Consider the following 72089-nt stretch of genomic DNA (forward strand, 5'->3'; position numbering starts at 1 on the left):
GGCTCCCCTGGAGATGGTATAAATCTCAGGAACCTTGGGAAAGCTGCTAACAACTCTCTCAGTGGGCTGCACCAAAATAGGTGACCTTGAAGTTGACCTGGAGTGGATGGGAGAGAGAGAGAGAGAGAGAAAGGACACACCTAATGCATTCCTCACATGTCAGCGAGGACTCTGCAGAGAAAGCCATGTCTGTGCTGAGGCATATGTGCCCTGGAGCCCTCCGGTGGGGGAGGGGGGGCAGGTGAGGGATCTTTCTGGAACTAAGGAGGAGGACTCAGGTGTGGATCTGCTTATCAGCTGGCTTTCAGAAGCCGGGGCTCTGGTCTCAGCTCTCACTTGGTTCTGGGGAGCCATGTGACAATTATAGCTTTCTAAGGGAAAGCCGAAGAAGTAAGTTGGTAAACCCAGAAATGTTTCTTTCCTGTAGCCTCATCTATGAACCCAGTACTTTGTGCTTTTTTTAAAAAAAGACTATTTATTTATTTATGAGAGGCAGAGACGTAGGCAGAGAGAGACACGGGCTCCCTACAAGGAGCTTGATGCGGGACTCGATCCCAGGATCCCAGATCATGACCTGAGCTGAAGGCAGGTGTTCAACCACTGAGCCACCCAGGTGTCCCTACTTTGTGCTTTAAAAACAGCCAGGAGGTTATGTACTCCAGCACTTCTTTCTCCCTACCCTTGGAACCCACTGACACCCTTTAGAGCTGGAGTGAACACTGGATCACACTTGTTTTACCCAAATGAAGTGTTCTTTATCACACACAGCTCTCACACAAATGACACGTCAGTTGCAATTTGTGACAGGGAGCTGAGTTAATCTGGCTCCAGCCCTCACACGGCCACTCAGAGCACATCCCAGAGAATAACATAGTTGTTTAAGCGTCACTGTGGCAGGGGTAAGAACTAGGCCCTCTGGCCCTTTGAGTCCCCGTGTGCAAGAATGCTGCTGTCTATGTTGTACAAACTATGCCGGGAAGCAGGGCGGCTTTGTGGGGTGGTTACAGCTCTTCCCCAGGGGCAGACATGGCCTTCGGTTCCATAGTCCCAGGCTGTTCCTCAGTGGTCCGGCCAAGGTCAGTGGTCAAGACAAGGTCATCTGGTTGGGGGCTCCAGAGGAGTTGGTAACCTACTGGAAACTCTGGTCCGATGGGCAGAGCAGGACACGGTGGAAACACCCAGGAGAGCAGCTTGAGTTGGGAGAACCAACACAAAATAATCCCAATGGGCAGGTGGTGGAGTTACTTTTGGGACTGAGCTCCTTGATGTGAGAGCTGGTCCTCTTCACCAGAATTCTTAGTGCCTGGCACAGAGGGAAAGGCTTTGGGTAGATTGTATGGTTCCTGGCCCAAGAGGAGTATAGTCTGCATTCATTCCCTTGCGCTGACCATCAAACTACCAAAGGAGGAGATTTCAAACAACAGAAAATACTTTCTTGACAGTTCTGGGGGCTTGAGGTCTCAGGTCAAGATGTCCATAGTGTTGGGCTGTGAAGGAGCCTCTAATCCATGCCTCTCTCCTGGTTTCTGGTGGTTGGTGGCAAACCTTAACTTCTGTTTTTTTTAGCAAGAAAGAGAGAGGATGGGCTAGTGATGGGGGGGCGGGGCAGAGAGAGAGAGAATCCTAACCAGGTTCTACGCCCAGCCTGGAGCCTAATGCAGGGCTCGATCGCACAACCCTGAGATCGTGACCTGAGCCTAAATCCAGAGCTGGCAGCTTAACTGACTGTGCCACCCAGGCACCCCAAATCTTAACATTCTTTACCTTATGATTATGGTTGTGCTACCATAACTTCTGTCTCTGTTTCCTCCACTGCACTTCTGACCTGCAGAACTGTGCCCTAATATATGGGTATTTTGTTAAGCCCCTAGGTTTGTGGTAATTTGTTACACAACATAGAAAACTTAATTCGCTTAAATGAGCCACAAAACCCAAACATCCTCATTTTACAAAAGAGAAACCGAGGCCCAGAAAGACTGGTCATCTTGCCTGAGATTGGCCTGTCTGTGGCAGGGAAGGGACTTGAGGTGAACTCTACTAGGCTCCCAGTCTGTTGCCCTAATGTGCCACGTAGCCACGGGTCTTTATTTACTTATTATTTATATTTTTTATAATGACTTTTTTTTAGAGATTTTATTTATTTATTCATGGGAGATACACAGAGAGAGAGAAAGAGAGAGAGAGAGAGAGAGGCAGAGACACAGGCAGAAGGAGAAGCAGGCTCCCTGCAGGGAGCCGGATGCGGGACTTGATCCCGGGACCCCAGGGTCACACCCTGGGCTGAAGGCAGACACTCAACCCCTGAGCCACCCGGGCATCCCAGCCACGTGTCTTTAAACAAAAGTCCCCGCTGGTACATATTTCTTATTCAAATTACTCAACCATTTGATCCACTTAGTTATTTAAAGGTGTAGAAATTGCTCAAAATAATAGCACGAGGAGCGTGCAATACTACTGCCTTCATTGACCGTTAATGGACAGCCTGAGACCAGGCTTGCATGTACAGTTAATTATGGGACGGCGAGTCCGAGCCTCCGTGGCCCGCAGGCCTGGGGTCCTTGGTCCTTGCAATTGCAAAGGTGACAGGCTACGGCCTATTGATCCCATGCGATGGGTTTGGCCTAACTTGCATTATGGTAACAGAACCTAGTAAATTGTAAAGAAATGGCAAAAGCTAAGTGATGATCACATGTAAGCTATTAATGTAATTGTGTTCTTAACGCCACCTTCCTTAAATTACTCCAGTGGTGATTTCAGATTGAATTGGAGTCACAGACCAGGAATAATTCATCCCCTGGTCTCAACCTGCATTGGAGTCAACAGCGCACGGCACACGTTGAGCTTCCTGCTTTATTGTTGAAATTCCATAATCTATGAGGCACTCTCAGTCATGAAGTAGCTCATTATTAAAATATAATATTACGTTCGTGTGTGATTATTATTTTAATGCAGTTCTCCATTGACTTACGCAAGGAGGCCCAAACTCTTTCAGGCTCCCCTCTCCATTCTCCTACAGTAAAGTTAATTTATACCAAGATGATAAAAAATTTGATTTATTTTACAACAGATCAGTAATTGTGCTCTACAAATAAGTTCGTAATGATAATCAACAGCATTTTCAACATAATTTAATTTGTCTTCTCCCGAGAGGTAGTTAAATGCAGTAATAATAACACCAGTGTTATGGACTCAGCAGCAGTTAATCATGGTCTGAATATGCAGACAGCCCCAATATTGTATTGACAGAAATTAAATTAACCATCAGCTTGGGCAATCAGTGGCTATACAGCTATTAAAAGCAATAAAGGCAACAAACCCCAACCGTTGCCAATTACATTTTGACATATACAAGGGAAAGGACAGATGCTTTTGATTTGAGATTTTTCTTTCGATGAAAATAAGACAAGACAGTAGCACCTTAAGCCTATGGAGGATCTTTTCCCCAAGGTTTGTCGAGTGTGGGATGTGTTCTTACCTGTGGTCTCTGCCGATTGTTTTCTTTTCGTTAAAAGAGAAAAATCAAGTGATTAGGATTCATAGTTTCTTAAATGTTAAGACGTCTCTCTAACCCATCATGTCTTCTGGTGCCCCTACCACGGTTTCCTGTGGTTTTGTTTTTGCTTTTTTGTTCTTAACAGTGTCATGTCTGACACAGGCACATTACAGGGACTCAATTTTAAGGTGGTAGGGAGGGCAGGAGCAAAAGGGAAGAAAAAGAAAAAGAAATCTCATATTTTCGAGCTCAGAAAGATTCTCATTGAGTAAGCTCAAGGATGCTATAACAAGATAGTGGCTTACCATTGTCTGGAGGAGATTCTGAGCTATTTATTTATTTATTTATTTATTTATTTATTTATTTATTGACAGACACAGAGAGAGAGGCAGAGACACAGGCAGAGGGAGAAGCAGGCTCCATGCAGGGAGCCCTTTGAGTGACTCTATCCCAGGACCCCGGGATCATGCCCTGGGTCGAAGGGAGGCATTCAACCGCTGAGCCACCCAGGTGTCCCCTGAGCTGGTAATTTATTTGCCCAACCAAATATAAACATCAGGGTGGGAAGAGGCTTCCTTCCTTCCTTCCTTCCTTCCTTCCTTCCTTCCTTCCTTCCTTCCTTCCTTCCTTCCTTCCTTCCTTCCTTCCCTGACATACTATTTCATTCTTAGGGGAGATTTCAATCATCCTCAACCTTCAAGCTTGGAGATTGTCCACACAGAGTTGATTGTACGGGGACTATTTGTACCTGCCAGAGCCATGGGCTTTAGATTGGTTAACCCCATGGAATGGCTAATGGATGCCATATTAGCTGTGGTTGATGGGAAGATGTTCTTCCAACTCTTAATTGGAGACTAGACCACCTGTGGACCTGGAGGTGGCTCCCATGGAGCTCTCTGGTAATGGGAATAGATGGGGTTTCAAGTGAAGGCTGGATGGTCTGAAAGCCAGCTCAATTGGTCTACATTATTTCCCCGAATCCTCTTATTTTAGACCCCATGGATCTCTCCTATCCTTGACCTGCTGCCTTTCCCCCTTCTCTAGCCCAGGGAATACTTTAGGCTGGCAAAGTGGCTTCACACTTTGAATAGACAAAATCTTGACATCCCCCATCCCAAAGACGTCCACATCTTAATAATACACAGAACCTGTGGCTATATTATTTACATGGCCAAAAGGACCTTGCAGGTGTAATTAAATTAAAGACCTTGAGATGGGGCAAATATCTGGATTCTGTGGATACGACCAATATCAGAAGAAGCGCCTTCATAAGAGGGAGGCAGGTGGTTCAAAGAAAAGAAAGGATTCTAGTGATGGAAGCAGAGGGAGAGGAGATGTATGGATGGTCAGGGTCAGGGGGAGACTTGAGAAAGCTGGCCGGCTGACCTTGAAGATAGAGAAGGGGCCATGAGCCAAGGAATGCAGGTGATCTCTTAAAGCTGGAAAGGACCAGGCAACGGAGTCTTTCCCAGATCCCCCCGAGGGAGCACAACCCTGCTGAAACTTTGACTCTACCCCAGGGCAACGAGTGTGAGACTTCTGACTTCTCAACTATCAGGTAGGTAATACATGTGTGTCGTTTGTAGTTTGTGGCAATTTGTTACAGGAGCAGTAAGAAATGAATGCAGCTCTTCATCTTTTTATAAAAGCCTATTGTCTATGAAAAGTCTTGCACTAGCTGAGTCCTTCATGCTGTCAACTTTTTAAACTCCCAAGCCCAGGTGCTTGCAAATTCACAGTGATGGCTTTTGAAACAGACCCTCTGATTTTCTGCTGTATCATCCTTCTCTCGAGCCGAGGGAAAGCACTGATGGGATGGCAGAAAGGGCAAAGAGAACAGGGAAAGGAAAATTCAATCAACGTTTCAAAATGTCATTCGAGTACGCTGTCACACCGTAGTGGTAGGGAAAGGAGTGGGGTTATGTCTGCCTGCTCTGGAGGCACTGAATCCCAGCCTGCTCTGCTAGCCACGTAGCCCGGGCTTTCCCCGTCCTGCATGCATGGTTTGGTTTGCCTGCAGGCAGGGTGTCCAACTCAGCTCAGTTGGTGTGCAACTTTCCTCGTTTTAGCACTGAAACCCCCATGTCTGAGAGCTTCAGTCCCAGGCATGCTGCAATAGTTGGTCACCCCAGCTACAGATCATAAAAATCACATCTGAGGGGCTGCTACAGCCAGTAGAACCTTCCACCGCTGGCTCTGTGCTCCAGAGAGCTGTAGGAGGTCTGTGGACCGTCTTGGGGGCCCTTGGAGAAAGGGGGGTGGGTGGGACAGCTTTCAGCTCCTCCCTCTTGCTTTAAGCAGAGTGACCTGCTGCAGGGGACTTCATCTCAAGCCATAAAAACAAAGGCAAAAAATAAGTGTGAAGAACACTGATATAACCTGTGACGTTATACAGATGAGAAAATTAAGGCCTGGGGAGAGGCAGTGAGTCTGGCAGTGCCGGGACTAGAACTCTAGTGTCCTCACTCTGTATCCGCGCTGTGTCCTTGTCCACGTGGATGGAGATCTCTATACACCTGCTGAAGCGCTCAGTCCCTGGGAAGCTTTGGGATATAATTCCGCTCTCAGGCCACACTCCCTGAACACATGGGAAATGAGGACCAAAGTGCGGGCTCTGGAGCTTGCAGGAAGTGGAATTGTTCCTATCAGTCCACCCTAGCAATCAGGTGACAAAAACACCAATTCTTTCCTCCCAGATAAGATCATTTAGAAATGCCATGGTAAAATGACTGGTGTTTTGGAGCATGCTGCACCCACTTCGTTCATACATTTAGCCCCAGGTAAGGTCAAGGAAGCTGGGGCAGACAGAAAGGGGGGGCAAAGAGGGTCCTTTGGGAATATTTCCTCCGACTATTTTTCCACAATGCAGTCTGCAACGCAGCGAGTGCACAACACAGTGGCGAGAAGTACAGTCCCTGTTCACAGAGATTATAATCCAAAGGCAGGACATGCCCACCAACAGCCATGGGTGACAGGATATTCACATTCTAGACGGCAGAGCTCAAAGGTGATTTCCGAGTCCATTGGAGGGGCATCCACCTGGATTGGGGGCTTGAGGGGAGGGCAGGGAAGGCTTCTCAAAGGAAGCTGAGACTAAAGACTTGGAAAATGAGCCAGGGAAAGAGTGTTAGCCTTCACTTGGATTCCCACAACAGCCTGGAAGGGCAACACAATTCAATAAAACCATGCACCCCTTTAATAGATAAACTGACTTGGGCCCAGAGAATTTCAAGGTCTTGTTTTGAATCCCAGGAATTTCTAGAGGTGGATTCTGATCAGAACAAAGATCTTTCCATTCCAAATCCAATGTTCTTTCTACTTGGAGAGAGGTGGGGCTGGGCTCGGCCTCTCCAAGAGGTCACTGGATGGGCAGAAAGGAACATGGTGGCATTGGCTTCCTTATGGACTGAGTAGACAACTCTTGAATGGCTAAGACTTCATGCCTCAAACCATCTTTCCCTGCTCTGAAGATGTGCCCAGGGCTCTGCTCAGGGAATACGTGCATGTACTTTGTGGCCCAATTCGGGATGATTTGGAGGATCCTATCACCAAGAGAATAGCCATCTCTGGCACTGTCAGGATTTCGCTCCAGGGATATCAGAATAAGCCCATTGCTCAATCTCTTTAAATGAATCCTACTTTTATTTTTTCTTATTATACACATTTATGTGACTATAAAAGTTGGGCACACATTTTGATTTGGTTCAAGTTTCTTTAGAGTTCTTCACTTCAGTTCTAGCCATGGCTCATCTACAGAGGTTGAAGCCTGTTTGGAAACGTGACCTTAGTGCAGAAATTTTATTTAGGAAAGGGGATTCGAGTGATTTACAACCTCTGGACTTATGAGCATTAAAAAGGCACACCCAGAAGAAAGAGTTTGGAGTTGGTATTGGACTGGGAATTCAGCCTGTGAATCAGCTTGGAGTTCCGAGTCGAAGAGTATGATCTTCTATCTTCCTTTTGCAAAGCTATGTAGGCTTGACATGAAATCATTTCAGCTTCCTGTGATTAATGAAAGAACAATCAACTAAAACCTTAAAGAAAATAAAAATGTTAGTGACATTTATATAATTATTGGTCAAACTCAGTTTGATCTTCAATTCAAGGGATTACTTGGAGTCATATATTATAAAAACATGACAATAGTGCAAGTATTTGTCAGTAATAAAATGCATTTTAAGACAATATATTGGGCACTTAAGAATATCAATAGGGCATAATGTGAGGGACCAGTGCTGGGGAGGCAGTTTTACATGGTCCCTTGGCTTACACTGAGGCAGAGGTCAAAGTGTTAAGGTAATGCCATGAATTGATCTGGGAAAATATTTTATAGATTATGGAGACCTTAAGGAAAAAAAGAGCATAACTCTTTTAGCAGATAAAGCAAAGAAAACTCAAGGGAGGTCGATGACGTGTCTAGGGCTGCACATTGGTTCTGGAAAGTGATACCAAAAGGGTCTTTTTCAGATAGCTCGTTGTGGTTCCACATTTAGGAAGATCTTCTAGACCATAATCAAATTATCCCAATTTATTTTTTTTTCAGCCAATACTGAGCACCTACCATGTGCCTAAATGTGCTGGGTTATGAGGTTGTAGAGATGAATCAACAGAGCAATACCTGATGTCACAGAGGTGGCAATGCAGTTGGCTTATGTCACCTATATACCGGTTGGTGTGTGAGTCAATGGAACGAGAGGAAGTTCATACATTTGGATTTAATGGGGTGTGGTAAAAACAAAGTCAGTGTATGTAAACTGGTTTTGAGATGAGCCTAAGGGTCAGTGAGGGTTTTGAGGGGGAGACCAGGAGTGTCCCTGGTGTAAGCATTAGCACTTATGTGGTCAGACCACCCGTTACTGCCACAGAAGCTGACTCTGGCTTGCATAACAAAAGAACAGTGTGTGGGAGGCACATGGAAAAGTTCACAGGGATGAATGAAAGCCTGAATGACCATTTTTCTGGAAGGCCCAGACATGGGGTCTTGCTGGGGATCTGGGAAGCAGGACGCACAGATTATCCCTTCATATGAAAAGGCACTGAGTGATGATGGCACCCGCCGGGAGGTAAGAACCTTCATGCAGGTTTCACTTGGGCAGCACCTCAGCTAAAAGATATGCCAACTTGAGTCCTGTTGTCCTGTATCCAACATCAAGTGCCTACTGTGTGCTAGGGGCTGTGCTGGGCACTGGGATACAAATACAAGTAAAAAACAAATGCCTGTCTCAGGGCAAATTTCTCCTTGAAATCTGGAGGGGGGGCAATGGGGCAAATATTCAGGCAACTTCAGTTCAATGTGGTTGGTAAACAGAAGTGTACACCATACCAAGCCACCAGCCCAGAGCCCAGTGTCCTGTGACCTATCGTTCTCCGAGAGCTGTATTTCCATCCAAGCTTCTAATATAGGATCATATAATACTTGCATGAAAAATTATATTTCTGCATCTTCTGTAAAGCTTTTATTGAAGAAAATATTCATTGGATGGCTTATTGCATAGAAAGCCCCATGATCAATTCCCCTTGAATGTTAGTGCCAAGAACAGTTTTTCTCTGCTGTTGAATGCTATGCTGAAACGTTCATCAGACCATGAGATTTTTGTGATTTACCCTATTTCCCTTTTTGCTTTGAATGCTAGGAAACTCCTACTTAGTTAAAACGTAGTATGTCACTGCCATAACCATATCTGTCCTGGGTTTTTAGTGAAATTCTTCTGGCTTTATTTTATTTACTGGCTTCTTTTCTGGCTCTCTTATAGCTGTATCTTTTAAAACATACTAGTTGAAAAGTCTTTCCAGAAACAGTCAAGTTATATATAATAATTACAAGAACTAAGTGGAGAATGCAGTATCATTTTATGAGAGTAGGTTCTAGATCTGATTGGATTCTCAGATTTTTTTTTTTTTGAGTTTTCTTCACTGGTGAACACTTTTAACACCTGTAAGATCACATGAAGTCCACAAGGGCTCATGCCCGAATCCTTGCTGCCTTGTCCCTGTCTCTGTAATTAATATAGTTGTTCTCTACTCTGCTAGCTTTGACTAGCTTCTTCCAGATCTGTCCTCTGATCTGAATCCTTTTGGAATGTGAACTTCACCTCAGGCTCTGTTGGCCTCAGCTGTGCAGAACCTGCTTCTCTGACTGTCAGGTGTCTCCCCTAGACACTGTCCTGGTGTTGCCCTCCTGTTCTCATATGACTGCTTCCCATCCAGGTCTCACACACAATAAGTGAGCTGCCACTGCTTCCCACCTGTTTCCCCATCAAGGTTCGAGCAGGAATATTCTAAGAAACATTTTGACTCTTGTTTGATGGATGAAGCATGAACCGGCTCAACATCTGGCACCCACCCCATCTTCAGAGTCAGGAGGGAATTTATCTCACTAGATAAATGTCATTTCAGGAAGCCATGAGAAATCTCACAAAGGGCCAAGGAAGGTGGACTGGTGGTTTGCAGGGCTTCTAAGGGGCCTGGAGGGGATGTTGTCTGAAGCCATCAAAACCAACCCGGGACGTGCAGACAAGTGAGCTAGGGTTTTCCTCCTTCCTCCTCAGCCACATGCTAATATTCCTCCTTCAAGGTCACCGTCTCATCTTTTCTTTGCAAGGTATTTCCCAATGAAGGATGAAGAGCTGATGCTTGACATTGAAAATTACTTTTCTGGTAACTGGACTGGCTGTAGATTTTCTTGCCTGCCAGACCGGTGCCCACCTCCTGCCTGCTGGGTGATTTGTTGGACGTGGGTCCTTTTCTGGGTGAAGGGGAGATAGGTACAAACCATTGTCATAAAATCTCAGGTCACTGTGGCTTCTCTGGTTACCTCACTCGGCAATGAAAAACCAGATTGTTATCTCTAAATGGCAGGTCCCCCCGGGCTCTAAAATATTAAACATATATGCACATGTGTACACAGACATAAATAAAAGGCATCTGTGGCTCCCCCAAGTCAGAGACACTGCCAATATATAATCAACCAGGAGATGTTTTTCAGGTGATATTTCCTTCCTTACAAACATCCACCCATATATTATTGCATTGACAGCAGAATTCACACTATGGCCATTCTTATTTTCCTGAATAGTTATCCAAAGTCTCTACCTTGCCTAATGGTGGGTGTGCATGCCCGGACACGGGGCCATAGCTGATTGTCTGTTGTGACATCCTTCTTCCCTGATGTGGAAAGATAGGATATTTCTCTGATTTCTCTGTCACTGCTGAGTTTTCCTCCTCTCTCCCTCTATGAAGGTATATGTCATAACAGAGATGAACAGCCAGGTGATTTCTCTTTCTCTATGCAGAACATGTAAACATTGCCAGTTGCTGACAAGAAGTTAGTGGGAAGAGGGAAGAAGATTCCACTCACCACCTGCTTACTGGAAACTCAGGATGTGGAGAAGCCCCAACAGCCCTGCTTCCCTTGGGTGGTGTCCTTGTTCCCCTGGCCAGCTGCTGTCCTGAACGATCGCAGCATCCTGCATCCTCTCAAACTCCTGCCCTCCAACCACTCTTTCCACTCTGATCCATCACCCCTCCAACTGACCTCTCTATTGCTTTTGTTCTCATTCTGCAGCCCTCCATGCCTTCCCCTCTGCCTCAAAGAAAGGGGTCCATTTCCTCCTCCACATGCCAGATCTTACTCTTCGTTCTTCTGTAGCCACGTATGTCATTCACTTTGGCCCAGTCTCTCCAGTATATGTAGTGTCTCCCAGTTGGTCTTCTAAGGGTTTGGCTGGCAACCCCAGGGGATGCAGATAACTGAGGCATCAGCCCCACACGTCAATAGTCAGCCCGTGCTTACTTACCTTTCTTATTCATTTTCCGTGACCTCCCAACTCATATTTTGCCCGACATTCTCCTTCATGTTCTCTCTCCTTGGCTTCTGGGGTGTCACCTTCTTCTGTTCTTGTGGGCATGTTCTTTGCTAATTTTGCTGCCTCTTCTTTCACCATCTGCCCTTAGGTCTAGGTTGCATATCAGCTGAGATGCACTCACTTACTGTAAGGAAGAGAATATCCAATGCACGCAACATGAATCAAGAGTTAGAGGTGACCAGAAGCTGGCGTTGCTTTGCTTATTGGTGATGCCATCTCAGGTCCTTGGTGGGCTGGCTTTCAAAACTTCATGCTTGAAGGATGGCTGCCACCTAAGGCTCATCTTGTCACATCAGCATCCAAAGCAGGGAAGAAGTACAGGTGCCAAAACCATGTTGCTTCTATCTTTCCCAGCAGCCCCAGAAGACTACCCCTGGTGTCTCTTGGCCAATTGGCTCACCTCCACCCATAGGGGAAACTGGAGAGAGAATGTGCAAATAGGACCATCATTACCGTCAAGATGAACCAACCAAGACTGATGCCCTGGGGCTGGCAGAAGGGCGTGTCTTCTCAGAGATCAAGGAGGCAGCATGTGTAGTAGGTTAAATCGTGTCCTTCAGAAAGGCCTGTCCAAGTCCCAAGGTCCTGTACCTGTGAACATGACCTTATTTGGAATAGGGTCTTAGCAGATATAAATAAGTTAAGGATCTCAGGATGAGATAGTCTTGCATTGAGGCTGGATTCTAAATCCAGTCACTGGTGTTCTTGTCTTACAAGAACAGAAAGGACAGTGGGACTTGAGACCTGGAGAGACACAGGGGAGAGACGTGGGAGAGAGACATGGGGGAGAAGGCCATGTGGACAGGTGCAGAGGCTGGAGTGATGCAGCCATCAGCCATAAGCCAAAGATCACCACAAGCTCCCAGAACCTGGAAGAGGTGAGGAAGGACCCTCCTCTAGAGCCCTTGGAGAGAGTATAGCCCGTCCAACACCTTGATTTTGGACTTCCGGCCTCTAGAACTGAGAGACCAAATTCCTGTGGTTTTAATGCACAGAATTTGTGGTAATTTGTAACAGCAGCCCTAGATCAAATTGGACTTCTGTAAAGAGGCAACACAGGGTAGATGGGGAGCAGCTGGATTGCAAATGATGAGCAGGAACTCTTTCGTCCTTGACTATTTTGTTTCACGGTGAACTTTCCAAGATTGACCTAACCCAAATCCAGGACCTCAGATTTTCCCTTAAAGCCAGAGACCCTCAAATCTCTCTCTCTCCACCAACCACTTCCCACCTGCACTCCAGACACACCTTTCATTTATGACTGACTCCTAGAAATGCCACTTGACTGTCTTGATGTGTGTTGACACATTCACACATGTCTTGAATGTCAAACGCAGACTCAGTATGTTTTGAACCAAACCAACCTTCCTTCTGGAAAGCAGGGGTTTCTGTTTCATCTGCCCCATTGCCTGAGCACATACTAGTGGGTCAGCCTCCATCTTATCTGGTGGAAGCCCAAAGAACTTCCATATCATTTGGCCTTCCAAACTTGTCTTGAAACTGCATTCTATGTGTAGTGAGGAAATTTTTGGAAGGGATGTGTCACAGAACTTCAAAACATCTCCTGTTGTTGCCTTATAAGCTCCTTCATGCCTGATACCCAACCCAGCACCCAATGGCCCCCAATTCCACTTCCTGAATCTCTCCTGGATTTCCCTCTCTCCATATCCACATGGACTTGAGTGAGGTTTACTGGGTCCAATGACAGCCTTACTGAAAGAATCTGCTATGGAACACAGAGATACCATCATGACAATATCTTACGTGGTGTTTTAGCAACTTTCAAACTTTAGATGTTAAATATTGTTATAATTCAAATTAGAAACAAAATTTCTCACTTCTCCTCTTATAAGCTTCAGAACCCATTTAGTTAAAAAGTAAATTAAGTGTGCCATACCTGTTGCTGTAGCAGCTAACAGCTCCTTACCATTTGCAAGAATTTATGAGGATGGCCTGGGATTTTTCTCCACTATGTAGAGCTAGGGCAGGTGTAAGATGGATTCACAATCCCTACTTTCACCTTTGTTGTCTGTCAAAATAAACTTCATTGTCTATATTTGTTGGCTTCCTGCTATATTGCAAATAATATAAATAATAACTCAGGACAATCCCACTTTGTCACTTAGACAGTTGGGGTCAGGTCTAAGATTTCATGGGAAGAATGCCAGTTGACTGTTTAAAAAGGAAAACATCATTGACTTGTAAGGGGAAGTCTACCAAAGTTCTGAAGTCTTGTTTCTCTGTACCCAGAGCTGGGTTCATATGGACAATATTGCTTCTTTCTTTCAAATGTGTGTTTTCTGTGTTCTATGCCTTTCCCTTGCGGTTCCTTCGGCCTGGAATGCCTGTCCCTCCTCAGCCCTTCTTGGATGTCAGGGCTCAAAGCCTGTGTCCATTTCTAATGCAACTTCATTGCTCTGTTATTACTTGTGCAGGTGTTGGCTTCTACCTGTTTAGCCCACCCACTAAAGATAAAGGCCACACTGATTTTGTTTTAATTTATTTTTTATTGGTGTTCAATTTGCCAACATATAGAATAACACCCAGTGCTCATCCCATCAAGTGCCCCCCTCAGTGCCTGTCACCCAGTCACCCTCCCACCTCCCTTTCTACCACCCCTTGTTCGTTTCCCAGAGTTAGGAGTCTCTCATGTTCTGTCTCCCTTTCTGATATTTCCCACTCATTTTTTCTCCTTTCCCCTTTTTTCCCCTTCACTATTTTTTATATTCCCCAAATGAATGAGACCCTATAATGTTTGTCCTTCTCCAATTGACTTATTTCACTCAGCATCGTACCCTCTAGTTCCATCCATGTCGAAGCAAATGGTGGGTATTTGTCGTTTCTAATGGCTGAGGAATATTCCATTGTATACATAGACCACATCTTTTTTATCCATTCATCTTTTGATGGACACCGAGGCTCCTTCCACAGTTTGGTTATTGTGGACATTGCTGTTAGAAACATCGGGGGGCAGGTGTCCCGGCGTTTCACTAAGGCCGCATTGATTTACTCACATTAATCTTCGATATATCCATTCATCATTCACAAATACAGATGAAGCCCTTACTTTGATGAAGTAATGATAATAAGATGCAGGAGCTCATAGTTTTGTGTAAGATACAACATATTTAAGCAAATGTGATCCTGTGCTAAATATCATGATAGTTGTTAGCAGACAGTGAGAGTTAGGGTGTTTGGGTGGGTGGTAAAGAGAGTGGGGAGGGACAAGGGGACCTCATTTCACTCAGGAGGGAGAGGAGATTCCTGGAAGGATTGATCTAAAGGAGATTTGGAGGATGAGAATTCCCCAGGGAGAAGCCAGGTATGATTCCCCTTACATTCCCTAGCATCTATCATGTGCTTGGTGTATACTGGGGAACCAGTAAATGCTTATTCAGTAGATGGATGGGGGAACGGGTGGGTGGATGGATGGATGAAGTAAATGAATGTATAGGCAGATGGATGCGTGAATGAATGAATGGATGGGTGGGTGGATGGGTGAAGTAAATGGATATATAGCCAGATGGATGGGTGAATGAATGGATGGATGGGTGGAGGATGGGTAGATGTATAAATGATGGATAGATCAGTAGCCTTGACAATTTCCAGTGGACAATATTGCCATTTGGAAAACACTTTCTAGCTGTTAGAGTGTTCAAGTCCTCATTACTCTAGGCCCTGAATGTTGTCCATGTTAATTTGGACAATGATTCAATTAAGAAAAGAAAACAGAAAGGGTTCCATTAATCCCATAAACATATTTTGAGCTCTGAGCTCCAAACTGGGCACAAGAACCACAAGGCGCTCACCTGTTAGCCGAATTACGAGCACAGAGTGACGGACGCCGTGGTACAGGTAGTCAAAGAAGGAGAAAAGCAGGCGGTCTGCGACTCCCCTGGCCAGATCTACTCCCCCAATATAGCCTCTCTTGGCACAGTTTTTCCTCTTTAGGGGTCTTACCACAGTCAGCGTGGTGCTTTATTACCATGTGTCCCCTCAACGGATTCAGACTCCATGAGGGCACAGACCAAGTGTGGCTTTGTTCACCCTTTTATTCCCAGCACTAATCCATGTCTGATGGGTGTTTTCAACAAATAAACAATGATTGACTGATCGAACAAAACAAATGGGAAGCTTCCCAGAGAAGTTGAGCTGTGTTCTTGCAAATGGAGAGAAATTGTTCAGGTTGGCGGGGTCAGGAAGGACTTTGCTGGGCAGGAGAGGCAGGTGCAGAGGTTCAGAGGGACAGTGGGCGGTGAGCGCAGAGAAGCCCACACAGCCCCTTTGGCCAGGGACATAAGGGGAAGGGAAGGTGGACAGGGGTGGACAGGTAATCAGGGACCACCCTGGGAGGCCGGACAGCATCCCTTTGAGAACACGGTGTTATCAAAGGTCTTTAAACAGGAAAGTGAGAGCCTCGGACAGGCCTTTTCCCTGGGTCCTTCTGGGCACAGAGTGGAGGACAGACGGCCAGGTTTCCCAGTTTTTCCCAGAGGAACAAACCCTCCACCGCAATGAGAGAGGTGGTCCCTTCCCGTGGGACCTTGGGCAGCGTCTGAAACCAGCAGGGCCCTCAGCTGTCCCCTCTGCAAATCAAGAGGTTGGGCCAGACAGCCCTGAGGTCCCTGCGGCTTCGAACATGCTATGACCTCGATATGAAAGCCAGCGCTGTGTTAGGCGAGGCCACTAACATTCCCCCGCAAGCACCGCCCTTGTGGATAATGGTTCTTTTAAAGCCACTCAGTGCTGTATTGACAGAAATTAAATTAGCCATCAGCGCAGGCAATCAGTGGCTACGGGACTGTTAAAGGTAATAAAGACGATGCTCTCCAACCAGAGTCAATTACGCTGTGACACCGGCGAGCAGAAGGGACAGCTGCTTCTGATTGGAAAGGCGGCCGGGGAGGCCTGCCTCCCTCCCCGAAGGCACAGGTTCAAGCCTCACCTCCAGGCTGGTGCTCCTAATTGGGACAGGCAGTGCAAGCTGATGTGCCCCCGAGACCACTGCCCTTTGGAGGGGATTTAAAGGCCGAGTGACTTCAGAGGGGAGTGGAGTCAGGGGTGGGGGGGGGCGGCAGACAAACCACAGACTCCTCCCAAACGGGAAATCCACAGGTGTGGAGGCAGGATGCCTCCTGAACCTACTCAGCTCCAGGCTTCTGTGCACCTTAGGGCAAGGACGGTCAACTCTCTGACCCTCAGGCTCCTCTTCTCCCCAGGATGCATAATGGGAACTGGGTTACTGGGATGTTTTGGTAATTATGAGATTCCTTATGCCAGGCTCCTGGCTCAGGCGGGAGTCTGTGGCTCTGACATGGGGCCCAGAACCATTTCTATCCCTTCATGCAGGTGGTTGGCCAGAGGCCTGGGACCCCCGTCCCCACAGTTCTAGGATTATTCACCTTTTCTGTGTATCCAGGGAGGCAGCAGTGGGAAGAAGAAATGCAATAGCCAGGGATCTAGAGGTTTCGATCTCTCTCTTGAGTCTGTTCTTATGTGTGTAGCTGGACCAGCAAGAGGACTTCTCTGACCCTCTGTTTTCTCCTCTATACAAGCGATTGTGGAGAGAGTCCGAGAAAACCACACAGTCCTGCTTTAACACTTGTTTTGAAAACATCAATTAGGGACAACTGAGGCCAGCTGCGATTTCATTTTGCATTTGGGTGATTTCATCCCTGAGAAACAGGAGATAAAGTAGTGGAAGCAGAGAAAGTTCAGGACCCGGCCGGCCAGAGTTGCATAGGAACACAGCGCTCATGCACACCCTTCAAATATCGGCTTGCTCCCTCAACTCCGTGTGCACCGAGTCACACTAGTCTGTGTGTAACTTCCCCACTGATGCCAGATAACCCCTCACACCACTCCCAGAACTCCTAGCCACACCCTTTCCGATGCCTACCTTCCCAGGCAGACTGCAGGCTTTTCACTAAGTGAAGAGCCATATTAATGACAGCTTTCATGCCTTTCTCAAGGATTTAACAGAAAGCTGTGCTATGATTTTTTAAAATCTTTATCTATTTTTTAAAAATTAAGATGAAATTCACATAATGCACAGTTAACTGTTTTAAAATGTAAAATGCAGGGATCTCTGGGTGGCTCAGAGGTTTAGCATCTGCCTTCGACCCAGGGCATGATCCTGGAGTCCCGGGATCGAGTCCCACATTGGGCTCCCTGCATGGAGCCTGCTTCTCCCTCTGCCTGTGTCCCTGCTTCTCTCTCTGTGTGTGTCTCTCATGAATAAATAAATAAAATCTTTAAAAAAATGTAAAATTTTGTGGCATTCAGTCCATTCGCAATGTTGTGAGACCATCAGCTATATGAAGTCCCAAACATTTTCATCACCTCTGAGGGCTTCTCTTCTTACAACACATTGCTGATAACATTTTTTGAATGTGTGGCCCTAATTCCTCTTTTCAGGACAATATCTATGGTTTTCACTGAGGGATTTTGAAAAGTGAATGGTTTTATAGCAACACCCACTATACATGGGGCTGTATCTACATATTTGGTGATGCTGACTGTGTGTGTCTATTAATCTGAGTTTTCCAGAGTGATACAACCAGTAGGAGATATAGAAATATTGAATATGTATGTAGATTATATAGATTATATCAAATTAAATACTTATATTAACTATAAGGCATTCATTGTCTCCCATAGTGACAGGGGCTGGGAAGTCTGAGATCTGTAGTCAGCAAGCTGAAGACCCAGGAGAGCCGATGGGGTCATTCCAGCTTGAGTCCGGTCCGAGGGCAGGGAGCAGCTTGAAGGCAGTCAGTTGGAGAAAACAAATTTCTTCTTCATCAGCCTTTGTTCTACTCACACCCTCAACTGATTGGATGAGGCCCACCCCCATTGGGCAGGCAATCTGCTTTACTCAGTCTGTGAACCCATGCTTTACTCTAATCCAGAAACACCCTCACAGACACACCCAGAATCACATTTGACCAAATGTCTGAGCTCCTCGTGGCCCAGTCCAGTTGACACATAAAAGGAACCATCACACTGAATAATGACACTTCAGTGCCAAGAGAAACACAGCTGTAGACCCCGCTAGGAAGGCCCATAACCCTCAGGCATGAAAAGGGGAGGCCCCAAGCAGCCCAGGAGAGAGGGGTCTGTCTCTAGGTACACAACTTTGTGTGTTGTTCATCCCAATTATGGGATGATAATGACACAACTTTCTAGGTGTGTTGTTCATCCCAATTATCTAATTGGGGGTGCAGTGAAGGCTGGGAGGAGGGAGGAAGGAGGGAGCTCAGAGATCCAAGGTGGCAGTGGGAGATACAAGAAGCAGCCCAGAGGTCCCCACACTGAGAGAAACTCAGGGACTTCTACATGGGAGGTCAGATATTTACTTTTAGGTCTTGTGCTTTGCTATGTTGATCTCTGATATGATCATTTTCTCATATTGATTCTGTATCTCGCAACTTTACTGAGTTCATTTATTACTTGGAGTAGTTTTCCGGTGGAGTCTTTAGGGCTTTCTATATATAATATCATGTCATCTGCAAATAGTGACAGTTTTACTTTTCCCTTTCTGATTTGGATGCATTTTATGTCTTCTTCTTGCCAATTGCTCCTGCTAAGACTTCCAGTACTGTGTTGAATAGAAGTGCTGAGAGTGAGTATCCTTGTTTTTTTCCTGATTTTAGAAGAGTGACCATGTTCTATTACCCCTGACCTTATGAAATTCTGCTAAACACGGCCCCTGTGTTGGTTGGAAAGCAGCCCATGGGGATCTTTGTCTGCAGCCTGCAGACTTCTCTACATGGTGGAAGGAAAATCTATTTCCACATTTGATGGTGAACACTCAGTGTCTTAGTCCATGCTCTGGGTCATGGGTTCAGAACATCCAAAGGGGATGTATGCACCTCTGCGATGAGCAGCCTGCATGCAAGGCTGGCTTCAGGATTGGTTTGAACAAGAGGTCTGTGAGGTCCCACTGGCTGATTTCATTTCTCTGTGTCCTCTCGTGCCACCCTCCCCTGGACACTGGCATCGTGCCAGGCACTGTCTCTAGTCATACCCTCCAGTTCCCTTCAACCCACCTCAATATGGGTCTGTTCCCACCACTCTTTTGGTAACCAGGGACTCCCGTGGAGCTCCCAATAAGTGAGCACTTTTCTATCTTTCTCTTGCTTGGCAAGCTCTCTCGTTGGAGATCCCATATGTTCCTCACAGTTTACCTGTCCAACACTGAGCCCATTTTTTCTTCATCAAGCCTGTTACAGGTTTCTGATCTCAAAAATGGCTCCATAGCAATAACAGTGGTACCATGATGGAAGGAGTTACAAGGTATTTAGACGTGCTCTGGAAATTCTGAGTAATAACCATTTTCCCACTACAATAACAATAGGGTTTCTATAAACTCATAAGGTGCCCCGATGGTGCCCTATCTTCGGGTTACTTTGAATGGTCCTCATCTTTTATATTTTTAATTTTTTTTTAAATTTTTTTTTCAATTTTTATTTATTTATGATAGTCACAGAGAGAGAGAGAGAGAGAGAGAGAGGCAGAGACACAGACCGAGGGAGAAGCAGGCTCCATGCACCGGGAGCCCGATGTGGGATTCGATCCCGGGTCTCCAGGATCGCGCCCTGGGCCAAAGGCAGGCGCCAAACCGCTGCGCCACCCAGGGATCCCTATATTTTTAATTTTTTTAAAGATTTTATTTATTTATTCAAGAGAGACACAGACAGAGAGAGAGGCAGAGACACGGGCAGAGGGAGAAGCAGGCTCCATGCAGGGAGCCCGACGTGGGACTCAATCCCAGGTCTCCAGGATCTGGCCCTGGGCTGAAGGCGGCACTAAACCGCTGAGCCACCTGGGCTGCCCTCATCTTTTTTATATATTCCGATGACTGACCCTGCAGCCACCCTGTAGGAAAAAAAAAAAAAAGGAATTCCTGCTGTTACCACCTGAAATAGTTCATCCTGTCCAAAGCCAACCAAGTGATCCAGCCCCAAACTGAGTACGGCCACGGTATTTCCAAAAGAACTGAATCAGAAGGCAAGTTCTCATGATGAAGTCAATTCATTCTCTAATTTGGGCAGAATATTATTAGTGCTTCTCTTCTACCACTTGGAAGAAAGAGCCAGGCTGATAATAATGATAATACTAGGAGCATGAATAATGATTACCACGGGACAGGCACTATCCTAAGTTCTTTATATACACTAACTTATTTTATTCGTGTAACAGAGAGATAGTGTTACTGGACACACTTTACAGGAAAGGGAAGTTGTCTAAAATCGCACAAGTAGTAAGCTGTAGAGCCAGGCTTTGAGCCAGGCAGAGTCCATGTCCTGAACCACCATGCTTTCCTGTTCCCTTTCATGGCACAATCACATGCACACACATGCTCCATTCTTGCCTCTGGGATGCCTTTTCTGATGCCCGGGATGTGGCTTGTCTTGCCCGTCCTGGCTGCTTCTATCTCCTTCTGAGGCACAAGGCAAGATAGTAGCATGGCCACCGTCATGGTCTCCGGGGTCGGGTCTTGACTCCGCCATGGCTCCCACATGTGACCTTGGGCACATTACAGATCACCTCTGAGACTTAGTTTCCCCATGTGTACAATGAAGGAACTAAGAGCTGGGAGGATGACAGGAAATTAAATGCAGGAGCACTTAGCGTGGTCGGTGTCTAGCACCGAGCCAACCCTCTATAGATGACGGTAATTATGGCCAGACTACCATCCCTGTTGTCATTTCACGCAGTACATTGTCACGGCCTCCACCCAATATTTGCCCTCGGGACCCAGGATAATACCTAGCTGTTAGCAGGTACTTAATTAAAGGTCTGCTGGATGGAATTTAATATCTTTGGGTGGACTCAACACATCTTTCCATGCCTTGTTCAGGGCAGATGACCATTCTTTTCAAACAACAAGCTTAGGTTGGTAGTTTCCTTTTTAACCGAATGTTAACAACAGTTGAAAATATGTGTTCGATATATTTTTTTGTGCTGCCAGTTCTTAGTCATCTTTTAATTAAAAGTACTTTTTTATTGAATGTTAAACTGTCAAGATTGTCTTTGTGTGAAGAGTGGGGAAGGTTGCCATGGAGAGGTGCATGTTGCTATGTGACTCTTGTGTCAGAGCCGGAATCAAAATGGTAATGGTCATGTCAATTTTGATAAAAAAAAAAAAAAAAAAAAAAAATCCTCAACAGCTTCATTAAAAAGGGGAACTTTTATTTCTTCCTTTCTTGTCATTGTGCCAAGAATAACAGAAGGGGAAATATTGGATTTTGTAAAGAGGCAGACAATGGGGCCAGCTGCCTGTACTGTCAATGGTGAGAAAGTTCATATCAATTTGCTGGAGGAGTCATGGATGGCCCCTTTCTCTGGATTGGCTACTCCATGGGAGGGCTCTTTTCTTTTCTTTTCTTTTCTTTTCTTTTCTTTTCTTTTCTTTTCTTTTCTTTTCTTTTCTTTTCTTTTCTTTTCTTTTCTTTCTTTTCTTTTCTCTTTTCTTTTCTTTTTTCTTTTCTTTTCTTTTCTTCTTTTCTTTTTTTCTTTTCTTTTCTTTTTCTCTCTTAATTTCTTCCTATTGGAATCTGTGGTTGTTTTGGTTTGGACCCAACATCTCAGAGGGGTTCAGAGACAGCACCCTTCAGACCTCCCTGTTGGACTCATCCTGCCAAGCAAGGTCCCAGGTCTTGTTCAGGTCCTGCAGACCATAAAGAAGTATGGACTCACCTTGGGTGCTCCTGCCTGGCTCGGCTCTGGACAACGCGAGAACATCACGCCCAGTGCTTGAACCTTTCTCTTGCACATGCAGATGCATGGACAAAGCATCATCGTGTCCTGGGGGGTTTTGCTTTCGCCGAGAGTCTGGGCATCCTATTCTTTTCCAGCAAGTGCACCTTTGCTTAAGCTCATCCCTCCTCCAGGCATTCTTTTCCTCTCCTTCCCACATCTCCTATTCTTTTTCCTGCTTCCAGACCCAGAGTTATTCTTTAATTCTTCCTTGCACCTACCATAGTAGTCAAGTGCACAGACTCTGGAGACTGCACGCTCGCACTGCCACATTTTTGCTGAGTGACTTGGGTAAATTTCACAACCTCTCTCTGCCCAGATGTTCGACTTGCCCATCGGAGAAGGGAGGGTTGCCATCTCCTTTCCCTGCTGCTTGGCCCAGCAGGCTCTTGCTAATGCACTGTAGGTTTCTGGGCCCTGCGAGCTTTCCTTATTCGTTTGTCCAGGGACTTGGCGTTTTAGTGGCAAGGGACAAGAGACTAGGTCAATGTGTCAGATGGTGTTACCTGTGGGAAGATATTATTTATCAAAACACTGCTTTTCTTAAAAAAAAATTATTTATTTATTTGAAAGAGAGAATGTGCAAGTGGGGGAAGGGACAGAGGGAGAGGAAGCAGACTACCCACTGAGCATGGAGCTCTATGCGGGGCTCGATCCCAGGACCCTGAGACCATGACCTGAGCCAAAGGTAGACGCTTAACCTCCTGAGCCATCCAGGAGCCCCTGAATATTGGCTTTTAATGGGACTTGGTCTGAGAGGTCTTTCTCTCTAAAGATTTTGCTCTGAGTTAACTTCCCAGAATGCCAGTGTCTCCTAGTCCATCTGGCTGGATATAATAATTCCTTTTTTTAGTGGTTTGTAATGGTGTTTCAGTACTGGCTGTCTGAATGGTTAGCTAATTAAGTAAACCCTTGCTAAGCTCCTGCTACGTGTCCAGCTCAGGTCTAAATTCTATAAGCTACGCAAGGAGCATAAAAATGGAGGCTACATATTTTGAAGCATGGGCCAAGTGGGGAAGATCTTATGTGTCAAATTGGGTCCCCTCAAAAGATGTCCAAGTCCCCTAAACACCTGGCACCTGTCTATGTGACCTTATTTGGAAGTAAGACCTTTGCGGGTGATGAGTTAAGAGGAGGTCATTAGGATGGGCTCTCATCCAACAAAATAAAGATTTGGACGCAGAGACAGACACAGGGAGAATGTCCCACCAAGAGAAAGGTGGGGACGGGTGATGTGTCTGTAAGCCAAGGAACATCCAAGTTTGCCAACAAACCACCAGAAGTTAGGAGAGACACCTGGGGAGACTCTCTCTCAACGCCCTCACAAGGAAACACTCTGTTGATACCTGGGTCTCAGGCTTCTAGACCCTAGAGCTGAGACCAATTTCTGTGGTTTGTGGTTCTTGTTATAGCAAACCTAAGAAATGAATACAGGAGACTGGCCAGGCCCAGCAAATTCTGGTGTGAGGTGGTAGGTGTGAAATACCACATGGGGTTAAGCATTCCATGAGCGGAGAAGAGGACAGATGGCACCAAGGGAGGCTTCCTGGAGGAGGTGGCACTGTGCTGAGCTTCAAAAGGTACGATTGAGATCCATAGAGATGAAGTGTGAAGTTGAGCAGGCAAAGGAAGGGACTTGAGAGTGATGTTAGAGTTGAGGATGTTGTGATAGGCCCTTGAGCCCTTTTCTTTCTTCCCCTAAAGGAATTACCTTCTTCCCAATTTGTTGATAAAGGCAGTGGTGCCTCATCAAGAAAGAAACAAACCCTTGGAATTCCCTGGTATGGGCTAACTCGATCTTTCCATGGGAGGTTTTGATTTGGAAAATCATGTCGTTCAACCAAAAGGTGAGGCTATGCACACATACTCCAGGCCAGAATCCATGGAGGCGTCAGTTCCTCTGGAAATCCTCCTCTGGTGGATGTTGTTGGAGATCAGAGCTGGCCAGGACCACGTTCCTCCGCTAAGCGTCTTATTGGCACCCATCTCCAGGGATCGTGACATCCCGGACTGTGTGCGGCCTGTCACGGCTTCTGCAGAGATCTCTGAATGCCTGCATGTTGGAATTATTAAGTGTTAGATCATCACATCTGGGGGAGGCGAGTATGGGGACTGAGGGTTCTCCTCAAACCCTACACACCAGAGTCAAGAGTGCTTTCCATGGTGATGACTGGCCCAGATGGATGTGGGAAGTTGGTGGCTGGAGGAGCTGGACGTGGGGCACCCAGGGAACCCTACGCTGTCTTCCTCACTTCTCTCTAAATCTATTTTTTAAAAAAAAAAGATTTTATTTATTTACTCATGAGAGACACAGAGAGGGAAGCAGAGACACAGGCAGGGGGAGACGCAGGCTCCATGCAGGGAGCCTGATGTGGGACTCGATCCCAGGACCTTGGGATCATGCCCTGAGCCCAAGGCAGACGCTCAACCGCTGAGCCCCCTGAGCATCCCTTGGCTGCATCTCTGGGGCGCGAGGCATTCATGAGTGCAGGCGTGTTTGTGCAGGAAGATGCGGGCCCATCCTGACCTTGGACCACAGCCTTCCCAGCATCACATTCCGGTTTCCCAAACTGTCCCGACCTTGGCCCAAAACTGAAAAATGCAACTTCATCTTTCTCCCTCCTGCTTACCCTGTTGACTGCTCTGTTCCCCCTCCCCTTTTTTATTTTTATTTTATTTTTTTACTTTCCTGTCCATGACATCATATAAACCCTCAATGAGGAAAAGAGGAGATTTAAAAAAAATCCTTCCCTGGCAACCAAAATACCTTTAATGTAGCATAATTACCCCGCTCTGCCCCTTCGCCACCCCCGCTGGGACAATGCCACAAGCCCTACAACATACACTTAAATCTTCAACTTCTCAGAGACACTACACGCAGACGGGAAAGATTTGATTAAAATTACAGTGCTTTACGTTCAACTTCACCTATGAAAAAAAAAAAAAAGCAGATCGGGTGCTGGACTTTTTTTTTTCCTTTCGCAGAGAAATAACTAGGCCACAGTAATTACCCGGGACCCTGCTGTGCACCCTCAAAGGCTCCCCCGGTGGTATTTTCCTGCTACCTGTCTTTGTAGAGATGTTGACATCAACATGAGTGATAACCGTGCCAGCATGGAGATGGAGGGGTTCCTCTCTGTCTTCCTCTCTGTCTCCCTCTCGACGAAGGAAGAAAAGCAAATGCATTCTCTGTCCATGTCAGGGGGCCACGCTCCAGTCTCCACCCTGTGCATCTGGGGCTGCTCCCTGCAGGGAGATGCCATTGGGGAGCCTCCCACAACCTTCTGGAGCAGACCGGCAGTGCCCATCTCCTCCAGGAAACCCTCCTGGGAGCCCCTCACTCCTGGGCACCCCCTCAGAGCTTTCCCTTTCCCCATGTGATGGCAGAAGAGCACCCTCTGTCACTGGTCACTGTAGTTATTTCAGAGCGTGTCCCTCTCCTTGAGCTTGAGAGCTCCCCAAGTGCAGAATCGGTTCTGTTTGGTCACCCCCAAAACTCTGCACTCAGTTGGGGGTGCTCAGCAGGGACCCCTCTCCAGCTGTGCACAATCAGGACAGTGCCCAGGGCACATGTAGGGAGCCCCCAAAATACATCAATTTCTTTTAAAATCAAAAAGAAAAATCATTAATATAATGCAATCGGTAATATAGCGTCATAGTGCTACAGGCCTGGACTATGTATTCAGTGGGGAGGGGCCATGGACGATCCAGAAAACGGAAGCTCAGGAAGTGTGGTCACCTGCTCTGGGCCACTGTGTAGCCTGGCTCAGGCTGGAGCCAATGGGACCAGTAGGGACCACCAGCCTGCTGACTGTCTTGGTGGCCACTGGCCCCCGTGTTTGTGCATGGCATGTGCATGGTACGTGCTTTGTCTCCACATGCAAGGGTGAAGGTCATCATAGGATGGAGCTACGCCACCAGGGTTCTCCATCTGTGTGGCCTCTGATTAGCTGTGTAGCCCTGACAAGTTGCTTCCCCTCTCTGGTGCTCAGCCTCTTTATTCATTTACTCATTACTGGGGAGGCAGCACTAGTGTGTTATCCAGCAGAGCCTGGTAGGTGGCTGCGGGCATTTGCAGCTCTGAATCTGATGGTTCAGTGATGTGTCTCTATCCCAGGAAGCTCTGATTTTTCCCAGATGGGCCAAGGTTGGGTTTCCTCACTGCCTGGCACTCTCCCCCTGCTTTCTCAGCATGGATTCTAAATGTCAAGCTCCTGAAGCCGCGTTATGTACACCACTTGCACTTGGGTTAGAAAAGTGCCCAGTTAGCACTGCGGTGTTCCACTGGGAGGAGGGGAGTGATGTGCTGATGGTTGGCAGCTCCAGGTTGGTGAAGGGCACTGGGCCGAAGCGGAGCCAAAGCACCCCTCCTCTTCCGAGCAGTGTCTGGGGACGCGGCCTGCAGAGTGTGGGCAGCCTAGCTCCACAGCAGTGACTGGGGAAGAACATTTGAAAAATCATGACCTGCCCCCCAGTTCCCATCCATCTGCGGTCCTTTCTCGCTTCCCAGCGAGATTTGGCGAATGCCACATCTTGTCTCATCCAACAAGCAAGTAGGTACAAACCTATGCTAAGTAGAAGGCAAGTAGTGTTAACTGAGCATTATCACTTGCTCTCCCAGACGTTTTCGGGGCTGGGTGACTGTTACGATCCTCATTTTATAGAGGAAGAAGTCGAAGTCGAGAGAAGTTATTGACTTATTGTCACTCATGGTCACACAGCCACTAGATGGCTGAGCAAGTTCAAACCCCTGTAGCTCAGTCCAAAGGCTATATCTATATATATATGTGCGCGTGTGCACGTGTGTGTGCGTGTATGTGCATGTGTCCATTATAAAAATGGGTGCTGATTGCCATAATTAAATTATTCATTGCCATTATGGTTATCTATCAATCATGCAATTATCAATCGAAGCCTTTGTGTTTAATTTTATCAAGATCAGGGCAGGTAAGTGCTACTTGTCAGATGGTATCCATAGGCTCTATTTCTGCTAATCCTGGGAGACAGACAACATTGTTCACTTTGCATAGGTGGAGAAATTGAGGTGCAGAGAGATGAGGTCAACTGCCCGAAGTTGCCAGCAAGTAAGTCATGAAGCCAATGTCAGATTTAGCTCACATATACTCACATGCATGCATAATAACCAGCTCAAGCAATGACGCACTGTCTCTGCTGGTCTTGACACAGTCTGGGCATCAGTCGCAGGGCACATGCATGCACACGCACACAGCCTCCCTCCACCAGCATCCTCAGTGAGGTTGGGGTGCCGGGGCTACCTTGGAAGTGGCTGGTACCAGGCCCTGATGCTCCCTGGCAACTTGGAATGACCTGTTCTTTCCCTTCATTCCATGTGTCCATGATGACTCGTGACAATGTCCTTTTTTTTTTTTTTTCTTTAAATACCATAATAGCCCCGATGGCAATTTTAGAAACAGGCAATTCCATTTGTCACATCCTATCCAGCCTCTTAAAAAAAAAGCAACAACAACAATTTTCATCTTCACCTTATTCTTCTGATATTTCACACAGTTGTAAACTGATCATAAATTTTCTTTTGTATTTGACTTTTTATTATTTGAATTTTTATCATCAACTTTTCATTACGTTTTTGCATATGCCTCATACTGATCACTTTTAGGGACTAGACTATTCTACGTGGAGATTCTCATAGTTTATTAATTCATTTCTTCAGTGTTGAACTTCAAGCTTATTTTAATTTACATTTCTCTTATTACAATGGAGAGGCATATTCCCACTGCTTATTTACTGTTTGTGTTTACTTTCGTTTGCAATCTGCCATTCCCTTTGACCCAGTTATTTATCGATATGTGTTATGTACAAATTTGAATGCCAGCATATAAAATACACCTTTTGTCATATTTCATATTTTCTCCAAATTCTATTGTCCTGTTGTCTCTATTTGTTTTTATCCTATGCTGTTTAATTTTTATATGTAGTAAGACACTAGTCCTTTCTTTGAGATTTCTTCCATTATGCTGTAATCCTTCCCACTGCTGATAAATACTTGATTATTTTTACTAATATTTACATTTTTTTCACATTTCAATCTATCCATCAGAATCTATCCTAGTTCATAGAACACAATTTGAATCTAAATTGATTTCCTCCCAAATCACTAAGTAATTATTCTAAACTCTTATTAAATAAGCATTTTCTTTCTTATTTGTCATTTTTGACTTGCTCAATAAATATTTATGAGTCGTTGCTATATGCCAGGCACCTGCTCGGTCCCGGGAATAGAGTGAGCAGGACACACTCAGGATGATCTCACATACTGTCTGGGCTTCCTACTTAGTTTCACTGTTTGGCATGTCTGGTCTATATTCTTACTACACCATTTCAGTTCTTGTTGTTCTAGAATATATTTCAGGAAGTGGGAAGTTACGGTGGCTCCTCTTTTTTCACATATTACTTAGGAAAAGTGTATCTATTTTTTTTTTTCCCAGATGAATCTCACCATCATTGTATCTGATCTTTAGTAAAACTGGTACACGACCATGCTGCCCAGGCCATGCTGTCTGCCAATCCAGGCTTGGTCAGGGAGTCATCATCTGGAGCCCGGGGCAGAGGATCGTGGATTCGCAGAATTAAAAAAGAGACATCCAGAAACACCTGCCGTGGACTGTCCTAAGGATTCACGGGTTACATGTGTACCTTCCTTGCAGGTGCTTCTCCAACTAAAAGAGAACCTGCCACCAGTACAGAAATTCCTGCTTGGGAATCACTGATCCCGTTGAACACTTCGTCTGATTTTGGATCTTCTTTCCAGCGGCCTTATGAAGCAGTTGTCCATTCTGTGCTGGAATGATCTCAGTGATGAAGAACTCACTTCTCAGTTTTGCTGTCTTCTCAGTTAGAACTCTGAAAATATGAGATGCTTGCTTTGTGGCTCTGGATAGATAAAGGGGGTGCGTAAACTTGGCTAGATAGTAGCTCTGAGCTCTCGGAGTCCCTCAGACAAAGCTCCTGAGAACCCTCCAGCCAAAAGCAGAAAGAAGTGTCCATTCAAGTCACTACTAACTCTGTTCTGCCCTGGGGAAGGCAGAGCTACTGTTCAACTGTCAAGGAGCAGTATTTATTAGCAATGCTTGAACCTCAACCCCTTTGGCTGAGCTCCCTAAACTTAACCCTGAGCTGTAACCTCCAAATGTGGGCATGGAGAACCACTGTTCCAGGGGAATTCCTCCAAACCAGGATGCATCTTCTTTCTTGATTTTTTCTTTCTTTCTTTCTTTTTTTTTTTTTTTTGTTCTTTAAATCCCAGTGGGTATTTTTATTTCTCCTCTCCATTTCAGTTTCCTGTAAGTTTTTTGACTTTTCCTTTGGATGGAATGCGTGACTGCAGAGAACAAAATTGGAATGGACTTTTTTTTTTTTAAGTCCTCAGAAAATAATAATTAAGAGAGAGAGAGAGAGAAAGAAATGGGGGTGGGGGGAGAAAGTCTGTCTGGATTTGGTTCCAGTTTCAGTAGTTTCAGGCCTGCGCTTATTTTAGCCAAGCCATTTGTCCCATCCCTATTTATACAACAGGATGCAGAACGAGTTGTCCCTGCGGTGTCCTGCTGCCTGTCAAAAAGAAATCTGTCTTGGAGGAGAAGCCAATTAGTTTAACGTCTTTCATTTGGATGTGTTCTACTCTTACCCAGAGTCGTGCTCAACACCCAGCTGCAGAGTTGGGTGAGGATGCAGGCCAGCACCCACCAGGTCAGCTCTGCCAGGAAAGAGCATTAGTGGAAGAGGACCTGGAACCCAGACTCTGTCTCTTATTGACTTAGCAATCTGAGTTTTCTTCCTCAGCATGCTCCTCTGAAAAATGGAAATAGCAGCAGTCATAACACCCGCCTTTCAATATTGCAGCCTAGCGGAACTATATCATAATAGAAATAACAATGACGACAGCAATAATAAAAGTCACCACTTTGCGAGTGGCAGGCAGTGGGCTGAGCACTCCGGGTGGACCAGCTCATGCAATCCTCATGGTAACCTGAGCTGAATGATTAATATTAGCCTCATTTTGCAAATGAAAGGTGGAGCCACTCTCCCAAGGTCAAAAGGACACCTCCTTCGCAGGTCCTCCAGTGACACTGTGAGGCTTCACCATCACCCAGCGAGGGTATCTTGAAATGGCAAGCCAGAGAACAGGCCGAGAAGGTGGGGTCATGTCCCTCAGGTACTAGCACCAACGTCCGACATGAGCGTCCCCAGCTGACTGATGTGTTATTTAGGGTGATGCTAACAGCTCTGACAACCCCAACCTTCCAGCGGCTAGCACCATGGAAGTTCATGTCTATTAGAAATAAGAGACCTTGAAACACACTGTATCGGGGGCTCACATAACAGGTTAGCTTGGGTGTCTCTGTCTGGTGGGTGGCCTTCCTTTGCTTGGTGATTCAGGACTCGGGGTCTTTCCTGGTGGCTCTGCTCTCTCCTGGCCAGCAGATGGATGGGAAGAGATGCTAGAGAACACACGTGGACCTCTTTCCCGCCACTTACATTTCATTGGCGGCAACTGGTCACATGAACCCACCTAGACGCAAAGGAACCTGAGAAATGTAGTCCTCGGTGAGACACAGTTTCCCAGGGAGCACTCAGGGGCACCTACCTTTTGGTAGACACTCACTGCTTCTGCTACTACACCTCATTCACTTTCATCCGCCAGAATCACAAACGCTCGAGGTAGAGAGGGTCATCATCTGGCCTTTCTCTAAAATAAAGCCTAAGCACTGGAGGTCAGACATCAAGTTATCTGGAGACTTGGAACCAGCTTTTCCTGGACTTCACTGCAGGAATCCTGGAAGATTGCAGAGCACTCTCTTGGAAGTAAGCTGAACTCCTCTCTCACAAAGCATCTTGGGCATGTGTCTGAGAAGCTCTACCTTGCGTCTCTCTTCTGTGCGATGTTTTATATAACCTGGTTTTCCTTTTTAGAATTCTGCACGAAGATAAAAATGAAGCACATGCTTCCCACGTCTGCTCCACCTCTGCATTACTTGGACCCAAATATTTCAATGCGGGATTATTATTTTTAATAGGAGACCTGTAACTTGGAGTGAGCACGGTAAGTACAAAAGTCATACTTGTTTGCAGAGAGAGGGAGAAAGGAAAACAATTAAACATCAACTTTAGAAACCAAGCCACCCAGGAACACATGCATGGCCAATTGAAGCCAACTACAGTGAAAACATCATTTTGTCAAAAAATAAAGATATTTTCTTTTTTTTTCACAGTCAACGTGAAGGGCTCATAGCTGCTCATTGGATAAGGGTGAAAACTGGTCCTGAGAAATCTAAAATCTGTATCAGAGAGCACACATGCATTTACTTATAGATATCTTGGTGTTCCCAAATTTTAGAGCTGGTTGCAAATTTAGAAATCATCCCAACCATTACTATCCTTTTATACACAAGGACACCAGGAGTCAGGATTGTGACTGTCTTTCCAAAACTGTCTTCAAGCTCTTTCCCAGTTGGCGGCCAGATCTATCTCTAAAGTAAATATCTGACAAAATTGCATCATTGCTTGAAACTCTTCAAATGGTCATCACCTAGCAGAGACTGACTTCCATCAACCCAACTCCAACCTTACTAGCTCCTTCTCTTGCCACTCCCTGCCTCCTTGCTCTTGCTCCACTGGCCTCATCTTCCTTGCAGGTCATACCAGCAGGAGAGGGGGGTGTTATGCCTGCATTTCCTTGATTCTGAGACCCCTCTGCTCAGAGGTCAACTCCGGCAAACTGACAAAACTCCATTTCCTCATGTCCTGCAACACTCCTTGACTGACCCAAGTCTGACACTTGCCACAACATACGGGAAAGTAGCAGTTTGTGTATGTGACGATTTACTTGTCTTTTTTAGACTTGAAGCCTGCCAAGTGCTGTCTTTAAATGAGAGCCCCTCCTAAAACTGTGGGGTCCCAGCAAAAGCAGAGGCTGCGTTTTATGGTTTTATTGATTATTCTATTCCCAGGTTTTGATGTAACGTGTGTTCTTTAGCAGATGCTCCCAAATCACTCGCATGACTGTTCTCGATGATCGGGCTAAGGTGCCTCTTTGCTAAGCCTAGAGTTCCTGTTAAGTTCTCTTTACTTGAATATCTGCAAGGCTTGCTCCCTCATTACCTTGAGTTTGAAATATCATTGATCCTGATATTTAAAAAATGCCCATCACTCTCTGTATTAGGGTTCTCCAGAACAACAGAACCAGTAGGATGGAGAGAGAGAGAGAGAGAGAGAGAGAGAGAGAGAGAGAGAGAGAGAGAGAGAGAGAATTAGCTCATGTGATTATGGAGATTGAGAAGTCCTGCAATGTGCTCTTGGCAAGCTGCAGACCCAAAAAAGGCTGGTGGTGTAGGTTGGGTTTGAGTCCAAAGTCCTGAGAACCAGGGGTGCTGATAGTGTAAGTCCCGGGCCAAGTACAGGAGAAAACAGGCAGAGAAGAGCTCTTTCCCTTCCTCCACCTTTTTGTTCTATTCAGACCCTCCTGGATTGGATGAAGACCATCTGCATTGGGGAGGGCCATCTGCTTTACTCAGTCCACCCATTCAAATACTAATCTCATCCAGAAACACCCTCACAGATGCACCCAGGAATCATTTTAACCAAATATCTGGGCTCTGTGTGACCCCATTTAGTGGACACATAAAATTAACATTGCATTTTCTATTCCTTTACTCTGCTTTGTTTTCTTTACAGTGTTTATTGCCATCTACCAGAGCAAAATCTTTATTTCTTTGCCTATTTATCCTCCGTCTCTCCCCAGCACTGGAACAAACACACCAGTCTGGTGCTCACGGTTAAATCCCTGATGCCTGGAACCAGGCTGCCACATAGTAGGTGGTCAGGCATATTTGTGAAATGAATGGATTTGTCAGTCCTGCAAACAATAGGTGTTCTAACCCAGGACCACTCTCCCAGACCAGCTCTCTTGTTATTTTCCCTTTGGGGAAAAAAACAAGAAAGAGAGAGAAAAAAAAATGATCAAAACTCCAATGTCTTGGAAACACAAAAACAAGCAACAAACAAAAATAAACAATCGAACCCACACCCCCCCAAACCCCCAGTGCTTCCTCAAAGTACAGCCGACATGGGTCCTTTGAAATCTTACTCGAGGGACACATGCTGGGAAAAGAAACAAGAGAGAAATGGCAGATTTCTCTGTTTTATTTTTATATACCAACTTGCTAGTTAACAGTGGGAACAATCAATAAACTTTAATAGAAGGCTATTACTTTAGGGTTGTAGTAAACGGAAGAATAAAGAATAATAGCTTTTCAACCTTTTATCAGTCTGGGGAGCTAATTTAATATGCACGGAAAATACATTACAATAATTTTTATAACTATGCAGTCCAGACCTCTCTAAAGATTTTCCAGGAAATAAGTAATGTGCAAAGAATCCAGCCCAAATTCATGGTACAAACGCTGGGCTGCCCTGACTGAAGGCAGCCCCGCTAATTCTACCAAGAACTGAATGTTTATATTAAAAATGCCACCGAGTTCTAAACTGCCAGTGGGTGCTCATTGCTGATTTTTTTTTTTTTAAACCGGTCTTCGCTTAACAGAGTAGACTGATCATTCCCGTTTGGAATCGTTCAGACTATAGACAAATATGCGAAAGCTTTAAGTATATCATTTTTAACCTCGTAGAAAGGTCGAACGATGTGTTATAAAACTATTACTGTGCACAGCTCAAATTCAATGCACCACAAAGGAGCTCCATTAATCCTAATTTAACATGCATCTGGTCACAATTTGGAAGAGGAAATAGGCCAAGAACTGAAGCAACGGAGGACTTTCCTGACTCCCCAGCTCGCCTCAGCTCTGAGCCCACAAGACTATTCCAGGGACAAGTGCACTTTTTTTTACCCAGTTTGTCCTTCGGCTCCTCCATCCTGACCTTCCCCGGGCATTTCTCTGCTCTGCTGAGAGCAGTCATTCTGCGCTGCAGATCCCGATGACTTCTCCCCTGGGACTGCAGGTGGCCCACAGGAGAAAGTTCACGCTCCCTGCCCCAGAAAACATTGCAACCTCTGGTGAGGCCTTCCCCCCAGGTGCCAAGTTCCAGAGGGTGACGAAAACCCCAGTCACCAAGATCGGTAACATTTAATGCACATTTTTTTTTTTTTTGAAGAATCGAAACTGACGCCCCCTCTCAAATCCACGATGAACAAAAGATAGAAATTTTAAATAAATATGGGATTGGCCGTGCTGAGCTATATCCAAGCCCGAGGCAAAAAGAAAAACAAGGAGGACTGATCTTGTAGGTAGGATCAAGTAAGAGTTTGATCTTTTGTTCATCATGGACTTTTTTGACATTAATTTTGAATTAAAAAAATTTTGCATTAAAATTATATTTATCTTAATGACAGAGTTTTTTTGATGCCGCATTAGAAATTCGGCATCAAAGCAGGTGCCTGACTTGCCTGGCGCCGGTTTCAGCGCGGCCAGCAGCAGATCCTGTAGTGTCTGTGCGTCCCATCACCCTAGGTTCCCTGGGTCGTTGACGCCAGCTGCGAGGGATTGCAGGTGTGCATCCTCCCTTCCACGTGGAGGATGACAGGGGGCTGGGACTCCTGTGGGGTTTGCACCCCGCCCCTCCCCGGGGCCTCGCCCAGCATCCATCACACTGAGATGTGGACACTGAGTGTGAATCCCAGTTGAATGGGACCATGCAGACCACAGAGGGAGGCATCACCCCCAGCCCAGCCATGGGGCAGCTTCTCCTCCCTCTCATCCCCCTCCGGAGCCACACTGGACTTTTGTGTGTCCGGATGTAACCCTTTAGCTGGAGCTCTTTGCTCGCACTGTTTTCCCAACTCTGCGATTCCCTCCGCTTCCTCCCCTGCCCCAGTGCCAGGAGGAGGTGCTGGTGACCTGCAGCTTGAGTGTGCATCCAGAGTCTTGCCAGGTAGTGAACTTCTGGCCCTGGGGCAGGTTGCTCAGCCTCTCGGTGACTCAGTTTCCTCATGTAGAAAGTGAGATGAGTAGCACTTACCTGGTAGGGGTTTTGAGGGCTAAACAAGTGAATGTACATAAAGCCTTTAGGACAAAGCCGGTGCGTGTCATAAGCTAGAGGAATCGACCAGGTATAGTGCAGGAGCTGGAGCTGGAAATAGTGGCGGCTCCTTGGTCTGAAGGACAAGGAGAGAATGGGCTTGCCCAGACCCAGACTATGAGGGAGCAAAGCCAACCTGGGGTCCCCCAGGGACTAAATGCCCAGACCTCTTCCTTTTCTCCCTCCCCCTTCCTTTACAGGACCAGGGGGCCCACTGAGGCAATCCAGAGGGGTTGGCCTGTGGGGCTCAGAACAGGGTGAAGAGGGCTGGCCTGTGGATTTGGGGGCCAGTGGGTAAGAGAGCCGGTCACCTTGCCAGGATGTTATCACCTGTCTCTCCTGGGGAGGGGGCACCAAAGCAACCCAAGGTCTTCTGAAGCAGGGACCCTCTCTCCCTACCCCTGGACACAGGGTGGGCTCCTTCCTTCTTCCAGGAGGCCAGGGAAGATGCCTGCACTGCCCTGCCTGCCCCCAGGGGTTCTCCACAGCCTTCTCAGGTTTCTGTGTTTTTCTGGAGGAAAAAACTCGCTCCCTGGGGCAGGTTTCCCCAAAGCTCTCACGGTTCCCATGATAATAGGTTTGTGTATGCTACCGAATTAGTCTGTGCCCGTCCAACCATCTTTAGCTCACATTAATCACACCCTTTTACTCAAAACAGTACAACTCTGATCTAAACCAATTAAGCCTGTGCTGTTTAGACAAAGAGATTAATATAGCTCCGAAAAGCATAACCTTTGGCCATAGAGGTATCTTAAGATAATGAGCTTGATTCAGTGGGTTGGCTTTGTGGAGAGGTATGTTTTGGAAGAAGATATCTATTTGCAGATTCTAAATCAGCAGGAAAAGAAGGGCACCCAGGCAAACAAGTTCTGGTTGTACGCACGCAGGTATAAAGGAGGTGAGGGGAGTCCGATTGAGAGCCCGTGATTTGGAAATGCAGATACTCTTTCTCTTGGAAAATCCAGCTGACTCTGACAAAGGAAAAAAAAATATGAAATAAAGCCCAGCACAAGTAATTACAGCTAAAACACAGATCGAAAATATATAGCTTAGAACAAGCATTGCCCGATGTATAATCCTTTCTGCTCTTACAGAAATTGAGGGACGACTTCCCAGTGTGGATGTATAGAAGGGAACACTGGACGCAGAGATCTAGGTGCTAACCCGAAATTTGGGTTTAATACCGAGGGGCTGCGGCGCGCCGCCCACCGTGCTGGAGGCTGGGGATTGTCGGAGGAGTGGGACACGATCCCTGCCTTCAAGCTGCTGGTTGCCCAGGCGGGGACTGGGACCTTCAAACAGAGAGGTCAGGGAGGCTTTGGCAGAGGTGAGCTCCGGGGGAGCCCCAGGACTCAGGAACCTGAGTCCACCATGGGGCTTCAGCCAAAGCTGCTGGGTGCAAAGAAGCTCTGAGCTGAACCTCTGGAAGATCCATCTCTGTGGGTCTCCCAGAAGACCTCCTGGAGGGAAAGTGCTGGAAGGAACCTAAGCAAGTAGAGCTGCGTATAAACTAGGGTCTACACTGGCAAGCCATGGAGGAAGAGAGCTAGCTGTTGCTCTAGACACCTAGAGCATCCAGGGTGGGACTGGAGATGGTTGGAGATGATGCCTGGTTGGGTGGGGTGCACGGAGCTTGGGGGACCACAGTCCCCAAATGAAGATGCTTGGAGATGATTTTCTAAACAGGACTATGCTAAAGGGATTAACTGTTAGCCCTGGTCAGCCTTATTTCTGGAAGAGCACCTTGGTCACCACTGGTTGGCAGCGAAGCCCTAGTCAAGCTCTTTCCTGGGTCTGACCTCGGGTGTCTCATCTGTGCAATAGGTGTAGTTGGTACCACAGCCCCTCAGGTGCTGGCCAGTATGTATTAACTGCATCTTCTTTATTTTCAGCGCTTTGGTACCCTGGGCACTTGCTGACTATGCTGGGGCTACCCTTCCCAGGGCTACCCCTCCCAGGGCTAGCTGATTTGTAGAAATGGCAAACACCTGCCCACAGAGCTTGCCCTTCATATGCAAACCGACCCAGCCTGGACCCCTGCCCCTATCAGGTTCTCGGGCACCAGGCCACTATCCACCTGCCCTGACTACCTCAGACACCTAAGGACGGCCTCTAAGCCCCAGAGCCTGCTGAGATACTTCCAGCTGGCCAATCCTAAACCTGCTCCCCCTGCCTCAAGCTCCTTCTAGGGAAAGCACCGCAAAGATCTTGCTCATCTCCTCCACCCCCAGCCTCCTGACTGACCCTGTTGCTTCCCCGAGGCCCCAAGGGCTGGGGCGCCCCTCTTCTCACCATCTGTGAGTAAAACAAGCTCTTACAATGACAGTTGTCTCTCCTTTTGGCCTCGATACCACCTGAGTAATAATCAAAACTATATTTGAAAATGCAGCAATATTTTCAGATGGAGAGTTCAAGCAAAATCCCTGGCCAAGTCTTTGGTCAAACCATGTCCCAGGAGAGGGGGCGCGGGGTTCCAATGAGCTCAGCACCCTGGGGGCCAGCAGTAGGCCCGTCTCGTGTCTCTTCACCTCTGTGAACGAACCTCAACCTTCTCATTTATAAAATGTGGGTGTCAGGCCAAACATTAACGATGCTTTTCAGGTTCGAGATTTTCTTTTCTTTTTTTAAATTTTTATTTATTTAATTTTTTTAAAGATCTGATTTATCTTTTTTATTTTTAAAAAGATTTTATTTATGTACTTATTTTTAAAAATATTTTATTTATTTATTCTTTACAAGATTTTATCTATTTTTTTAAAAGATTTTATTTATTTATTTATTTTTTAAAAGATTTTATTTATTTATTTATTCATGAGAGACACAGAGGGAGAGGAAGACAGGCCCCCCTGCAGGGAACCTGATGCGGAACTCGATCCCAGGACCCCGGGATCACGATCTGACCCAAAAGCAGATGCTCAACTGCTAAGCCACCCAGGGGCCCCCAGATTGAAGATTTTTTAACAACCGAGAAACTCGCAGTGAGCCCTTAGATAAATCTGTCCCCAAGTTGCCCAGGGGCCGACCACGCATAATTTCCCCATCTCTACTCCTCTTGATCCTATGGACACAGAGTGGGAGACGCTGTCTGTTGGTGCTTTGTAAACTGTGAAGTGCTGTGCCTCATGGAGGTCTGCTATTAGCATTATTGTTGACTATGAACTTGTCCCCGTCTGTAGGTGGGTAAGACTTTCAGGGCAATGGTATATGATTTAGCAAATTATCTCTTCAGTGTGCTAAAGAGTCCACCAGGGGTTTGCTCACTGCAGGGTGAGGGAACAATGAGGCCTCCCTATATTCAATAACAGTGGTTTAATTATCATGATTATCTCGCATTTGTATAAAGTCTTTGCTTTCAGGATCTCAAAGTACTTTATAAACATGAAGCCTCCTAGTCCCCCAGGGGAGATGTTAAATTGATGCATGAGCTTGCAGGTCGTTCCTCTTTCTGGCTCAAAAGTGGTTTCCTCCCATCCAGGTGAGGATAAAAAGGGATGTTAGCATCCGTTGTTGCACAGAGTTCAGTGTCAGAGGCTTATGTATGTGCATTAAGGACCCAGGTGAAATATTTTGCGAATGGGAATAACTACCTGACTGGGGAGCTTGCTATATGCCAGGCTGGACCCTGGCCCTGCAATAGGTCATGTCCCAGCACTAATTAGTTCTCTCCCCCGCCGCTCCCCCCGCTACAACTTTCCAGATAAGCTCAGAGAGGTTCACTGGCAGACCCAACGTCACACAGCCACAGAGAGGTGGACACGAGCAGGTGCCATTTGGACACAGAGCTGCAGGTGTCTGTAAGGAGAAAATCGTCGCTCTTTACGCTGAACTCAGCCGCCCCCCAGATCACTGCTGCTTCGGGTCCACATCCTTTCTTTTGTCCTTGTGGAGTCTGATGATGTTCCTACAGCCTTGGCCTTGAGAGTCAGCTGAGTCCAGTGGGAGATAGTGAACCCTCCAAGAGGAGGTGGGAGGGTCCGTGCCCACCCAGGCAGAGACGCACTCTGAATCTTGTCTGCAAAGATTCTGGGGGTTCTGGGGGGACGCGGCCGCCTGTATCTCGGTGGGAGGAGCGCCGAAGGATTTAAGGACACGTTTTCAAGCAGTTACCTGCCTGTTCACAGTCTCTCCCCATTAGAGAGGGGGCTGTACAGCATTGGGGGCCTGGGCCCGTATCCCTGTAGGGGTCCAGTCCACCTCCCAGCCCAGCCTAGCCCAGGCCCTTCCTAGCCGTGTGATGTGGGCCAGGCATTTTCTTAGCCTCAGTTTTCTTATCTGTATAATGGGGAAAACTTACAGGTCTGTCGAGACGATTCAGCAATGACATGCATAGATAGAGCACCTGGCAAGTGATAGATACTAACATGCCGCGGGCTTTGATGTCATCGCTTTCACTGGTGGAGTCATCTGTGTCCTTGTGAGGTCTACGAGGAAGCCTCCGGGGCCTGCAGCTGTTGACAGCCAGCACGTGCGCATGATGAAGGTGCTATAGATAGAACTGTGTCCCCCCAGATCGCCTATGTCGGAGCCCTCATCCCAGTGTGATGGTGTTTGGAGGTGGGGTCTTGGGAGGGCCCTGGGTTTCCATGAGGTGATGAAAGTGGGCTTCATGGATTTAGTGTCCTTTTAAGAAGAGACAGACACTAATGCATTCACTGACCCTCCCTCTCCCCGTCGTGCGAGGACACAGCAAGACAGCAGCCCTCTGCAAACCAGAAAGAGCGCTCTCCTGGAACCCGGCCCCACTGGCACCCTGATCTCGGGCTTCCGGCCTCTGGAGATGTGAGAAAATAAGTATCTGTTGCTTAAGCTGTGCATTTTCGGGTACTTTGTTCTGGCAGCCCAAGCGGACAAAGACAGAGGCCATGCAAAGCCCTCTCATGAGCATGACGTAATCTGGTTCTCAGAAGAGCCCCAGGATGCAGGCAGCTTTTACTGATGTCAAAACCGAGGCCCAGACCAGATGCCTGGCTTGCCAAAGTCACAGCACCCGATGGTGGCTGAGCACCCTCAAGATCATCTTGCCTTTCTGAGTAGCTGCGTCCAACTCAGGACAGCAGACAGGGGCTGGGTGTGCCAGGAGCCCTCGGTTGTCATCAACCCTCAGCCCTTGCTCAACTGGGAGAGCTCCCCACTAAGTTATTTCTGCCCTGGGCCCTTGCATAAGTCAACCATGCTGTCTGGGCCTGTTTCTTCATTTTTTTTTTTTTTAAAGGCAGTGATAGCAACTGCACAGGGCAGTACAGAAGCTGAGGGGAGGCCAGGGCCCATTCACTCCAAGGGAATTGAAAGCCTGTTACATGGAAAGGCATTCCTAATGCTCACTCTTTTCCATGATCTTCCCTTCTTCATTCATCCATAGTCTCTCTCACTAGATTCTGAGTCCCGGAGGCCAGGCAGTGTGTCCAGTGTACGCCTGAATTTGCAGAACGTGGCTGTGGATCTAGCCTCTAAGCGGTGGCCAGGAAAGATGTGATGGATAAATGCATGCATGCACGCACGAGGAATGGATGGACGGACAGCCTGATGTCTTGGGATGGTTTCCTCTCTCCACCAGCAGGTAAGCTCCTGGTAATGTGAGTTGCTTTCTACACATAGGGTACCCACCCCCCACCCCGAGTATTTGTCCCTTGTGTTGGAGGAAATGGACCTTATTTGTGATTTATATTTTGATAGCCTCACACAGATGCTCTGAATTGCTGGAGGGCTGGAGGGGCTGACGAACACACAGGTGGGTTTTAGCAGGAACGCAGTGTAATTATCGTCTTATTTGATCCCCTGATCTACTTCTGAGACTAATAGGTTGCTTTTTTGGATTAACTGTATTTATCGATCTGCTCTAGAGATGTGATCGCTGTGAGCGCTCTCCTTCTGGAGGAATTCAGAACACAGGCCTTTGGAAAATGTGTCCGTGTGGCCAGCGTGCCAGGTGGCCTAACGTGTGTGTATGCATATATTGCATTTTTTCATCAACATCCATTTTCTGTCTTTGTGGTTTAAGTTAAGGGAGGAAAGAATTGCATCCGCAAAGTGATTAGCTGCGGGGGGCAAAAATCATTCCAGTGAATACTGTTTTTCCCTTTGATACAACTCCAAATTGATGTTTCCATCTCATTGTTTTTGTATTTGTTTTTTAACTTTATCTAAAGATTTTTTTTAAATGAGAATTATTTAACAAAAGGAAAACTCTAACCACTTTCTTATGTAAAGCTAATGTGACAATGCAAGTGTCAACAAGGGGGCAAGATCCTTCTCAGGGAAATCTTGAAACCTCTAAGTGAAATTTGCATAAAATAGTTCTGGTATTATTATTCACTATTCTTCCCGTGACAGATATGTCAAGGCCTTGAAACCTAAAAGAACAATTATGCTATTGTATCTCTCGGAGGATTCAAGGGGTGTGTCTTTGGTGGAAAAAGTGCTATTAGAGCTTTGAAAGCAGTTAAAAGGCAGCCCAAGGGACTCTTTAGCTAGTCATTTTATAAAGAATGCCTCAGCTTTAAGTGTCTTAAAGTACGTTTATTCAACTCGTACTTTTGGCTTAAAAAAACCTACTAATAATTAATGGCTGTACTTTTTTTTTAACGTTTGCATTAGCTATAAATAAAAACTCCTGATGAAGTCATCATTGATTAGGTTAAACTATGAATCTTATGTGACGGGACCCAGATCTTTGTCAAGCATCCTGCAACGAATTACCTGTAGCTTTTTTTTTTTTTTTTTTAATATAGCTAACATTGCTAAAGTCATTGCCATTGCCAATTATGGACCAAATCAGGAACTAATCAGTAAATCCTTTCCTTGCACAAGCTGGCTTAACTTAACATGTCTGAACATTAAAAACTGAAGCATTGATAAGGCATGTCTCATTGCAGCTGGATGGGGTGTGGGAGGCAGTGATCCGACTTTAATTTCCTCTGAAACCTGCTGATTATGTTATTCTCAGGTTCTGCTGGGCTTCACTGGAAAGAGGCAATGCCAACTTTTGATGGGAATAGTTTTGAAATTCAAGAAAGACACGGAGAGGCACAAAAACGCCTCTGTCACGTAGGGTGATAAGATGGTAGGGAAAATGAATGAGCCAGGAAACTTTCAGTCAAACTGCTGCAAGGATTGTGGGGGTCAGAGAAATTTTGATTCAAATATGCAAGAGCTAATATGTCCAGGCATGGCTGGGCGGTCTGTGTTTTTAGCAAGCTGTAACGTGGTGCTCATCTCGTCCACTTTGTAAAATCAAAAGACGATATTTGTTTCTTTTCATTTATACATTCTTATACTTCATATTCATTGAAAGTTGGGAGGGTCCCTTGAAACCATCCAGCATGGGACACCTGGGTGGCTCAGTGGGTGCTCTTTGGGTCAGGGCATGATCCCGGAGCCCCAGGATCGAGTCCCACGTCGGGCTCCCCACATGGAACCTGCTTCTCCCTCTGCCTGTGTCTCTGCTTCCCTCTCTCTTTGTGCCTCTCATGAATAGATAATTTTTTTAAAAATCTAAAAAAGAAAAAAGAAACCATCTAGCTTGACCTACAATTTTATGCATGAATAAAGGAAGAAGTCTCCGAGTGGGGGGAAAAAAAAAAACAACCAAAACAAAATAACAGTCCAGTCATTCTATGATAAAGCGTGGAAGAGAACTGTGGCAGGCTGCAGTCACCCCCCAGTACCCAGTCCCATCTTCCATAGTTGCCGAATTCTGGCTACCATAAGGGCACCTTAAATCAAGAGTGCATTTTCCATAATCCCATGCACCTATGGGGAGCCATGTGATAAGGTTCTGGCCAATGAGATGCAGCTAAAGTGAGAAATCCCTGGGAAACACCCCATTCCTTTGTTCCTACAAGGAGCCATCCTGGAAATGGCGGTGTATTGCCAGCAGCAAGAAGAGAAGAAACCTGAGTTTCTGACCTTAGGAGGGTCCATACCAGCCTTTGACTGTTGACCACTGCCCCATATACAGGAGAGATTAATGCTCTGTCTCCTGGGCCACCGTAGCATCCATGTTCAATCTTAAACAAATGTAGGAACCTCTAGGGGTGCTCACTAGGCTCCAAGCAGTGCGCTAGTTGTATTATCTAAGCCTTCCCCTTCCATGCTTGATGGTGTCACAGCCGGAATCCAGTTGTCTTGAGTAACTCTGATAGATTCTGGATCCCTGGTGGACAGCTGTGTCATTTGCTTAAAAATCTCAAGTACCCAGCACAGGGTCTGACATTCAGAGGGTGCTCAATAAAGTTTTATAAGAAATAGGTGGACAGATGGTGCCACGAAGAGAACAGGAGATGCTAGATGTGCCCTGGATGTACTCAGTGGAGATGCAGGCATCTAAGCTTGCAATTTCAGGCTGACCCCACATTACCATGTATAGTTTGATGACAAAATGATTCGTTGAAATCCCATGGATTTGTCTTTCTCTCTCTTTCTCTTTTTCCCTTTCTGGTATTATATCTCAATGTGATATAAACAGAACATAAATCTCGGCTCTTGCCAACTGCTGTTTAGCTGAAATTGCCTGTATTGTCTTGACATATGTTGGAGTCTTTAAATTAACACAGGAAAGAATTGATTTTAAAAATGGCATTTGCATTAAAGGTTATAAATGGGCAATTTGGAAAGCATGAAGATTTATATGGGAAGTTATGCACAAATATTACAGCTAGCATAGCAGTGGGGCTTTGACTCCATGAAATGCATAGTCTTGTATACCCTCTGGGGACATTCTTTATGTTGCAGGAAGTATGTATGTGGCATAATTTGCATATCCAAGGCACCAGGTAAGCCACGAGGTCACCACCAATCTGGATAAGCTATGGAAACTTGGATTCTTGGTGGACTTTAGGCATATTTTTTTTGACATCTTGGGTTTCCAAACACCTTCGTCAGAGTTCGATGTAGAATTTATTTTTATGTGTCATTAGTATCTGACTCCTTTAAGGACTCCAGCTTAAACAAATCACACACACTATATCCACAGAGAGAAAATCGTTGCTAGGCTCTCAGAATTATTAAATCAAAACATAGACTTCCTATCTTCAACCACTTGGCCCCTCCATGTTCGCAACCCCCCTAGTTGTTGAGCTCTTGTCTTAACTTGTATGTTCTGCTGAAACCCACTGATGGCTTGATTCACCTTTTGGCTCAAAGGGTCCACTGATGCTCGAGAACCAATTTTGTCATTCTATTGTGCATCTGACCATTGTCCACCCACCTGTCTCATATGTATTATGCCCCCCAGTGGTCATAGAGACGAAGAAGACCCCATCCCTGCCCCTAGAAGAGCTCGAAGTTTAGCGAAGGATACAGACAAGGAAAGAGGTCATTGCAATATGGTGGAGTACGCTGGTCAAGGAAGGTAGAGAATTCCTTGAAGACCTAGCAGATCTGAGCCAGGGAAAGAGGGGACAGTAGGAGTGAGAGCAAAAGAAAGACTGGAACTTCTGAGTAGGACACTTGAGAAAAAGTTTCAAGAGAGTGTCCGAACATGATGAAAAAGTCAGGAAGGAGACTTTTGAGGGAATATAGATACTGATTTTTAGACACAGGTCTTCAAATATTAGGAAGCTGTGTGTGCTTTTACTTATTACTATTACCATCATCATTATTTTTGGTGAGTGTCCAGTGCAAGAAACTCACATTTTCTTGAGAAGAGGCCCACTGGGTGTTGTCAGTGCCCAGAATGTTCATCTCTGGCCATTTGTGGCCACGCGGATCTGGCTGGGAGGGTGGGTGGCAAGATTTAGTGATTTATGCCCACGGGTTAACTGGCTTATTCTCTCCGTTTCTGATCATGCAACTCTAGAAACATGTTCCTATTTCAAAGAAATCATTAAATTAAAATACAAACTACGTGTCCAAGTAGAAAAGTTCCTTGATTCTTGCTACCCACCCCCCAAATATAATGGATTCCATTACATTTTTACTATAATAAGTACAAGCACTGAGACAAACAAGGACCATAAACACTTACATAGCTTTTACGACTTGCTAAGTACCACTCCAGGGCTTATTTTTTTATTACTTTATTTATTACTTTATTACTCAATTCATCTTCTGTACAGCTCTCTGGGATTGCTTTTATTGCTATTCCCATTTTGCAGATGAGAAATGAAGTAGAAGGGGTAAGGCCACTTGCCCAGATTCACACAGGAGATGAGGGAGCTGGGATTCAAATACCAGCCCTCTTGGTTCAGAGAGGCAGGCTCCACTCTCCTGTGTGCTCCTTAGAGAGAGGTTCAATTCTGTGTCTCCATTTTGCAGACTAAGAAACTGAGGCCAGCAGCTTCGGATAATAATCAGCCACTGGCCGTGCAATTGGAGGCAATGCACGCCTCCAGGTAGAGCCAGGATGATCCTCTTTCTCTTTCATAGTTCTAGGCTACGTGCGCTGCAAAACACACATTATCACGTCTATATTAATACTGCAAATTACCTGGGCAGCTTTTATTTTAGGGAATGGAGAAATGGGCTCTTAAATTAGGTTGACATTTTCCACCTGAGAAGCTAGGGATTTGTCACTGTGTGGGTGTCGTATGCCCTCTGCCATCCCCTCTAGTTCTCTGACTCATCTCTGTCTCTCTTTTTCTATTCTGAGCCTTTTTATTCTCCGGGCCCCTCTCAAACACACGACTCGGAATGCATCAGCCATGAGCCTTTGCTTCCCTAAGCCCTAGGCTGCTCTCCCTAGCTTGGCTCCTGCTCATCTTCATTTTTGAGAGCCTCATCCCCTCCAGCAGGAGCAGCAGGAACCTGCAGGATCCCACCCAAGCTGTCCAAGTGAACCTTTGAGCAACTCTTTTGGGGCTACCTGGTGGTTCAGCCTGGTTAAGCATCTCTTGGTTTTGGCTCAGGTCATGATCTAGGGTTGTGAGATCGAGCCCCATGTCAGGTTCCACACTCAGTGGGGGGGTCTGCTTGAGTCTCTCTCTCCCTCTCTGTCTGCCCCACCCCCCACTGTTCTCCCTAAAATAAATAAATAAATCTTAAAACAAACAAACAAACAAACAAAAAACCCAAACTGAGCAACTCCGGCCAGATGATGAAGAGTTCTGGTGTGATGGAAAACTGAAGCGATTGAGTGAAAAGAGCAGAATGTGAAATTGCTAGGTGAACAAAAAATAGCAAAGTAGGTGGGACAGGGGCAATCCACTGAGTCTAAGCATTCCAAAACAAGATGGGGAAGATTTTTGATAAGGTTCCAGGGAAAGAGATTTGGCAATCTGGGGATATGGGATGAAAAAAGCAAGAATTCTCAGATTAGTAGCAATTGCACCATGCTTGGGTAGAGAAGGTGTTCACAGAGCCAGAAACCCTGCTTCCAGGACAGTTCCTGCTTCTACCTGGTTGTGTGGAATCTATGTGGTTGCTATGTGGATCAGCCCAAGAGAATCCCTTCCCCTCCAGGCGTCTCTCTTTTCTTACTTATAAAATTATAGGATAAGATTAGGGAACCTTTCCAGGCATTCCTAAAGTTGTATTAGTTTCAGCTTCATTGGCCTTAAAAAAGACCCTCCCCCCTCATAAGAATATTTTTATACAAAGATTCATCTTTTTTTTTTTCATTTCTAGAATGTAACTTCAAGGTAGAAGTTTACAATAAATTGGTAAATGAAAAGAAGAAGGAAAAAAAAAAAAAAACTCTGCAAAGACCCACCATGAATTGGTACTTTTTAATCCAATTGGTACTTTTTAATCTGTAGAGATCAGTTGTTTGGGCAGCGCTTTACGCGCATAAAACTATGCGGTGTGTATTTTGCCTCTTGCCTTCTTCAGGTTAACGTCCTATCACATACATCTAAGTTTTTTGCAAACTCTTCCCACACACAGTTTTAAGATTGCAGGTCAGCCCGTTGGAAGGTGGGACATTAACCATTGGCTCATTCCCACAGAGATGAAGGTTTTATGCGATTTTTTTTCTCCTTCTTTGCTCCCATTTTTACTCATTATATTCCTTCTGCCCAGCCCCCTCATCCAGGAATGGAGTGAGGCCTGCTGGAAATAATGGTACGTCTAGCAATTGGGAGAAGTCAATGAAGGGAGTAGTTGCCATGTGATGGGCAGATTTCAGAGCATCTTTATGACATGGGGTGCACCCAAGGACTAGTCCCTGGGGAACTGCTGTGGTCCCAGGACTGAAAGGGCAAGGAGGGAGCAGAGACCAGGGTTTGGAGGAAGTGAAAACCACCAGAGGGGAGAGGGTGCCCTGCAGGAGGGAGCCCCCCCCCCGCCCCCCCCTCAGTTGTAAGGTGTGCTCATGGAATCCTTCATGAAGGTAACTCTTGTTTCTGTCTTGCCTCCTCTATCTACCGAAGCTCAAAACCAGCCCAAGGACTTATCATGTATTCAAGAAATTTATTAAAACAAAATGAAACAAATACATATAAAAAATAGTGAAAGGGAATAAAGGGGAAAGGAGAAAAAATAAGTGGGAAATATCAGAAAGGGAGACAGAACATGAGAGACTCCTAACTCTGGGAAACGAACTAGGGGTGGTGGAAGGGGAGGTGGGGGTGACTGGGTGACGGGCACTGAGGTGGGCACTTGACGGGATGAGCACTGGGTGTTATTCTATATGTTGGCAAATTGAACACCAATAAAAAATAAATCTATAAAAAATAAATAAATAAATAAATAAATAAATAAATAAATAAATAAAACCGAAACAAAAATGGAAAAAAAAAAGTGAAACAAAAAGCAAACTCCAAGTTTAGGGCAGAGAACAGATGTGATTTCGATCCTTCCATTCCTCCGACCTGTCCCTCCTCCTTCCTTCACACGAGCCACTGCCTCTCTCTCCTCCTTTATAGAATGGGGCAAGGGTTAAATGTGAAATCTGCTCCTGCAGAAAGCTCCCCTCACCCCCGAAAGGCAAGCTGACACTTTATAGAAACAGATTCTAACTGGAAAGGTAAAGCAGGAGCAGCGATTCTCAATATGCAGCCCTGAACCACCTGCTCCACCTGGGGAATCCTGGCAGGAACCCACCCTGGAACCAGTTCTCTCACTGCTCCAGCTTCTCCAGTGGAGCCAGCCCGCAAGCCACAGAGCTGGAGGCCTGGAGGCCTGAAGGAGAGAGGGACATCCTCCAAGATGTGTTTGGCGACCTCAAATGACACCGATGGGATGAGCAACAATCCTGGTTTGCCCAAGACGGAGTCCTGAGGTTCTGGAATTTCAGTGCTAAAACCGGGAAGGTTCCAGGAGAACCAGAAAGAGATGGTCACCCTGACTCCAGGTCGGCTCAGAGTAGCAAAGCCATAATACCGTAAAGTCTGGTGGTTCCCTCTTCATCGCATCATTAGGGCACCTGGAGTCATCTCGGGACTTAACCTCCTGTGACCTTCACAAAGATCCACACAGCATAAAGGTGTCATCCCCTGTATTTTCCAAGTGAGGAGACCAACACCTAAGGAGATATGGGACTCATCTGAGGTAGGGTCAGACCCGGGGCTTGTCCTCCCCCGCCCAGCTCAAGCCTGATCCCAGCACCCCCTGGCTGGTTCACGAGAGATGGTGGTCTGCCGAATGACGTCTGTCTGCACAGAACTGGGGACTTCTTTGGACCCACACATCAGAATTCCCAGACTGCCTGCAAGTGAGAAGTGCTCCCAAAATATCTGTTAATTCAACTGATGGGGGAATAATAACTAAAAAAAGCCCCGTTTAATATAGAAATGGGTGATTATTTTTCTCTCTCTGCCTCCCCACTCACCTGCAAGCTCCATGAGGGCAGGCATCATGACACTGTGGTCAGTCAAGGTGTGTCTGATGGTCTTGCTGACTTGAGGGCAGCGTGAGGGTGAAGGGGATGATTTTTGGCCACTAGTGGCACATAACAGAAAATGCATGGGGCACCCTAACTTTAAGACTGGCACCGAAGAGTCTCAAAGACAACTGGCTTTGAAGACCAGTAGTGTCTGCATCCACCAGACCTACAGGGCTGTGCCCAACTGAGGAACGCCTCTTAAAGAACACCTGTGCAGAGACTCATCTGCCCAGGACCCTATGCAGAAGCAGCCCTTTGAGAAGCCTCCAGACTTCAGGTGAATTAGACTTGTTTTCTAATTTTAAAGCACTGATCTTTTTTTTTTTTTTTTTTTTTTAAAGCACTGATCTTGAGGGTAGGAGCCTGTTGGGTCAGAGGCTGGGGGGCACCATTTTCCTGTTCTCTCTCTGTCTTGACAAATCCAGCAGGCACCAGATTTTTTTTTCCTCCCCTCCCCAGTGCACCATCTTCATGCTCCAGCTGTCGAGCACCCTCTTGCACCCTCTTCTTCTGCCTTGCCAGAAGCCAGAGGGCACCATGGTTTTTTTTTCTAGTTTGTTTCTTTTTTTTCTTTTTCTTCTCTTATTTTTCCTTTCCTTTCCTTCTCTCCCCCCCCCCCTTTTTTTTTCAGCAGGGACCATATTTAAACTCAGTCCATAGCTCTCCAGAGTGCCAGTATCTTCCAAAAGGGAGCTTCTACACATGTCTGGGACCCTGGTTTCTATACCTGGTGCTCTAATTTTTGCAGCTGCCACCCACATCTCCTGATTGCCTGGCTTTAGAGGCCAGGGGTGGGGGGGCTTGTGTTCCTGGACCCCACAGGACTATAATAACTAGAAAGAGTTCTCAGCATACTAGTGCTTGCAGGGCACTGCACAAACAGACTGAACCACTCCACTCACCTCCCCATCTTTCTGAGAAAGAGGCCTGTGTGGTTGTCCAAGAGCATGGGCTGGATGCAATGCAGGCTTCTGGTTTGGCACAGTTATGGAAGCTTGCCGAGGTGCTCTCAGGGAATTGAGTTCAGTGCTGGCCTCTGCCTCACTCCAGCTTGCCTGTCAGTATCTTCTAGATAGGAGCTATACCCTGGTCTAGTTCCTCAATTTTTACAACTGCTGCCAGGGGACATCTCTACATCACCTTACTCTTGTAACCTAACAGAGCTTATGCTCGTGGGTCCCACAGGACTGTAACCAACAGTGAAAGAGTTCTTGAATGGTCACCACCCCCAGGGCACAGCGAGAGGCCACAGACTCAGGAGCTCAGTCTTTGTGTGAAAAAGGCCTATTAGCTTATCATCATAGCAGCAGCCTGAGGGGCAGGCTTCTAATTAAACACACATCTAAGGGCTGGCTGTAAAGCTTTTCTGAGGACTCAGAGGGCAGGCCCTGTCTTTGCACTCTCTCTGCCATGCTCCGAAGCACCAGCATCTCTCAGAGGGGAGCACTTATACATGTCTGGTACCCAGTTTTTATGTCTAGTGCCCTACTTTTTGTGGCTGCTTTCTAGGGGATACTCCTTGATCCCCTGGCTCTGCTCTTATTCCTGGGTCCCATGGGGCTGTCAGAATTGGAGAGACAGGTCTTGGCAGGCTACCACCCCGAGGGCACTGCAAAGAGAGCACGCTGAAACAGCCAGCCTTTCTGTGAAAGAGTCCTACTTGCTATTCTTGGGGCAGGCTTTAGGTCTGGCACACATCTAGAGTCTATGGAGGAGCTTTCAGGGAATGTAGACTGGAAATACCATTTTGGGGCTCTCGCTCTGCCTCAATACAGCTCACCAAGATCTCCCACCAAAAAGGAATTTGTACCCTCATTGTAGACTGGAAATACCATTTGTGGGCTCTCGTTCTGCCTCAATACAGCTCACCAGGATCTCCCCCCAAAAAGGAGTTTGTACCCTCATCTGGAGCCCCAATTTTGTTCATTGCTGCACAGGGACACCTCCAAATCACCTGGCCTTGGAGACCGGCAGGGCTTCCCTTTGCAATTCCATAGTACTATATGTGTTTGCATTCTTTAAAAGTTGCTGCCTTTTAAAGGGTCTGGATTTTAAGCTGCCTGAAATCTAAGTTCTGACTGAAATGTTCCCTTTTTGGACACTGACTACTCTCAGCATACCGTTGGATAAAATAGGCTATCTAGACAAACACGAAAGTTTGAGAGGCAACCAAATTCTAGGGCACAGGTGGAAGGTAAGTTTTACCTTCTGTATAAGGCCAACTCTTTGAGAGCGGGAGATGAGGCTGTAGCACATAATACATAGAAACCAACACAAGCAAAATGAAGAAACAGAGATGTGTCCCAAATGAAAGAACACGATAGAACTTCAAACAAACCAACAGAAACCTTAAGGAAATGGAGGTAAATTATTGACCTAATAGAGAGTTCAAAGTGATGGTCATAAAGATGCTCACTGAACTCAAGAGAAGAATGTATGAACACAGAGGGTGCTTCAACAAAGAGATGTGAAATATAAGAAAGTTCCAAACAGAAGTCACAGAACTAAATACTGTAACTAAGCTGAAAAATACACTAGTGGGCTCAACAGCAGGCTAAATGGAGCATAAGGAGGGATCAGTGAACTTGAGGACAGGAGAGTGGAATTCACCCAAACAGAGCAGCAAAAAGAAAAAAATGATAGTATGTGAAGATAGCTTGAGGAACCTATGAGACAACATCAAGCAGAATAACACTTGGGGTGCCTGGATGGCTCAGTCAGTAAAACTTCTGACTCTTGATTTCAGCTCAGATCATGATCTCAGGGGCATGAGATGGACCCCCATCAGGCTCCATGCTCAGCGGGAGTCTGTTTGAGATTCTTTCTCTCTCCCTCTCCATCTGCCCTTCCCCCACTGTCTCTCCCTCAAATAATAAATAAATAAATCTTTAAAAATTTTTTTAAAAAGTAATATTTGCATTATAGGGCTCACAGAAGGAGAAGGGAGAGAGAAAGGGGCAGAAAACTTATTTGAAGAAATAACAATGCAAATGTTCCTACTATGGGGAAAGAAATAGACAGCTAGGCCCAGGAAGCACAGAGAGCTCCAAATAAGATGAACTCAAAGTGACATGCATGAAAACACATTATAATTGAATTGTCAAAAGTTATAAGGGAGAATCTTAAAAGTAGCAAGAGAAAAACAACTTATTACATAGAAGGGAACCCTTATAAGACCTCAGTAGATTTTTCAGCAGAAATTTTGCAGGCCAGAGCAGAATGGTATAATATATTCAATGTTCTGAAAGAAAAGTATTTCCAACCAGGAACACTTTACTTGGTAAAGTTATCATTCAGAATTCTAAGAGAGATAAGAGTTTTCCAGTCAAGCAAAAGCTAGAAGAGCTTATCGTTACTAAACCAGACTTACAAGAAATGTTCAAGGAACTTCTTTAAGCTAAAAGAAAGGGCACTTCGTATTAAGAAAGCATGAAAAGTCTAAGTCTTACCGGCAAAGGTAAATATGTAATAGAGGTAATAGATTCATCACTCATAAAGTTAGTATGAAGCTTAAAACAAAAGTATTAAGAATGACTGTAACCACAATAATTGGTTAAAGGATACACAAGATAAAATGATACAAAATGTGAAATCAAAAACAAAGTGTGTGGCAGGAAGAGTAAAAATACAGTGTTTTAAAATGTACTCAAAGTTACTTTGTGGTCGATTTAAAATATACTGTTAGGGGCAGCCTGGGTGGCTCAGGGGTTTAGCACAGCCTTCAACCCAGGGCATGATCCTGGAGACCCAGGATCGAGTCCCATGTCGGGCTCCCTGCATGGGGCCTGCTTCTCCCTCTGTCTGTGTCTCTGCCCCTCTCTCTTTCTGTTTCTCATGAATAAATAAATAAAATATACTGTTAAAATATAAGCTGTTACATGTCAACCTTGTGGTAATCACCAAGCAAGAACTTATGCACAAATGATAATGATAAAGGAATCTAAGCATGCTGCTAAAGAAAGTCATCAGACCACAAAGGAAGAGAGCAAGAGAAGATAAAATAAATGATATGAAGAACAACAAATCCACCAGAAAACAATTAGCAAAATGGCAATAAGTACATACCTGTCAATAATTACCTTATTTCCTTCTTTTATCTCTTTTTAAAAATTTAAATTCTAGTAGTTGATATGCAGTTCAATATTGGTTTCAGGAGAACACAGGCAGCAATTTCTTTGCCCTTGGCTGCAGCAATTTCTTGCAAGACATGTCTCCAAAAGCAAGAGAAACAAAGTCAAAAATGAACTATTGAGACTTCATCAAGATAAAAAGGTTCTGGGGGCACCTGGGTGGCTCAGTGGTTGAGCATCTGCCTTTGACTCAGGTCGTGATCCCCAGGTCCTGGGATCGAGTCCTGCATCGGGCTCCCCACATGGAGCCTGCTTCTCCCTCTGCCTATGTCTCTGCCTCTCTGTGTCTCTCATAAATAAATAAATAAATAAATAAATAAATAAATAAATAACTTTTAAAAAAGTTAAATAAAAAAAATCTTGAGACGAGTGAAGATGGAAATGTACCAAAACTTAAAGGATGCAGCCAAAGCAGCTCCAAAAGGGAAATGTATAGTATACAGGCTTACCTCCTGAAACAAGAAAAATCTCAAATAAACAATCTAACTTTACACCTCAAAGAACTAGATAAAAAATAAAGCACAGAGTTTGTAGAGGAAAAGAAGTAACAAAGATCAGAGCAGAAATAAATGAAATAGAGACTAAAAAGACAATAGAAAAGATCAATGTTACCAAAAGCTGGTTCCCTGAAAAGATAAAATTGGCAAACTTTTAACTAGACTCATCAAGAAAAACAAAAACAAAGTTTGAGCTGAAATAAATAAAACTGGGAATGAAAGAGGAGACATTAACACAGAAATACAAAGGATCATAAGAGACTACTGGAAGGATCAGAGACTACAACCTTCTAAGACTGAATCATGAAGAAATAGAAAATCTGAATAGGCTGTTCACTGGTATGAAGACTGAATCAATAATCAAAAATCTCCCAAGAAACGAAAGTCCAGGACCAGATGGCTTTATTGGTCCAACATATTACAAGAATTAATACCAATCCTCAACTTCTTCCAAAAACCTGAAGAGGTGAGAAACTTTCAAACTCATTTTATGAGGCCAGCATGACCCTGACACCAAAAACAGACAAAGACACCACAAGAAAGGAAAATTGCAGGTCAATGTCCCTGATAAGCATATATGCAAAAATCCTCAACAAAATATTAAGAAACCAAATTTCACAATACACTAAAAGGATCATACACCATGATTAAATGGGATTTATTGCAGGGATGCAAGGAAGGTTCGACAACCACAAATCAATCAACATGATATGCCACATTAGTAAAATGAAGGATAAAAGTTATATGATCATCTCAGTAGATGCAGAAGAAGGTTCTGGCAAAATTCAACACCCGTTTATGATAAAAATCTCAGCAAATTCAGTATAGAGAGCGTGCACCTCAACATATTAAGAGCCATATTATGACAAACTCACAGCTCACATTATACTCAATGGTGGAAACTGAAAGCTTTTCCTTTAAAATCAGGAACAAGACAAGGGTGTCTATTGTCACCACTTTTATTCAACATAGTGTTGGAAGCCCTAGTCACAGAAACTAGGGAACAAATAAAAGGAATCCAAATTGAGAAGGAAGATTAACTGTTTCCACTCATAGCTGTATCTGTGTTTGTATGTTTATCTATATTTATCTGTATCTATATCTAAAATCCTAAAGACTTCACCAAAAAAACTCTTAGAACTAATACACGAGGGGCACCTGGGTGGCCCAGTGGTTGAGCATCTGCCTTTGGCTCAGGATGTGATCCTAGGATCCTGGGGTCAAGTTCTGCAGGGAGCCCGCTTCTCCCTTGGCCTGTGTCTCTGACTCTCTCTCGGTCTCTCATGAATAAATAAATAAAAAAAAATATTTTTTAAAGAATGAATACATGAATGCAATAAAGTTGCAGGATACAAAGTAGTATATGGAAATCTGTTGCATTTCTTTACACTTACAATGAACCATCAGAAAGAGAAATTAAGAAAATCCCATTCACAAGTGCATCAAAAAGAAAAGAGGTACATAGAAGCGTATTTGGCCAAGGGGGAAAGACCTATACACTGAAAACCATAAGACAAGATGGAATAAGTAGAAGAGACACAAATAAATGGAAAGATACTCCATTCACATGGATTGGAAGAATTTACATTGTTTAAAAGTGCATACTAAAAAAATAAATAAAAATAAAAGTCCATGCTACCCAAAGCAATGTATAGATTCAATACCATCCCTATCAGAATTCCAATGGTATTTTTCACAGAACTAGAACAAATAATTCTAAAATCTGCATGAGACCACCAATGACCCTGAACAGCCAAAGCAACTTTGAGAAAGGACAAAGACGGAAGCATTCCAGTCCCTGGTTCTGGGTCAAGAGCCCCTTTGAAATGTGAACACAAGATCTGCCTAAAGGTCTGAATTCCTGTTCTTTGCACCCAGGTCTCTACTGAAAGCTTCTAGGTGTGTAGTTGGCCAGTCTCTGAGCATCATCAGTCAGTACTTCATTTGTGGATAATACCAGCGCCATAAGTGTTTGAACACTATACATTATGCAAAAAAACCGTAATGCCCAACGTGTCTTGAGCACCCATTATGAGTCAGGCATTCTTATGGAGAATTCTATGTATATCATCTCTGGGATTCATCATGATCGCCCTATGGAGGAACTTCTCATTTAATGAGCACAGAGATCGAGGATCACCACACTGTGGCTCCCGAGCTGAGTCCGCATGCCATCTGCTTTTGTGAATCAGGTGCTATCGGCACCCAGCCATGCCTGCTTGTTGACATCTATGTCAGCCATAGACTAAGCAGGTCTATGGCTGCTTTCAAGCAACAGCCCAGCTGAATAATTGGGACAGAGACCATATAGCTGTAAAGACTAAAGTACTTAATGTCTATTTAAAAAAAGAAAAAGAAAAAAGAAGTAGGTATGCACGGTGTATCTGACACTCAGAGAAGTTGCCACCTGCCATCTGACCAGCTCTGTGGCTTGGGGTCACTGTGCCTTGTCCTGGATGTCATACCTATACTTTACTTCATACCCTCCTCCCCAGTAGATGCACAAGATGTTCTTGCGGTCTCAGCTTCCTCACCTGTGAGATGAAGGGGGTGGACTTAACGGTCCGTGGAGCACTGAGTAGATTCTGTCCCTGGGGATCTCTGGGTCTGTGTGTTGGAAGGGCTGGGGATGCTTTAGGGGAATGAAAGAGCCGTGGCAGGCTGCTGGAATTTGGGCTCAGGAATGCCAACTGAGGAATCTCCCCCAAAAAGGCAGCACCGCCCAGTATCACTTGCATTTCTGTTCTTGCTGCCTGATAGCACGAAGTTTCTAGAATCACAGCAGAAATCATTTAGAAAGCCGCAGGCTTGACAAATGCAGGCCACTCCGCCTCTCACCGTCTCCATCGGCACTTGGAGCCGTTTGCCTCCTAGCAACACTGAGGGCGATCATTCTCATCTATAAAGCCGGCTGGGATCTGAGTTCTCCGGAGTAAGGCGTGGGCTCACCTGCACGGAGCCAGGCGGCCACCCCCGGGGCTGGGCCTTGAAGCTGCCCCCGCGGACCAGCTCCCGGTTTTGCACCTGCTCCAGTCCGTCTACTCCGGGTCAAGGCCATTTTCAGATCTGCTGTGTTCAGAACAAAATGGGTCACTCCACCTTTTATCTTGGTTCTCCCTCCCGAGATGGAAGTCATTTTCTACACGGGTATTCACTTCTCTGGAAGCATTTCATTTAAAAAAAAAAAAAAAAAAAGTCAGACACACGTACACACAAATGAATGCAACTGGGGAAAATCTGAATGTGAGTCGTATGATCCTATAATTGTGCAAGAGATCGATGGTGGGGAAAAACTGGGGAAGAAGGAACATCGGCTTTCTCTGCATTACTTCTTACAACTGCGTGTGAACCTACAATTATGTCAAAATAAAAAGTTCAATTGAAAAAGTAAGTTGGCGCTGACTGTATGTTCCCAGGAATTGTGGCTTTTATTAAGTCAAGATGTCAGCGAATGGGCATATTTGTCAGCGGAGTGAGTAGAACTTCCAAAGCAAGATCGACATCATGTACTTCCTGAGGTTTGATTTTTTAAAAAAATTTGGGGGAGAATCAGAAATCTCTTTGAGAACGTGGTAAATTCCCTGAGCAGTTCCTTGCCCCTCACGTGTATGTGCATGTGTGTGTCACAGTCACACATGCACTGTCACATGCGGGTCACAAGTGGAGGCCACTTGGGGACCTACCCCCCACCTCCACCCCAGAAATGCAGAACACAGAGCAAGGGATTCTCTGGAGCCCTGGACAACCTCACTGTTCCCAGTCCCCGGTAGAGTAGCTCTGCTTTCATCTGGTTTGTATTTCGGAAATTTAAGATTTCATTCGGAAAAGGATTTTCACTGCTTCAAAAGCGATTTAAATCCACGGCTGTGTTGGAAAGAAAGAGCGGAGGGATGAGCTTGGAAGGCCTGAGGACCTGCCTTGGAAACTGTGTGATTCTCATCGCTGAGCTTCTGTTTCTTCGTGTGCAAATCGGTTTGGGGGAGCTGGGTGGTCAGGGTTCCCATGTCACCTGCTGGAGGGTGTCTAGGGGGTGGGCCGATGGGCCTACCCACGGACCCCTGCTCCACCCCGCTCCCTGCACCCCTCCACTCTCTCTGCCTCTCTCCCTCTCTCCCTGCCACTTGAGAAAGAAATGCTGACAAGCACAGAGGGGGGAAAAATAACACTTGTGAAACTTTCCCTAGTCTTGGGGCATTTGCTCTGAAATCTGCGCTGGATGGAGTAATTAGTAAACTTGCTCTTAATAGTGTTGCAAAGATGTAATTTTTTTACACCTTCCCTGACTTTGACACTGCGGCTTTTGAAACTTCATTTTGCACTGTACTCATTGTTCTTTAATCTGCTGCGCTCTGCATTGAGTAGCACGGAAATTTCGCACTTACTATGTCAATAACATCTGGCAAAATTGCCACCTATTAAGAGTAAGTGTTCTTTTTTCTCCGGTGAGAGATGTGATGGTGTATTATATCGGTTTCCCTTGAGAGGCTAAGGAGACAATTTTAAAGCAGACAAATGCATTAAAAAAATAACCTGAACTCTAAGAAAAGGTTACAGAAAGTCAGAAACTTTTTTTTTTTTTTCCTTTTTCTTGTTCTGGGTTTATTTATTTATTTGTGGTGGAGGTGGGAGGCGGGGGTGGAAGCAGCTGCTGCATGGGACGAGGGAGGGTTTTTGCGGTATTCCTGACCCCTCTGCTGTCCTCAGCCAGCAACTCGGTATATCAGAGCCCTCCCATGCTTTGACTTTTGCAGGACAGGCCAGCTGCGATGGCGCCAGGAACCTGGTCCTCTGAGCCATCCTGAAAGAGCAGTTCAGAGCTGGCCTCACGGCCTCTTTGCCCCGTGGCCTGGGCAACTCGCTGACCATTAGGAACCTCTGTCTCTTCCTCTGGGCAATGGAGATCATCATGGCTGCATTTCGGTGTCAACCTGCAGATTGGTGGTGCTCAGGTGGCCAAGGGCGTGGTATCTGGTACTGTCATGATGACTTAGCACCAGTTGGGGCCCTGTAGGCTTTATCACTTTAAAGTCCACCCCCTTGGGCCACCCGGGTGGCTCAGTGGTTGAGCGTCTGCCTTTGGCTCAGGTTGTGACCCTGGGGTCTTGGGATCAAGTCCTGCCATCAGGTTCCCCGCAGGGACCCTGCTTCTCCCTCTGCCTGTCTCTGTGTCTCTCATGAATAAAGAAATAAAATCTTAAAAAAAAAAAAAAGTCCAAGCCTTGGGATCACAGACACCTGTGACCCATGAATCTGAAAGCCGGAATCACACATGACAGTGTCTTAGTGTGACTGGAGTGGGAAGGAACCGATTTCCTGAGTCTGCAGGCCTCAACCCTGTGATCCCGGCATAAGGTCATGAAAGTCAGAGCAGCTCCTCCCCTGGCAGCTCTCCGCTGACCCCACAGAGACGTGGCCCCAGCAACGACGTTCTCAGCATCTGGAGTGCTGTCACTTGCCGGGCCACATTGTGTCCCCGGAGCAGCCGGTCTGGCCTGGGCTTGCTCTTGGGCAGAGGGAGGTCAGTGCTGACACGACAGTGACGTATGGTGGCGATGGCCCTGCGGTTCTGAGCACCCGGGCCCCGCTGTCGGGGTGGGAACCTTGCGGGTCCTCATGCTGGCCCCGGGACATAGGCGCCCCGTTGTCCTCATTCTGCAGCTGGAGAAACAAAGTCACAGAACAGATGAGAAACTCGCCCGAGTCCTTTTTTTTTTTTAATTTAAATTTTAAATTAAAGAAATTAAGAAATTTTTTTCTTTAAATTTTATTTATTTATTCATGACAGACACATAGAGAGAGAGGCAGAGACACAGGCAGAGGGAGAAGCAGGCTCCATGCAGGGAGCCTGACGTGGGACTCGATCCCGGGACTCCAGGATCACACCCCGGGCTGAAGGCAGCGCTAAACCGCTGAGCCACCGAGGCTGCCCTCGCCCGAGTTCTTATGCATTATTTTCAGAATAGTTTCCTGTGCCTGGTCTGGCCTTCAAGACTCGTGGGCCGATCCCTGCCCCTCCCTGATCGCAGATCCCACCACGGTCCCCCCTAGCTTCAGCAGTCCGAGGGGTTCCCTGAGCATCTGGTTCCAATCTGCCTTGTTGTCGTATGTACCATTTCCTCTGCTTGGAATCCCTGCCTCGGCTCTGCTGTCCAGCTCATTCATTCCTTCATCTGATCATTTTCTCAATGGGCAGATGGAACAATCTTGCAAAATAAGGACCTGTTATTAACCTCTGTGCACCCCGGTGCCCCCATCTCTGCAGTTACCTCTGCGGAAGATCAAATTCATCAATGTAGACAAAACTTCTGCAGAGCTTCCTAGGACCATGAATAAATCAGCAGCCACAAACTGGCAATCCCAGAGCCATAAACGGGGCACGGGTGTGGATTGCTGAGTGCCCTTGGGTGTCTAAAATATTCGAATCTGTTGCTCACCATCTCGGATTGGGCGATCTCGTGGGATGAATCTAGATTTCAAATTTCTGTGGAGTCAATTGAGAGCGTTGGCCACTTTGAGCCTGTATATGTGTGTGGCCTCCACTGGCCCTGCTCACACAGGGCAGGCACTCCGCAGGTCACCATCATCTCCACGCTGCCCAGGCACCTCACAGCCGGTCTCCTTACTTATAGAAAAATACCAGTTTGGCCCCTGGAGGCATTTGAGTGAACAATTACTTATCTGAGTGGATTAGAGACCCAGGCCGATGCCTGCCTACGGGCCTGGGCTTCTTTGTCTTTAGTCATTGCTCAAATGAAAATGGTCAGTTGTGGGGCACCTGGGAGGCTCAGTGGTTGAGCATCTGCCTTTGGCTCAGGGCATGGTCCTGCAGCCCCGAGATCGAGTCCCACATCGGGCTCCCTGCATGGAACCTGCTTCTTCCTCTGCCTGTGTCTCTGCTTCTCTCTGTGTGTCTCTCATGAATAAATAAATAAAGTCTTTAAAAAAAAAAAAAGGTCAGTTCACTCACTCAGTTCTCCTAGCACATTAGAGACTGCTCCATCCTGGTGACGGTGTCTTATTTATCTTTGAATTCCAGGGTCCCACACTGGGTCTGGCTCGGGGGGCCACCTCTGGGCTCATTGATCTCATGAACGGATGGTCGAAGGAAGGAATAAAACCCAAAACTTGACGTCCCCAGCTGTGCCCTGCTTGCCTCTGAACCAGGGAGGCTGAGCGACCTCGCCTTAAACTGCTTCTCTGCTCTAAAATCCCGCTTCCAATCCTCAGTTGAAAAACATCAATATTTAGATGACTGTATTTTCTTTCCAAATGCCCACAATATTTTATGTCCTGATAATATTTACGGGTTGTCCTCAGAGATAACTAATTGGATTTGCCATCCGGCTCACGGGGAAAACGGATGGGGGATGGTCCCTCATTACTCATCCCGGGAGGCGATAGCTCAGCACCCAAACTTATATCGTCGTGACTCAGAGAACACCGAAATGGTGCGGGGAGGAATAATGTCCCTGCTGCCATCCTGGTCTTTCTTTCCCATTTACCACTTGGACAGAGCCATTTGCATCTGAATTGAACCTGCATTAAAATTTCGAGTTTATGTACTGCCGGGTATAAACAAAGAGGTTCCAGAAACTGCCACGGGGCCCCGCAGAAGCCGATCCCCGCATTTTCGGAGGGGCGCCTTCGTCTCTAACCTCACAGTCCCGAGGTGACCCATTTCTTGGGTTCCCGAGGCCCAGAACACATTCTTGCCACCAGTGTTTCCCTTAAAATGAGATCAAGAGACAGGACCATCCTTTTTTCAAGAATTAATGAGCTCTCCTCACACCTGTTTCTCTTTGGACCACCTCCCCCTCCACACCCACGCCCTTGTTCATGTACGTTCCTTGCACTAAGTTCTAAGCTTCTAAGTTCTTTTACTTGCTCCCTTTTGGGGGGAATAGCGTTTAAAATGCTGCACTGAAGTTGTTGGTGTATTCTGTGTCCCCCACTGGGCTTCGTCCACCCGGGTGCGGAGGTTCGCACCCAGCTGACCTTCACTTTTGCACCGTCCTGGTGTGTCTTTCCGTAGCCTGACAGCACGATCAACAGAAGAAAGAAGCAATGAACCACCACCGGCTGGGGTCTGTGGCAGCCGCTCCCTGCTGGCTCATCTCAAGGTGTCTATTACTTTATTTAATTCTCACAACTGTGGGTAGCAAGAAGTCTGCCTCTTATTGCTATTGTTATTTTTTAGATAAGAAAAATGGAAGTGCAGACACGGTGATTTTCCCAAGGTCAACGAGAGGTGGGCTGAGGACTTCAACCCAGGAAAAGTGATCAGGGCTCATTACAGAAATTCTAACAGTCAAGACACCTGGGGTGGCTCAGTGGTTTAGCACCTGCCTTCGGCCCAGTGCGTGATCCCTGGGGTCCTGAGATCGAGTCTTGCGTCCGCCTCCCGCAGGGAGCCTGCTTCTCCCTCTGCCTGTGTCTCTGTCTCCTTCTCTCTGTGTGTCTCTCATGAATAAATAAATAAAATAAAATCTAAAAAAAAAAAAAAAAGAAATTCTAACAATCTATCGTGTGTGTGTGTGTGTGTGTGTGTGTGTCTAGTGCAATTGGTTATGACTTAAATGTAGAATCAGGATTTAAATTTGACTCTCTGAAGCCAAAGCCTCCAAAGAAAGTGAGATGTAACTGCTCGTTTTCTATGTGGCCAGGCACAGTGGATGCATCACCGGGGCCAGTGCTGGCCTCATCCAGGGCATTCCGGTGCAGGGGCCTTTGTGGCGTGGCTCACTGAACCATGTTTACAGACATTTATTTCTCAGGTGTTATCTGTACCATGTTATCTCTACCTGATGTCCTTTTTTCATAAACTCCTGCTATGATCTATTGTGGTCTGGGGCTCAGGGCTTGGCGTGGGGGTGGGGGTGCAGACTGAGCTTTACTTCAGCTTACAAGTTCATGCTTTTGAATTTTCTGTCAAACATTCCTGGAGTGGGATGGAGGAAAAAATCAAAATCTAAAAAAAAGAAAAAGAAAAATTATTTACGTTTGGAGATGGAAGTCCCCTTGGTCCCCCAACATAAAATTCTCCCAAAGCAACTCTAGGTCAAGTGAGAATGGGGTTCTGTGTCACTAGACATATTGAGGACTATGGTAGGCAGAGTCCTAAGATGCCCTGGCATACACACCTTGCATAGATCCCTTCCTCTGGAATGGGACAGAGCTTGTGTCTATGATGGTTGTCACTCCCACAATGAGGTTAGATGGCAAAGGTGGAGGGATTTTGCTGATGTTATTAGGGTCTAGAATCAGTCGACTTTGAGTTAGTCAAAAAGGAGATTATCCCACCTTGGTCTGACCTGATCAGGTCAGCTTTGAAAGTTGTTTTTTTTTTTTTTTTTTAAGATTTATTTGTTTATTCATGAGAGACACACAGAGAGAGAAACAGAGACACAGGCAGAGGGAGAAGTAAGCTCCTCACAGGGCGCCTGATGTGGGTCTCGATCCCGGATCCCAGGATCACACCCTGAGCTGAAGGCAGACGCTCAACCCCTGAGCCACCCAGGCGCCCCAAAAGTTTTGAAAAGCAGAGAGATTCTCTTGTTTGCCTATAGTCGCGTTGGGATGGTGGCCGTTGAGGAAGGTATGTTGTGACAAGCATCTCGAAGAAGCCAGACAGACACAATGAACAGAATTTTGCCAAGACCCGGGAAGCTTGGAAGGGGATGTAGCCCTGGGTGACACCCTGATTTCAGTTTGATGAGATGCTGAGAAAAAGACCCAGCTAACCTGCCCCCAGGGAATCTGTGAGTAATTAATTTGTAGTGTCTTAAGCCTCTGAATTTATGGTAATTTGTTACACAACGATAAAAAAGTGAGTCAGGGATGCATCAGCTAGTTGTTGACACAACAATGCCGAGTAACAAGCAACTGTAAAACCGTCTGGCTTGCTACAATAAGCATTTGCTGCTCATGCATTTGTTGGGTGAGACAGGCCTGCCCCTTTCCCCCAGGACATGCATGGTCTCCTTGTGGTAGTGACAGAAGTAGAAACATGCCAGGTCACGGAGACTCAGGCTCGGAACTGACATGCTGTCACTTCTGCGTATACAATCTTGGCCAAAGCAGCTTGGATGCCAAAACCAAAGTCACAGGGCAAAGCCCACTCCACCCCTAATGAGGCCATAGAGGCAGGGAGGGTGAAGCATTGCAGCCAGCAAAACAACGCAGCAGAGTGAAGAAATGGCAGTGGTGACAGACCGATTAATTGATGGTGGTACACAAGACCGACGGGCTCTAGACTTACCCATTCATACACTAAAGATGACTCAGAAACCATATTTTGCTAAAACAGGACTCCGTCAACACCAATGTGATTCACCTGGAGGAACATCGCTCTACTTCCTCAATAATCAAATTCTGATTGATTGGTCATCGAACGTGGGAGTTTGACTTTTCAAGAGCGCCAGTGTCACGCCATTTCTGTGAGTTCCGTGTAGGTCCCATCACGCTTGCAGTCCTGGCAGGGTGCTTCATTCAGGGACAAGGTTTGGGCTGCTCTCCAAATCCTAGGAGGCGACAGACCAAAGGCCTCACCTCAGCCTCTATTCTGGAATCCCAGGATGAGGGCAGGCAGGTTCAGGGTGGTTCATCAAAATGCCATCTTTGCTGAAGTAGCATTACTTTCATTCATTCACTCATGCACGCATGCATGGAAATTTTTCCTGAGCATGCGTGTCAGGCAGTGTACTAGACCCGGGGTTGGAGATGCAAGCAAGGCATCATGAAGGTCCTTGAGGGAATCCTCTCCGGAAGGGAAAGCTAGTCTTTGAAAATAATCGGTTATGACAGAGAGTGGTAGACAGCAGAGAGCTATGTGCCAGCATCCGGCACAACTCGGAGAAGGGAGGGAGTGGTTGTGAGAAAGTTTTCATGGGCAGACACATTTGGTGTTGGTCTTGAAAGACAAGGAACAGTCTCTAAGGGAAGAGGTAAGATTGCCGGACTAGCTATGGGAGCGATGTCTACCTAAGGCTGTTTTTAATGCTTTGGAGATCACAGACCTTGGAGGATCCCTTGAGAACTACAGATCCTCTCCCAGGACCCAGGATGCTTACAAGTCCATGAGCATAAACGTGTGTGTACAATTGCAGGCATTTCTCAGACTGTCAGCAAGAGTGCTCACTGGGAGATGCACTCAGAACTTCTATTCCTTCTATAAACTCTTCGCAGGAGAGCCTCGTCTGCCCTGGGAGCCCTGCGCAGGGCCTGGGAAGACCACAGCACCCAGAGGGGACAGCATCCCGCCATCTCCCCCACTGGCTGAGGCTGCCCACGTGGGTGGGGGTGCTGGCTCGAGTGCCAGGTCCTCCGGGGACCTCGAGGGGAGGCAGGGCTCTCCCCAGAGTCTCTGGGCCCGGGTGTCAGCCAGTGAGATGTGCGGGCGGCTGGCTCTCCGAGCACGGGTGCAGGGGAGTGCACCATACTGTCAGTCAAGGTGCCTTCATTTGTACCCCGTGATTCCTTTTCTCTTAATTTGTCTCAGTTTCTCTCTTCCCGACTGCTGATAGTTCAGTTTCTGCCAAGCAGGAGACAAGAGCCCGAAATGAACCTAGAACTTCTGTGATGTGAAGTCAGGAATTTAATTTAATAGGTGTCTGGAGAATCCTGACAGTGGGCCTAGGACTGGCCAGGCTCCGTCAAAGGTAAGAAAGCAGATTTTCCGGATTACATCGCTATGGTCTTGGTCTCCCCTCTACCACCCAGGCGAAGGGTGGCCATGGGACCTTTTTTGTTCTCCAGAGCCCAGGAGAGATCAAAACAAGAGTTCATTCTTAAACATGGCATTCCAGCTCCTTCCTGCCCCAAGGCCTGTGTTTGGGGTTCCAGCCCGGAACCCAGAGCCCTAGTCCCCAACCACCAGATCTAAGCTCTAAGTTCATCCCAACCACCCAGCAAACCTACCAGATGGCCCTGCGACACTCCTGCTTAGCACCTCCTGCAACCTCAGCCGTCTTGCCCTTTTATTTGTTTGCTTCCTTATTTTCTTCTTCCCAGTGGAACACAAGCCCATGCCTCGAGGAGACGCTCCATAATTCCCTACTGGGAGGAATGGTGAGTATTCAGGTTTGCTTCTGGGGGTGGCTCAGAGGCCCCAGACCAGCCTTGGGGATTTTGTCATTTAATCTCTCTCTACCTCTTCACTCAGCTGTCTCTGCTACACCCCTACACACATGAACATGCATGTGCACAAACACCTCCAAATCCACCGAACACTCGCACAGACATGTATACAAACACATACATGCACACTTACATATGTACATCAAACATGCGTGCAGACACATAACACAAAAGAAGAGACACGAACTCGTTCGTAAACACATGCAGACGCACCAGACATAGAGACAAACACACACACCATATATGCACACAAATACACATACAAACACGTACATGCACACTCACATTGGTACATCAAACATGCATGCAAATGCACAAACACACAGACACACAGGGACACACTCATACAAACACAAACACACACAGGCACACCAAAAAATGCACACAAATATACACACCAAATACGCACACGAACGCATGCAGGCACACTCACATAAGTACATCAAACACACACACTCATCCAGAGGAGGGAGGAACCAAGCCCACTTCAATCAGGGGCGCCATCAAGCAGCAATTTCTCCACGAGATGCCAAGTGGGGGAAGGTGGTAGGTGGTGGGGTTGGGAAGGTGTCTTTCTTGCAAAGCCCACAAGTCGAGTACACTGAGAGACATAACCAGAGTCAGCTTCTCCAGCTTCCCTGCCACTCATGATAACCTAAAGAAGGTAGAAATAAGACCCACGTCGAATGCCAAACCTTCACACTTTTCTTTTTATGAGTGGAAGAGGCAGGACTGAAGCATTATGAACAGAAGTGTTTCAGATTAATGTCCGAGGTTTATAGGGGCCCTAACGATCTGTTTATCTGTCTTTACCAGCCTCATAATAGGCAGCTAGAGGGTCAGGATTGGAGCCTTTAACATCCCATTATGTGTCTCGGAAAGACTTCAGCCCGGTCATTATTGCTCAATTAGACCTTCTTCGTCTCTGAGTGACTTTATAGGGGCCAGAGAGGAGCCTTAAGGAACTCACCGGTGATGGAGGGGCCTGCCTTCATGACCCTCTGGCACCACTCCTGCAGCGGCAGTAGCTGCGATGGGCAGCAGAGAAGAGCCAGGGAGGCCTAAATCTTTGCAATTTGGCAGAAAAGCTGGCATTCACTGTTGTCCTGTTGGTTTTCAGAATGGCCTTCCTAGGTGCTTCTTTTCAGGATTTCCATCTCTTGTTCTGTCTCAAAGTCTCTGCTGTGTGCACATTGCTTTCCTGGGAGGCAGGAAGGTGTCCGGAAGGAGGGCCGAATGGGCATTCTGCACCACTGCACCTGTCTGTGCCTCAATTTCCCTGGCTAGGAAAGCAGGGCAGCGACCCCTGCCCTGCCTTCCTTGTGAGCCCTTCTGATGACTGAATGATATCGTTGGTGTGAAAATGTTTTGCACATTGTGAAGCAGGACACTGTGGGTTAAAGTTTGATGAAGGTAAAAAAAAAAAAAACAAAACCCAGTGTTCTCTGTAGTCAGGGTGCATCCAGGTGTTCGTAGTTATCCCCCGGTGGAGCGCACTCTGCCCGATGCAACGTTCCTGGTGCTCTCGTGCAAGGATTGCACACATAACTCTCTCTGATTGATTATACTTGATTGAGTACTTGATCATATCTTGCCCATTTATTCCCCTGTGCTCCCCGAAGGTGAGGGTTGAACCTCAACCCACTCCCATATCCTCAGGGCCCAGCTTACCATGCACAATGTGCTGGACAGAGTGTGCCCCCAAATTCACACTCTGAATCTCAGAACATGACTGGATTTGGAGATATGGTCTTCATGGAGGTCCTTAAGATAAAATGAGGTCCTTTGGGTGGCCCCTAATCCCGTGGGACCGGCATTTATGAGGACGAGGAAGTTCAGACCATAGAGATGCATAGAAGGGAAATAAAGGGAGGATGTTGGGGAAGACAGCCTTCTACCAGCCAAGGACAGATGCCTCAGAGAGAACCAGTCCTGCCCACCCCTCTGCAGTGGACTTCCAGCTTCTAGAACTGTGAGAAAATTAATTTTTGTTGTTTAATGTACCCAGACTGTGGTACTTTATGGCAGCCCTAGCAAACTAATATGTGTGCATTTTTAGTATAAAAGATGTGCCTGCGCCCACTTGTCGTATTTGACATCGGAGGGGAGGGGTGGAGGGAAGGCTATGTTTGGAGGGTCCTTTGCTAGGGGCTGCACATCATTCTCTCTCCTTCTAGGTCTTTCATTTTGCAGAGGAGGACACTGCGATGGGGAAAGTTTAGTCAATACTGCAGGGAACCGTGAATACCTGCGTCATTCTCTTCCAAGCACCACCTACTATAGACCGCAACCTTCTTGATGTGGATTCATACGGATTTTGCAAGGGCGCCTCCCGATTAGCATGTCCCAAAGCACAGCGTTTGTCTCTGCCGCCTGTCACCTCCTGCTACCTGAAATGGGATCTCCATTCACCTAGTATTCTTCTGTGCCAGGTTCCTCACCTCTGGTCCCCATTACAGAGATTGCAAGTCCACCCATGTTCCCCACTCAAACAGCCCCATGCTCCCCAGGTCCACTAGCACCACTCACCTGGGCTCCAGTCCTTACTCTGTCCCTGGTTCCCCCACCAATCCCTTACTCATCCTGCTGTGATGTGTTTAGGGCATAAATCTGGTTAAGTCCCTTCCTTGATTGAATGGTGCCATTCAAAGTTTTCTCATTCTTCCCACAAATCATTCATGATCTTCTCTCATCTGGTCTGTGCCACATTGCTCTTCAGCCTACGAATGCTCCCAGCTGCTCAGGTCCTCTCTGCCTTCTCTGCACGTGGATCTTTCTCTCTACCTGACGCTGATCTGCTCCTCGCTCTTCATGGTGATTTCTCTGAATTAGAGAGTCTTTTAAAGCATGACACAAGGTCCAGAGCCATAAGGTAAAGATTGATACATTTTACTTTTTATAAATTTCAAACTCCTGTTTTGCAATACATGTAATATATCTTAGAGTAATTTCCTTAATATATAAAGAGTTCCTATAAATCACTAATATAGGAAAACAATACAGTGGAAAGATAGAGGAAAATGTTAGACAATTCATCAAAAAAAAAAAAAACCAAACATGAATGACTTTTAAAAATATTTTCTCAACTTGTTCATAATAAGGAAAATGCAAAATGTAATTAAAATGGGGAAAAAGGACTTTGCATTCATTACACGTGTAAAGTGACAAATCAGTACATCTTTTTGGCAGGAAAATTTGGCCCATGAGTATTGAACTTAACACTATTCATATTGGTTCTATTTTAGCAATTTACCTTTCTTTTGTACTGATGGTTAGTCATCAAAGTGTGCTTTTTAGGGTTTCGTTTGGGATTGTAATTGATTAGAAGCAACTCACCTTAGATTTGTAGATTAAATAAAACATAACTTATCCTTACAATGCGATACCATGCAGCCATTAAAAGAAAGAAGCAGATCTACATATGTGCTGATATGGAGTGATCTTGAAGCTATATTTTAAGTGAAAAAAGAGAAAAGTATAACAGTGTGTGTCCAGTATATTATCATTCATCAATGACAATTATTGCTTTTTTGGAAGAAAAATGGTAGCGATGAGAGAAGTCTCTGCCTTTGTACTGTTAATTTTCTTTTTTTTTAATGAGCTCTATGCCCAGATGCCCAGTGCTGGGACTTGAACTCACAACCCTGAGATCAAGAGTCACATGTTATACTGACTGACCAGCCAGGCACCCCTGTACTGCTGATTTTTTTAAAAATAATGTGACTTACCTACTTTTCAAAAAATTAATAAATGGTACTAATTTGGTACTGATTTTATAATAATGTATTTAATAATGTAAACCTGCATTTTTATATATGTTCATGAGTATATATATATTATTCTATAACCATATGAAATAATTTAAAACTATATGTGTATTGCATATACAGCGTGGCATCACTTTGACTACACCACATTATAGGATACAGCTATATGACCTAACTATGGCAAATGTCACATCACGTAGCCATAGTGATGTCAAGTTAAATACACACATATGTTAATCATGATATAAATACATACAAATACTTAATGTAATATTTATTTTTTTAAATATAGAAACTAGAAGGAAAATACGGCATAAAGTATAGCAAAATTTTGTTTTATTCTGGGTGGTAAATGTAAAATAATTTTTATTATTTTAAAGCTTTTTAGGTGTATTTTTAAAATTTATGTTGTACAATAAACATACATATATATTTATAATCAGCATAGAATATCTAGGTGATTTGTTTAATTTGCTCACTCTTTAGTTTTCCTTCCAGCTGTTTTAAAAGATCTAATAATATAATTATATATTATTATACAAATATAATTGCATTTATACTTAGGAAAACCCTTTCACATTCATTATTTTGCCTTTGTGTCCCCATCAGTCTGGCGGTAACCAGAATCTGCATCAGAACTCCCATTTTACAGGTAAGAAAACTCAGGTTCAATCTAGTTTCATGAGGGTGGGGAGGGATAGAGGTGTGACTCCTGACTGGCCTGCTCTCTGGCTCATCTCTTGGGACTCTCCTGATCCAGGAGCCTGATGACCCGGCCCTCAGCAGGGTGACCCTGGAAGGACCCCTGCCTGCCATTTAGGGGAGGACAGCGGAGGATCCTTAGAGTGAGGCTAACCCAGGACAAATGAAGGATCCTTCCTGCTCCTTCTTCCTTCTCTGATTACAGAGCATGGTTAAAAAACATGATTGCAGATAAAAAAAAAATGTATGAACGCGTATTGCACACCAGAGCAATGGGCAATCGGGGGACACATTCATTTCTTTACCTCTCTTTTTGTGACATATTTACTTGCCTCATTTCATAAAGTGGAAAGTCTTGAATTTCGGAATCTGGGGCTCCCCATTCAACCTGCACAGGTCACATTCCCACGTGAGCTTTAGATTGAGGGTTGAGGAGCACCCTCTGAGCGAACCTCTGTGCTGCATTGTGGCATTTAACCTTTCCAAACACCCAGGGAAGAGGGTTTTAGCTGCGGTCATTAGCCGCAGATCATGGCAGTCCTGTGCTCAGAGCTCTGTACTTTGCATCCTCACTGCCCTCAGAAGCCCCACATGGTCCTCCCTCTCTACCCCGTCTCCTCTTATTTGGTCTTTTTGCTCCAAATGCAGCTCTTGAGTCTCCTCTCTGGGTCTTCCTGAAGGTGCCAAGCAGGCTCTGCTCCTGGGCCTTTGAACCTGCTCTTCCCTCTACTTGCATTTTTTTTCCTCTAGAGGGACATGTGGCTTCTCCCTGGGCTTCTTCTTGTCCTTCCTCAAATGTCATCTCTCCAACGGGAGCTTTCTTCATCACTGCACGAGGAATACTTGCACACCACACCAAACTCCTCAGGGTTCCATATCCTTCATGATTTATTTTTCTCCACGGCATGTTGTGTTTCACGGTGTGCATCATCTTCCTACCATGCACAACAAAACTAAGCCCCACCGAGACAGGGACTTTCTCTATTGTGTTTCTTGCCATCACACAGGATCCTGCAGAGGGTTAAGTGTGATCATGGAATCAAAACCCTTTTTAAATTGATGCTTTGTGCTAGGAGAAGTGGCTACTACCATGATCCCAGCTTCCTCTGACCTCTGAACTCTGGCTGGAATCATCTGGACGATTTGGGTCGCTGTTTTAGTCGGACACTATCTCACGTTACAACTTACAGCATTCTGGTGTGATTTATTGACTTACTCGATAAACATTTATTCAGCTCCAGCTACAAACCAAGTTCCTCCAAAATCCAAAATTGTTCCTTAAAAGCAAAGGCTATATATCACCGGGACCTCACCGGGTTTAATCTCCCACCTGGCCCCTGGGACAGAGCTGGTGGGGTGACAGCTCTCCAAGAAGCAAAACAACCAGAAAAGCCAAGAACCAAAAGTCACTGAGTTATGCACATTTCCTAAGCTCAACTGGTACCCAATGCTTGTAGGTTAATGAATTAGGAACATCAGTTTCTTGGTGCAAATATGCTCCCAGCTTAGTTAAGAAGCTCTTCAGTTTGAATTTGTTTGGATGAAAACAAGATGATTCCAAATTTCTGTGTAAATCTGAAACCAGACAAGTTTCACACAGTTGCACATTTCAAAAAAAAAAAAAAAAAAAAAAAAAAAAAAAAGAAAGTTCTGCTCCCGTTTGGTAAGTATTCTGTGTATCTGAAAGGAGAAAAAAAAAATCCCCTCCTAGTTTCCAATCGCAAAATGATTCTTTATTTCCTCTCCAAAATCCTTTCTGTGCAGTGAGTTTGCGAGTGTAGACTCGCTTCCTGATATGTGTGCGCAACTCTAGGACGCCGAGAGTCACTTTTGTGACATGTCAGCTCCGAGAAACACTGTGGAACCTGTCAGAACATTCCGCTCCATATAAATACAAAATGCTCTT

The 72089-nt window shown here is 45.8% G+C and overlaps 1 long non-coding RNA gene across 1 annotated transcript; it reads right to left on the reverse strand.

Moving 5' to 3' along the window:
- Positions 1-35150: 35150 nt before the first annotated feature.
- LOC119873024 lies at positions 35151-43253 on the reverse strand. Its single transcript, XR_005362954.1, has 3 exons — positions 43099-43253; positions 36077-36164; positions 35151-35269 (listed from the first exon to the last, which is right to left on the reverse strand). It is a non-coding gene; the product is annotated as an uncharacterized LOC119873024 (long non-coding RNA).
- Between the last annotated feature and the right edge of the window lie 28836 nt (positions 43254-72089).

The sequence above is a fragment of the Canis lupus genome, chromosome 8 (genome assembly GCF_011100685.1).
Source record: "Canis lupus familiaris isolate Mischka breed German Shepherd chromosome 8, alternate assembly UU_Cfam_GSD_1.0, whole genome shotgun sequence".
NCBI classification, from domain to species: domain Eukaryota; kingdom Metazoa; phylum Chordata; class Mammalia; order Carnivora; family Canidae; genus Canis; species Canis lupus.